This window comes from Heloderma suspectum, chromosome 11 (genome assembly GCF_057233095.1).
Source record: "Heloderma suspectum isolate Gila_16-S chromosome 11, 16-S_ref, whole genome shotgun sequence".
Lineage (NCBI taxonomy): Eukaryota > Metazoa > Chordata > Lepidosauria > Squamata > Helodermatidae > Heloderma > Heloderma suspectum.
In genome coordinates this window covers 3,353,790-3,404,639 of record NC_139468.1, presented here as the reverse complement: position 1 = coordinate 3,404,639, position 50,850 = coordinate 3,353,790, and the positions used below count along the sequence as shown (strand labels likewise).

The following is a 50,850-nucleotide window of genomic DNA, read 5'->3' as shown; positions in this document are numbered from 1 at the left end:
AGGCATCCTCACTGCCCCCAGCCCCGGCTTTGTGGAACTCCCTCCCAGGAGAGGTGCCATTAGTTCCCACCCTGAACAATGTAAAACAAGTTAAAGACCCTTTTATTTACAAAAGCATTTGGTTCCTGACTGGTTGGTTTTGGGGGGTTTAGGTTAGATTCAATTTTAAAATGTTTTACTATGATAGTGGTTTTTTAGTTTTTTTTCTCTAGTACTTATTTTTATTAATGAAACCGCTCTGTGCTGCTTTTGGAGGTAGGATGGGGTATAAAATTATTAAAATAAATAAATAAAAGTGCTTGCCTTGGTAGATTAGCTCTGGTCATGGAAACCCCCATGCATTACGAGTGGCCTCACCACTGGGCATAGCTGCTGTTGTGAAGGGGCTGCCCAAAAAATTTTGCTGCCTAAAATGGGAAATCCAAGTGAACCCCAGCTGCACAGTGATGTACACACACACATTAGCCCAAGGCACAATCCTCCAAGAAGTTATCCTGCACATGATCGCTGTAGAAACCAGTGGTCTTAAACACATTTGACTCTACATTGATTTATACACAATCTCTTCATAATCCGCCCAGATAACACTAGTTATTGGGCAGATTAAAAATATAATAAATGAATAATCAACAATGTTCATAAATAAATATGTATGTATTGATTTACATTTATAGTCTACCCCAACATGAAGATTGCAGCAGGTAACAAAAGCAATTCCTGCCTCTGTCTTCCAGCAGAACAAAAAACGAATCAAACTGAAATTTCCCCATCCTTTGCTGACAAACAGTAGGGGCATCTCCAGCCTAAAATCCTGCATTTAAAATGGGGGTTTCTGCTTCCATTTTAAATGCAGGATCACAACGACTCCCTCTTTCACCCACTTCCTTTCCCCCTCCCCTTTCCCCTCCTTCTCCCCGTATCTGAGTCTTCCGGTATCTTTCATTGATCTCGCTCCTCTTCTTGCCGCTTTTCCTCTTTTCAAGGAGGGAACTGAAGCGGAACACAACGGGGTAATTTGATAGCTCATTATCTGTGATCTATTTAAAAACGGAACAAAGGGCACTTAGTGCAGGAGACGCCTTGGAGGGTCACAGCATGATCAAAAGAGCCCACAAACTTCCACAAAGGAGCAATCTCAATCCCAGGATAAAAGCTCTGTGTGAAGAAAGCCTGGGACTTGCAGTGCTTCTGAAGAGCAGCCAGGCTTGGACTCCTGGCATATCTGCTGTGGGAAGAAGTTCCGTAACTGTGTGATGGGGGAGATCACTGAGAACACATCTCTTAAGGCTGTTGGGTGCCCCAAAGGATCTTGGAGATATTAATAGGGCACATTGCAGGATGCAGCCTCAGTGGTATGCTGGGCCGAAGCAGTTTCTGCTTTATATGTTATAAATATATTTCTGAATTATTCCTGGAAAAGCACAGGGAGTGGTTGCAGACACTGGGGGCTTCTCTACACCGAGGCTTTATCACACACCTTTATTGCCGCTTCTGCTTCTATATTCTTTGCGAGATTATGATCAGCTCTTTGACATGTGCTTACGCATGCTTTTTTCAGCGATTTCCTTTCTCTGCACGTTCTGTATGCTTTATTACACAGCCACTAGATGGTACTGTGATATAGCAGAATTGCAGAAATACATGGAGCTGTTGCAGTGCTTCATTGCGCTTCTAGAAGAAACACAGGACTTTCCCCAATCTTAATAAAACCAGGATAAAGGTTATAAAGCATGGGAGAGACCCTGGAGGTTGACAACATCATTCATGTAAAGGACCCAAAAGTACAAAATGATAAAAGCCTCATGTAGAGATGCCATAGAGCACTGGTGTAAGGTGTTCCTGGCTGACCATTCCTGCTGGGAGTGCAGATGCTACACCTCTAGTGTACATCCCACTTTTATTTAGAATGAAGGTCAAACACTCTGATGGGCTTCTTCAGTCTGTGGTGTTTCTGACATACTGTGAGAGGAACAGGATGCCAAGGGTGCAGAAATAGAGATTTCCACTGTCATCTCAACACTTTTCCTACCTAAAACTTTATGGTCGCAATCAGAGGCTAGACCCATACCTCGTGTCATATCGATACAATCCCATCATTTTAGACTCCCAGCTGTCCATGGAGGCTGAGGTGTCAGCTGTGAGCCAGACAGCGCTGTATCAACTCCATCTGATATGGCAGCTGCGCCCCTACCTTCCCGACCATCTGCTCCCATCAGTAGTACATGCCCTGGTCTCCTCTCGTCTAGACTACTGTAATGAGCTCTACGTGGGGCTACCCTTGAAGACGGTTCAGAAGTTGCAGCTCGTACAGAACGCAGCGGCTTGCCTGATTAAAGGGAGCGACTGGTGTGATCACATCACTCCGGTGCTGAAGGAGTTGCACTGGTTACCAGTTCTTTTCCAGGCGAAATTCAAGGTGTTGGTTTTGACCTTTAAAACCCTATATGGTTCCAGCCCAGCCCATCTCAAGGAGTGCCTCCAGCAACACCAGACAGGCTGCTCAGCAAGATCAGCCTCGGATGGCCTTCTCTCTGTCCCATCAGCCAGGACAGCTAGGCTGGTGAGGACGAGGGAGAGGGCCTTCTCTGTGGTGACCCCCACTCTGTGGAACTCCCTCCCTAGGGAATTCTGCCAAGCCCCCTCTTTAATGAGCTTCTGCCACACATTAAAAACGTGGTTGTTCAGGCAGGCATTCAGGGTGGGTTAGGGTTTTAGAAATATGATGTTTTAATGTAGAATTTTATTGTTTTAAAACTGTTGTATTGCTGTACATCACCCAGAGTGGCCAGGTGACTGGCCAGGTGGGCGATTAAGAAAGTCAATAAATAAATAAATAAATAAATACATAATCATGGTGATGCTATATCCCTCTTGTGCAGTTATACCTTGTAGCACACAAAATGCTATCTGTTGCAATATTTTGGATAAAAAGGAATAAAAAGCTGGAAATCATGCTAGAAAAGATGTAGACCGAATGCCTAATGTGCCCCAACAGAAATCAGTGCACTTCAGTACCAATGCAAGGCACTAGTGTAGATCTAGCCTTACTATGCTCATTTTGGGTGTCAGTGAACTGAAATGGACTGGAATGGGCCACTTCACATCAGATGACCACCAGATCTACTACTGTGGACAAGAGGACCACAGAAGAAATGGAGTAGCCTTCATAATTAATAACAGGTCAGTTAGATATGAGCTCACTAATATTCCTAATGAATATGCAGTGGAGGTGAAGAATAGATTTAAGGGACTAGATTTAGTAGACAGGGCCCCGGAAGAACTATAGACAGAAGTTCATAACATTGTTCAGGAGGCGGCAACAAAAAAGTCCCAAAGAAAAAGAAAACCAAGAAGGCAAGATGGCTGTCTCCTGAGACACTGGAAGCAACCCAAGAAAGAAGGAAAGCAAAAGGCAACAGTGATAGGGGGAGATGTGCTCAATTAAATGCAAATTTCCAGCTGTTAACCAGAAGAGATAAGGCATTATTTTTAAGCAAGCAATGCGCAGAAGCGGAAGAAGATAATAGAATAGGAAGGACAAGAGACCTCTTCCAGAAAATTAGAAACATCGGCGGTAAATTCCAGGCAAAAATGGGTATGATCAACAACAAAGATGGCAAGGACCTAACAGAAGCAGAAGAGATCAAGAAAAGGTGGCAAGAATATACGGAAGATCTGTATAGGAAGGATAATAATATCGGGGATAGATTTGATGGTGTGGTCAGTGAGTTAGAGCCAGACCTCCTGAAGAGTGAGGTTGAATGGGCCTTAAGAAGCATTGCTAATAACAAGGCAGCAGGAGACGACGGTATCCCAGCTGAACTGTTTAAAATCTTGCAAGATGATGCTGTCAAAGTGATGCATGCCATATGCCAGCAAAGTTGGAAAACACAAGAATGGCCACCAGATTGGAAAAGATCAACTTATATCCCCATATCAAAAAAGGGAAACACTAAAGAACGTTCAAACTATCGAGCAGTGGGACTTATTTCACATGCCAGTAAGGTAATGCTCAAGATCTTGCAAAGGTAGACTCCACCAATTCATGGAACGAGAATTGCCAGATGTACAAGCTGGGTTTAGAAAAGGCAGAGGAACTAGAGAACAAATTGCCAATATCCGCTGGATAATGGAGGAAGCCAGGGAGTTTCAGAAAAACATCTATTTCTGTTTTATTGACTATTCTAAAGCCTTTGACTGTGTGGATCATCACAAATTGTGGCAAGTTCTTGGTGGTATGGGGATACCGAGTCATCTTGTCTGCCTCCTGAGGAATCTGTATAACGACCAAGTAGCAACAGTAAGAACAGAGCTGGCAAATAGAGGGAGAAAATGTGGAGGCAGGGACAGAGTTTGTCTTTCTAGGCGCAAAGATTACTTCAGACACTGACTGCAGCCAGGAAATCAGAAGACGTTTACTTCTTGGGAGGACAGCAATGACAAATCTTGATAAAATAGTGAAGAGCAGAGACATCACACTGACAACAAAGATCCGCATAGTTAAAACAATGGAATTCCCCGTAGTAACCTATGGCTGCGAGAGCTGGACCATAAGGAAGGCTGAGCGAAGGAAGATAGATGCTTTTGAACTGTGGTGTTGGAGGAAGATTCTGAGAGTGCCTTGGACTGCAAGAAGATCAAACCAGTCCATACTCCAGGAAATAAAGCCAGAAGGCTCACTTGAGGGAATGATCTTAAAGGCAAAACTGAAGTACTTTGGCCACATCATGAGAAGACAGGAGACCCTGGAGAAGATGCTGATGCTAGGGAAAGCGGAAGGCAAAAGGAAGAGGGGCCGACCAAGGGCAAGATGGATGGATGATATTCAGGAGGTGATGGACTCGACCTTGGGGGAGCTGGGGTTGGCGACGGCCAACAGGAAGCTCTGGCGTGGGCTGGTCCATGAAGTCACGAAGAGTCGGAAGCGACTGAATGAATAAACAACAACAAAGCCCCACTGAAATCAGTGGCACTTACCTCTGAGTAAATACGCAGAGGACGGCACTGTAAATGTATCAGTGTGGCAGCAGTGCTTTCTACCTTTTGAGAAATCCATCCAACATTACTTTGTCAGCTGCAGAACCCCACATGGGATATAAGATTCTGGAATATGTCCTTGGGTGCACGCGTAGGGAACTAAATGGGCCTGCTGGCCTCACAAGAACTGAGAGTCTAATTAAAACACACTGAACTCTCCCCTGCAGTTGATGCAGCAAGGGAATTTCAGTAGAGGTGGACAAGCTGTCTTACAGAGGCTGCTTGCCCATTATGGCTGATTTTCTCACTGAGCTGCCCCAGGGTTCCTCAGAACGCTGTTTAAAAACTGGCCCCGGTATGCCTGTAGGGTAATTTGTATCTCCACTATAGGGACAAGGCATTCCTTCGTAAGGTAACTTGCTTGCTATCTGAGTGCAAGGCAGAATTCTCAACTGTAGATTACATGAGCAACATCACTTGGCAGAGAGTTCAGGAAATGCAAGAGGAAACATTTCTTGGCTACCATCCAGAATTTTGCATGATATCTATATCTATCTATAGCTCAATAAATATTTGTAGAAGAAAGGGAGTCACCGCAAAACTCTTAATAAAAATATTTATTGTATGATGAAAATTACTGATTTTGTTTATACAAGACTTTTGTTATTATAAGGTAGAACCTTCTGTACAAAATTGCCGCTTCCACCTATTGTTACACCAGGAGGAAACCAGGTATCTTTAGCCCAACACTAACATTATTTCATTATAATCTCAGAGGAAATGGTGGTATTAGAGTGTTTTATTTGACCTATTTTATTTGAAAAATGCCTGGAGTCTGACTCACAAACTACTTATGCCAACTTGAAGCTGGTTTTGCATTTTGGAATGATGTGCTTTACATGTAGTTGAAATTAGGCTTTCGTGGTTTGTGGACCACCTTAAGGATGAATCAGTCTTGATGATCTCCATGGAATTCGGTTAAAGAACTGCACTGCTCTATAGTTTTCTAAAATCATGGGGTGGCAGTAAGGCGGTTCTCAGCTTTCGGGGGGATCAGGAAAGAGACTAGACCTCTTGGGCCAACTGGCTGAATCTCATTTTTTAGATCCGCTGAACAAAAGTTTAGCCCATTGTGTTTAACCCTGAGTAAACCTAGTACATAATATAATATTACAGATTACATCTCTCACTTATTGCTCTTAATTTTTAAGAAAGCTAGTTTTGACTTAAGGGTATGATCCAGTAAAGCAGAGGTGGGTAAATTGTGGCCCTCCAAATGTTTTGGCCTGCAACTCCCATAGCTGGCTAGGGCTGATGGGAGTGGTAGGGTGAAACACCCAGAGGGTCACACATCCCCACCCCTGCAGTAATATTTAGGTTGCAATACTATACATAAATATCTGAGAGTAAGTCTCGTGGAACTCAGCAGAGGTTATTTGAGTAGACTTGCATAGGATTTCATTGTTAAGCTTTTCTATCACTAATTTATTTCACTGGGAGAATTAAGCAAGTGCATAAATCTCTCCTGCTGAAATCAAGTGCCTAAAAGCACTTAATTAGGCGAGATTGTGTCTCTAAGAAGATAACATCAGCACATGATTATACACTATTTTCCACCTTTTTGGCTTCTGTACATGAGATTTTCTGAACACAGTATTTTATTTCCATGGAAATACATTTTTTTAAAATTCCTTGCTTTTGAAACACTGCCTATATTAATGTTCTTACATTTATTTATTATTTTTATTTATTGCATTTATATCCCGCCTTTTTTCCTCTTGCAAGGAACCCAAGGCGGCTTACATTATCCTCCCCCTCTCCCTTTTATCCTCACAATAACAACCCTGTGAGGTGGGTTGGGCTGAGAGTCTGTGACTGGCCCAAAGTCACCCAGTGAGCTTCCATGGCCAAATGGGGACTAGAACCCGGATCTCCCGGCTCCCATTCTGTCACTCTCACCACTGCAATACACTGGCTCTCATTTGGCTCTGATGAAAGGATTTTGTACCCAAAATATTTGTAGTTCCCATAAACTGTCCTAGCATCCTTTAAAGCTGCTTCCCCCCTCCCCAATATTTTGGTTCTGACCTCCAATTTTCTCTACTTTCAGAGTTCCACCATGGTTCTCATAGAAGTCCCTCACCCACCTAATTTTTTATTAGGTGTTGTCCTTAGCCAAATAACAGTAATAAAATTCCTTGTATAAAACTACACACCTTAAACAAAAGCTTTATAAACTAGCTAGCAGAACTGACTGATAGAAACAAGGAAAGGGTGTAGATGCGGAATAAAATTGACATCCTACACAGTTCAAAGAGGCGATCAGTACATTTCCCAGTTTTTGTTATAATCTTGCTGGTTTCAGTGTCTCAAGATCTCCCGGTGCCAATATTTCAGTAGTGTACACTAACAGCCAGAACTCCCCACAAAAGGAACTTCTTCTAATAGGGTCCAAGGCACACTGTTCTGATTTAGGACTTGCTAAGCCTGAGGATTTTGACTCATGCCTTGCTATGTGTGTCCCCCGCCCCCCCAGTCACATGTCTCCTACTCCTGAAGCTTGTTGTTTTTACTGAATAGCTGCTTCCAGCGTGCGCAGCTCTAACAAGGGACCTGATCCATTGAGCTGGGGCGGTCAAAAACAGCTGAGTGTTGTTTTTCTCGCTGCGTCACTACATTGTATAATAAAGAAACGGGCATGTCCTAGCCAAAATGTTGAAAACAGAATTAGACTTTTGCCAATCACCCTGGTGTGCTTCCAGAAAACAAATGTGTGAGCACAAGGCTTGGTGCTGATGAAACACACAGCCAAAAAGAAGCACTGTAGGAAAATGAGTGCCCTTTCTCCTTGCACTTGGCATAGGAAGGCCCAAATCAGTTCACACAGCTAGCTGCCTTTATGGGTATACACAGTGAGGATCAATTTCAGTGTGTACAGAGCTATAATCGAGGCATGCCCTTGGTGTTCTCTATGGGCTGATTCAAACATGCAGAAATGCATGTAATATAGTCCTTCTCGGGCTGGCATGCTTTTGACTAATGGTGGAATATCCCATTGTTGGATTATTGCCCTGTATAAAAACATCCCTGTGCTAGCAAATCAGAGGGAAGGTTTTTATAAGAGGGAAGCATTCAAAGATTCAGTATCCTATCAGCAGCATGAGGTCGTACATTCTAGAAAGAACTATACTGCATGCTGTTTCAAAATGATGGTCTACAGAAGAATATATCCACCATATTTTGGGTATTTTAGTTGCCCTTCCATTTCTATTTTTCATGTTAATATTCTGCCCCCAAAGCAGGATTCCTATCCAAATTTGCTTGTTTTCTTCCTGGTATTCCCCAGTGTTCTAGTTCCATCATTAGACATGTTATCTGAGGCTGGTACCAGTAATGTCATCTAGATCTACTCCTAATACTAGAACCCAGTGGGGTCATCCCATGAAGCTGATTGGTGGGAGATTCAGGACAGATAAAAGGAAGGACTTCACACAGCATATAGTCAAGCTGTGGAATTCGCTACCACAAGACGTAGTGATGGCCACCCATTTGAATGGCTTTAAGGGGGTTGGACAAATTCATGGAGCAGAAGGCTGTCAATGGCTACTAGTCCTGATGGCTGTGGGCTGCCTCCAGTACCAGAGGCAGTGAGCCTATGTACACCAGTTGCTGGGGAACATGGGCAGGAGGGAGCTGTTGCACTCGTGTCCTGCTTGTGGGTTCCTGGTGGACAGCTGGTTGGCCAGTGTGAACAGAATGCTGGACTAAATGGACACTTGGTCTGACCCAGCATGCTCTTCTTATGTTCTCATGTGATTCCTTAGAATTAGCAGCACTTGTTTTATTATGGTGGGTTGGGAGAACCCACTTATACAGTAGATATACATGAACTGCTTTCTTCAAACTGGAATTTTGCTTTCTTGCAAGCATGCAGGAGTAGTTCATAAATCTCATGTTTAGAATTGCAACAAAAATTAAGCTCCTCACAGGCTCCTAATAAGTTGCTTGGTACTCTTTTGGATACATGACCACGGAAGCGTCTTCGGACAGCGCTGGCTCTTTGGCTTAGAAATGGAGATGAGCACCACACCCTAGAGTCAGACACGACTGGTTGGGGACACCTTTACCTTTTTTACTCTTTTGGATACCTTTGGCTATGCTTTAAGGCACATACCTATTGCATCTACTTGACAACAAACTCTGTTTGTCCTTTCATATCCTATTGCACAAAAGGGAACAGCTGAACCTGCCCCTTTGGGGAAAAACAACAAACAAACCCCGACTTAATTGATAATCAAAGGCAAGATATAGATACAAGTAATGCTTGGGCTGTTGAGCTGTTAAGGTCCCATAAATGTTCAATCACGAACAAATGGCTACTTGGGTAGCACCGCAGAAGCTCATGCTTTGGAGATACTCTCCTCCTCTTTGACCATGGCTGGCTTGTAGATGACCCCTTTGTCTTCCCCTGCCCTTTTGATGCTGAAAAACAGAGCAACTGGGTGGTTAGCCACGGCTGAAATTGCAATTAAAGAATATCAGCAGTCATTTTCAAGCCTCATCATTCTTGCAAGTGGAGTGACAAAAGGGTGGACTTCACCACTCCGACAATGCACAGTAATGGGTCAAGTGCATGTTTTAATCTACTTTAGAGGTTGTGAGTACAGAAGTGGAGAATGGTAGTTCAACTGTTTGAGCTCATATCGGACGTGGTGGTGAACCAGTTGTGAAAGCAGCTGGTCACAAATGGATTCAGGCATGTTGTGATAATGAGATGATAGCCAGGATGCCTGAAGTTTTTGTCACATGATGGCTCTTCAGTCTTTTATTCTCTGAAGAGCAGCAGCCATCAGTGGCAAAAAAAATAGGTGCCATTATGAGATTAATACCCTGTGAACCGGTCCTTAACGGGCTATCCGAATCTTCCCTTATCTGTTTTTGGAACCTATTGTAAAATGTGAGTTCCAGTCTGAGGATGTGTTGAAATAATGGGCTGGCTCATTAGCTTCACAGTGTCAAAAATAATCTAACAGCGGTTGTGTTTATTTGCAAATCCAGAAGAATAGGAAAGGCACCTTGGGAATTTAGGGGCAATTCATGAAGTAAATGAAGGACAATGGAAATCTTTAAAAAGTTGGAGTGGAATAGATTTGTCCTCAACTATGAAACACTTTTGAGAAGCACAGTTGCTTCGGGAAGGGGCCATAACTGAGAGTGCATGCTTTGCATTGAAAATGTTCCAATTTTTATCCTCAGCACCTCCAGTTAAAGCATTTCAGCAGTGCTGTGAAAGGGATGCCTGCCTGACAGCTCAGGTTTTCTGAGCTACATGAACTGCTTGCCTGACTTAGCAGCTCCTTATTTTATGTACCTATATGTATCTTGCTACATGTACACATTTTAAAGTCGCCTCTATACCCTTGTAATGTGTGCACTGCCAAGGTGTACTGATGGTATGAAGCTAGGCCAATACTGTCTGCTCTGTCTGGCAGCAGTTCTTCACATTCTCCGGCACAGAAGCCTTTCCCAGGCTAGCTCTGCTGCCTAAGATTCTTTCTTTAACTAGACATGCTGGGGATTGAACCCGGAACTTGCCACATGCCAGTTGCAATGCAGGTGCCCTGCCCCTGAGCTGCAACCCAGGTCAAAGCAAATGTGGGCTTCTTGAGTGTGTTCTGTGGTGGGAAGGGCAAGAACTCTGGAAGAAACATGATGGGTTGGGTCTGCTAATTGCACAGGAAAATATAACAGTAGAGATCATGAACCTACTACACTAACATCCCATAGAATAATAGCAAAAGTCTTACCTCTTCTTCCTTCGAATCAGCCAAAAGGCTACAGCGATGACAAGGACAGTGCCAAGGCTACTGGCTAATACGACAAAGAGGACAAAACCTGGGTGTGGGTGAAGGTGGGAGAGAGAAAAGCAAGCAGTTATTAGTAAGATGTGATCATCAGAGAGCTTGTCCCTAATCTGTTGTGATACTGTAACAGCTTCTGCTGTAAACAGTACAGAAGCCCTCAAAGCAGAAACAAATTGGATAGATGATAGATAAGAACATTTTGTGAAGACTAATGTACATGACTAACATGGATTAAAAAAATTAATTGTCCCTTTGATAGAGAGCTTTGGAGCAGAAACAAGTTACTCAAATGCTAAATATTGTGTTTCTGTCTTTAATATTACTTGCACAGTTCCCATTAATTTCAGTCTAGCTTGGCCCAATATTTGTGCATCTAACTTGTGTTTTCTGCAATGTCTTGGGCCAGCCATCATCTGTTATGGAATCAGTGTGAGCTTTGGGCTCAATCATATCTGTGTCCATGTCTGTTTTCTTGAAGAAGAGCTTGTGTGAGTTTTGTAGGCTTCCCTAAGGCCTAGGACAGAAGACGCACTGTGAATAAGCATGTACAATTAATTGGTTTTGCATTAGTTCCATTTAGTAGAATTCAGTCTCATTTGCAGACCAGGAATTGCTTTGGAAAGGCATGCAGTGAGGTCAGGCTGAGAGATGATGAAAGGAGAATTTGATCAGATGGGAAAAGCCATAATCACACTGTACATTACAAAGGTGGCAATGGTGGCAAAGGGGTCTCGAGGAGAACATACCCACACTCAGTCCACCTCGTGCTGGATCTTGACAAACAGGAGAAGGAAAACGGAAATGCAAAATCACTATGAATCCACTGAAGTCAATGTTAGATCAACAAGAATCTAATTACGTTCCTAATGGTGGGGGGTTCAATCTTAGCCTTGCTGCGTGGGGTGGGGGGAGGTTTTGCAAATTGCCTGTAATTGCTGTGAAAAAAAGGTCAGCTGAAGACGAACTGTTGCTTATGAATTTGGGACACTGGGAAGGACCAGCTGTTCCATCTCCCTTGGTTGCCTGTTTAGGTTTCTTTGGTCTACCTGGTGCAAACATCACTAACAGAACCTGCTGGTCATATAGCTGGTGCTGGTTCATAGCTAGGGCAGGCCCGAGACATTTTGCCACAATATAAGGACACAAGGGTTGTTTCAATTTGTGTTCTCCCCCATGTCTACTAGGCAGCTGGCCCGTGTGGTAAACATCCCACTCTGGGTGCAGAATTTACCCAGAGGGAGGCCTATAATGTATCACCTGCACAGCAGTAAACAATGTCCACAGATTTCAGCCACTTACCACTTTCTTTCTGTAAACAAAAAAGCACCTGGGGCACAAAACCTCTGAAGAAATCTATTGGTTATTCCAGTTAGGAAAGCCAAAGGGGCAAATTTTATTTTATAAATTTGTATCTCACCCTTCAGTATAAATATTGCCAGAGTGGCTCACAAAATTAAAAGCAATAATAACAATAATAAGAACACGACCCTACATTTTCATGGTGGTGATAAAAGGAGAATTTTATCAGACGGGAAATTCCTTGTGATTCCTGCCTCCTAACTGAAGCCCACTTTCCAAACACTGTCTAAACACAGTGACCTCAGCAAGTGATTTCCATGCAGTGTGAAAAACAAATACACACAACACACTTATCGACAAACCTGTGTACTGCAGCATGCGAGTCTGAAGTGCAACAAGTTATGCATGTGACCCAATACGTTGCACATGCATCTATGCACAGGAATCAGGAACGGCTGATGCTACTCATGCTTGAACGACAGGATATGCAGACTAACTCTGAAATTTACTTAACAATCGAAACTTGAATCCTCATGATGAATGTGTATGAAATGCTTTGCTCAGACTCCATAATGCTTTCCAAGTACTCCCGGTTTGCATGACATGCTGGGCTCATCGGATGTTGTTTAACCCGTGATGAGCCATGGCACGCGCCAGAAGACATTTTTAATATGCATCCCCTGATCTGTGGGTTGCTGTGTTGTGAGAACCTGGCCACTGTGGGTTATTTGAGGGTTAAACAACCCTCACATAACCCTACTACAAACTGAGGGTTATGCGCAGGGGTTTAACCCTCAAATAACCCACAGTGGCTGGGTTCACACAATATGGCAACCCCTGCATATTCAAAATGTCCCGTGTTGCACCTGTTACATGTCCCTTTCTGACCTCTCTTGCTGCAGGTAATAAGTAACTGAGAGAACTGTTAGAAGAACAATCCTCAAATATCTTCTAATACTGCCAGTGTTATAAGCACTAGTTTAATCCAAGATCAACTGCTATGGAGCCAAATGCTGGAAAAGATAAACATGCCAAAGTTTCAGTTTTCTTGTCATCATAGAAAGAGATATAATGGAATTGATAGGAAAAGTAATAACTAATGGCATGCTGAGCCTAGGCATAAATGAGAAAGTGCTGACAAATGCAACCTTCACAATGACATACAACAACAAACACCATCACTCATGCAGCAAACACCAGTACTAGAGAAATGAAAGTCTACGCCGTATGTTCAAATACTGCCTACCAAACCACTGCAAGCATGTACTAGACTTGCATTTTGTTGCTCTTTTTGGACAGTAGATGACATACTGCTTGTTTGACTTTCATTTCTACCTGACCAGACAGTGGTGTCTGGATCCAAAGACTTGGGGTTTCCACTATCTTCCATCTGTTGGGCTGAATGGTAATTGCTGCAGCGGTCTTCGATATCTCCCAAAGGTTAGAAATCAAAGAGAAATCCAGTAGGAGTAAAACAAATGTCGTTTTAAGAGCTCAAGAGGGCACGAGAGCCACCTGGAATTTTAAGAGGGTTTTGCCACAGGGAAGCTCCAAAGAACCTGAGCTTAAAACCTGAGCAAAGTTAATACATGTACTTGGAAACAAATATGCTTATTGAATAATAATCTAAAATACATCCAGGCACTACACCTACTCCAATGCCTCCTGCTAAATGTTGTGGATTTACAAAGACATTCTAGTTTTGTTTAAATTCCAGAACATTACCCCTGTGAATCTGTTGCAGCAAAACCAACAAAGACACAAATATATTTATTGTGGCAAAACCTTGTGTGGGCCAGGTGCCACAAGTCTCTGTTATTAAAAACAAAAAATTGTGGAGAGGGATATGAGAGGAATTAATGTATGGAGTGAAATCAAGGTGGGATAGCAGTGGTTTTTTGCCTTCCCCTTTAAATGAGAGAGAGAGAGAGAGAGAGAGAGAATATACGTCTACAGTGGAATCTTATAACAATCTAGAATCCTGCGCCTGAGATTTTCCCTAGAAAAATTGCAGCAGTAATTAATTTGAAACTACCTGTTCTACTTGAGGCTGCTTTTAGGGTCACTTCAAATGTTATCCCTTGAGGGCCAAGCCCCTAGCTCACATCCTGTTTTCTTTTCTTTTCCCTCTTCCAGACAAGCAGTTCAGTTGTACAAATGAAAGAGGTAGTAGGCGTTACAGTGCCAGACTGGGAGATCTGGCTTCAAAACCCCATTCAGCCAGGAAGCTCGCTGGGTGACCTTGAGCTGGTCACTCTGTCTCAGCCTAACCAGGGTTGTTTTGAGGATAGAACGGGAGGCAGGGCAAGAGAGAAACATGTAGCTGTCCTGAGCTCCTTGGAGGAAGAGGAGGATAGAAGTATAATAGCTAAATAAATATTTGCCTGGGAGCCACTCCAGTTCAGGTTCAGCTGCAACTGAAGTTGTTCCAGTCTGGTTCCGGTTCAGGCCAGTAAAGGTTCTATAACCGGTTTGGCATGCATGAACCAGCCAGTTCAGATATAGTTCACATGAGGAAATTTTAATATAAGGCTATTTGCAGAGCAGGGGGGAGCAAGCTAATAATAGCCTGCTCACCCACCTCTCCAATTTTCAGGGCCTGGAGACCAGGTTACCACACTGCTGCACTTAACACTGCCTGGGGCACTCTACAGCCCTGGCCAGTACACAGACACTGTGAAATCATCATCATCATATAATCTTTGTATAGAAGTCTTCCTGTCCAAGGTTAGAAAGAAAAGCTTTTCAAGTAAGTTAGCAGACTTAGGGCAGAATCCAACGGGGTCATTCTGCAAACCCAAATAGGGTAGCCGAGCTCCGCCATATCTTTCTGTTGTGCAAGTGGTTGCCTATTATGTTTGCACAACCGGTTGCGCAACAGATTGCACACGCGTGATACACAGCCGCTTGTGCAACCACGCTGGTGCAAACGTAACTTTAGCTGGATTCTCCTCCTGCGCATAGTTCAGAACCCAGTTTCTGCTAGCGCAATGTCATTTGCGCTAACGGAATGACACAGCTGAATTGTGCTCTTTGTCTTTAACAGAGGCTGGCTGAGCCTTGGTCCTGAGCAACGCCTTTTCTTCCTCCAACAAGCTATTCACCTTTACAGCCTGCTGCTGTGCTTTCCCACCTTAAAGAGGAAGCAGGCTTCCAGTCCAAGCCCTGCCTGACGCTTCCCAGGCCCAGCCCTCCAGGAGAGACTGGAGTATAAAACCCTGGACAGACCCCAAATACGTGAATTCTCTCTGATGCTGTTTTTATTTTGTGGGATTTATTCTAGCGGAGCCAGCAGCCCTCCTCACACCGTTTGAATTGAGTGAGGGGAGGGGGGAGATGCACTCGTTCTCCATCACATGCCCATCGCCAGCCGCACCACCCTCCATGCTTTGGGGGGCAATTGTCTGGCAGGCTGCTGTCTTTGTACAGGCTCCCTGCACAGTTGAGAACCCTGCATGATCAGAGTCCTAAATTGTGCGGGGATCCTCCCTGAGTATGCCAGGCCCCAAGCTCTAGGCACTGGCCCTTCAATATGCAGAAGGTGGTGGGGATGGAGCGGCACTAGACATTGTGGGTCCAGCTAGTGTGTCTCCAGCAATCCTTGCCTCATGTGAGAACACCTGAACAGAGTAGTGAGAATACCGCATCAGTGAACCGTTTTTGGTGGAGCCCACGGCTCATTCTGAACTGGTTACTTGAATTTGGGGGGCAGGGAGGGGAGGAGGTACTTTTGCAGGTTTGCTCCAGTTCTGGTTCAAGGCTTTTAGATAACAGTTCAGGTTCAGTTCTGTTTCAGGAGGAAATAACGTTTTTTTCCTGTTTTTCCGGTTCGGTTTGACTCCCTGGTCTTTGCACATCTCTGTTATTTTAAAAAGATAGCATTCATTACCATTCTCTCTCTCATTTGCATGTGTGCAGTAGTATGAAGATTATGGTGGCTAATGCTGGGGTTTCCACCAGAAGCAGGTGTGTGGGACAGGTCACAGCACCTGAGGCAGCAGGCTAACAGGTAGGCTGCCTGACCCAGAAGTTTGCTTAAGTAATGCTGGTCTCCATTTTTAATGGCTTTGTAGTTGCCTTCTGAATCCTTCTGAGCTTGTCAACATCCTTCTTGAAATGCAGTGCCCGGAACTCAACTCCTTTGGGGGTTTTACTAGTAGAACCAATAATGTGCTAAAAACATGAATTTATTTCTGTTTCCTAACTTCTTTCTGTTTGTTTGAATGAATATTCTTTACAAGGCATTGCTCAGAGCATATTTTATTACCAATCTGTGACAGATGCAAAAATACAAAATATAATACAGTTAGAAAGACAATCTCTCTACAACCCCCACTGCCCATTATTTCCAAAACTAGTTACTGCTCTTGTTTAGGGAGAGAGAATTAATAAAAACCTTGTTTACAGAAAAATTAGCCATCTTTGTTGCTGTTACTTTTCAGATAAATGTAAATAACTGTTGACTTCCGAAGTCAGAAAATTCAGGGCCTTTGTAGACATTACATGACAGGGAGCTGCAGGTGATTTTGACTGTTTGTACCAGTATGATACACAAGCTTGCCTTCATTCACATGTAGTATGTTTAGGTGTACATGTAAAGAAAATACTATATAAATCTGTTCTCAATCTGAGCGCTCAGTGAGACTTCAGTGTTTGACTTGCAGCTTCAACAATTAATCTCCATAGAATGTAAGCATGCTTAACTTTCTCTTACATCCAGTCCACTGAATTCTTAGTGAAGTGGGAACTCTGATGTGCATACAGAGCTCTTGTGCATGTGATCCTTTGTGATTTCTGGGCTGTTCCGCTTGCCAAAATTAATGGGATACTTCTGTGTATACACTAGAGTATGTGTGTGGAGGTTTTTTGGGCGTTCAATGCTTTCCGGATCAGCCATGATCCTTAAGTACAATGCATTCATTTTGTACAGCACCTATTGATGTAAACATGTTGCCCAACATACAAGGATATAAATAATGCCCTTAGTCCTCCCTATCAAGGAGAAAAATGGCTACTGGTGTCCATCCAGAATAAACAGCCATTAGTAGACAGTTACAACAAAAGTGGAATGAACTTGATCTGGGCTTACTTTTTGTGGATCTGGATTTGGAGACTGACTTTCCCGGGCCCTTTGCATCTTGCCACAGTTTTGCCAACCTCTAGACCAGGGATGGGCAACATGTAGTTCAAATGTGCCCCCCTGGCCATTTGTGTGGCAGCCACCAAATTTGCTGTGGGGGTGGTGGCAAAAGTACCCAACAAGGTGAAGGGAGGGGCATGCACCTTGTCTGGAAGCAGAATCTTGCTCCCAGAAGCCTCCCAGGAGTGTGATTTGTTTCCACCCAAGGTGTGTGCTCACCCCCCACCTTATTTTCAAGAGAAATCAGAGCCTTTTGGCTGCCGCATCACCGAATTTTGGCAGCAAATTCAGGGGGGCAGGGGGCAGTGGGGGCACGGGGCAGTGCAGCCTCCTGACCCCCAGAAGTTGTCCAGCCCTGCCCTGGGGCTTGACTATGTCCTATGAATGATGTATATGAAGCAAAATGGTATTTTGTATAAGTGATTTATTCTTCATTCAGGATTTTGAGGCTTTTAAATAATTTGGCATATTTGAAGCGACGCACTTTAAAAAATCCATCATGGATGCCTCCGTGCTGTGCCCTGCTTTGGCTGGCCTTGTTACATGTTAAAGACAAATGGGAAGCGGAGGCTCAAGAAAGGCTCATGAGAGGCCCCAAGCCTTTATCCCTTCCCACCTTCTTTGTTATTGTAATCAGACTGATGTGTGTGTGTGTAGGGGGGGTGAATGATCTGTCCAGGATCCCCCAACTTGTGGTAGTAGGAGATTGCTAGATTGGGTCAAACTGGTTGGGCAAGTTTAGCCTGGCAGATTCCCTGCTGTTATAGAGATTAGCTGAGAGGTGGCTGTCCTCAGAGGTGGCCATAGACAGAACATGCTGAAAGGGGCATACCTTTCTCTCCCCCATTCCTAAGGAATGTGCTAACTGAGTCTGGGCTGAGAACAATAGAAGAAACTAAATCTCTGTCAGGTGATGGTCAGACTGTTCTGAAACTGGATCTGAAAAGGAGGCAGACAGCTGAGTTGCTTTCTGCAGGAAATCCTATGGCACTGCGGGTTTCCTCAGACATCTGATGGAAAGCACAAATCTCTTGGAGTGTTCATGCTGTGAGCCCTCAGCTTATGCTTATATGTACACCTTGTATCATGGACATGCCATAAATCTCCTTCTAAAGAAACCGAACCCTAAGTAAATCCTGGGGCCCCTGAAGCTTCTCGACGCTCAGACATGAGGGAGGTGCGCACGCATCACACTATCTTTGGAATGGGTAGAAGTTGGCAGTGTGCCAGAGGTTATTTTAGTTTTATTTCTAGAGTTTATTTTACATTTTATATGACCTGAGTGTGGGAGTGTCAAAGATTTAGCTGGTTTAATAGCAAATGGACATCCCAAGAGGTCCCAGCATGACACAGGATTAAATAAAGACAGGTGACTCAGGGAAACAGCATGGTTGGTGTGCCCCTGGAAGTACAGTCAGGGCCAGAAATATTGGAACAAGGATAACTGTTTTGGCAGTTGGCCTCTGTACACCACCACATTGAAGTTGAAAGGAAACACACCCAGATGGGAGCGAAGTCAGGACTTTCAGCTGTAATTCAAGGGGTTTGACAAAAGTGGGGCACTAACCATTCAGGAAGGACAGCCAGTGGCATACACACACACCCATCGTTGGTGGCTCATAAGTAATGGAACAAACCAACATCCTTTCAAACTTAAGGATCACCTTTAATACCTGGATGAAAATCCTTTGCAGTCAGTGACTGCCTGAAGTCTGGGACCCATGGACATGACCCAATGCTGAGTTTCCTCCCTCGAGATCCTTTGCCAGGCCTTCACTGCAGCTGCCTTCAGCTGCTGCTTGTTTGTGGGTCTTTCTGCCTTCAGTCTTGTCTTCAGTAAGTGAAAAGCACGCTCTATTGGGGTAGATCAGGTGACTGACTTGGCCATTGAAGAACAGCCCACTTCTTTGCCTTGAGAAACTCTGGGGTAGCTTTTGCTGTATGCTTTGGGTCATTATCCATCTGCAATATGAAGCGGCGTCCTATCAGTTTGGCAGCATTCGGCTGAATCTGAGCAGAAAGTATAGCCCTATACAATTCAGAATTTATCCTGCTGCTTTTATCAGCAGGCAGATCATCAATAAACACCAGTGACCCGCTTCCATTGGCAGCCATACATGCCCATGCCATAACACTGCCTCCACCATGTTTGACAGATGATGTGGTATGCTTTGGATCATGAGCTGTTCCTTTCCTTCTCCATACTTTTCTCTTCCCATCATTGTGGTACAAGTTAATCTTGGTTTCATCAGTCCAAAGAATTTTATTCCAGAACTGGGCAGGCTTTTTTAGGTGTTTGCTGGCAAAAGCTAATCTGGCCTGTCTGTTCTTGAGCGTTACCAGTGGTTTGCACCTTGTTGTGAAGCCTCTGTATTTACATTCATAAAGCCGTCTCTTGACTGTAGATGTTGACAATGACATGCCCACCTCCTCAAGAGCATTCTTGACCTGGCTAGATGTTGTGAAAGGGTTCCTCTTCACCATGAGCAGAATTCTGCGGTCATCCACTTTAGTTGTCTTCCGTGGTCTTCCAGGCCTTTTGCTGTTGCTGAGTTTGCCAGTTAATTCCTTCTTTTTCAGGATGTTCCAAACTGTTGTACTGGCCACTCCTACTGTTTTTGCTATCTCTCTGATGGGTTTATGTTGTTTCCTCAGCCTAATGATGGCCTCCTTCACTCGCATGGACACCTCTTTGGACCTCATGTTGGGAGTTCCAGTGAACAGCTACCGAATGCAAATGTAACACTCAGAACCACCTCCAGGCCTTTTATCTGCTTGATTTGTCATGGGGTACCCAGGAAACAGGCCACACCTGGCCATGCAGCTGCTTGTCAGCCATTCGTTCCATTACTTATGGGCCACCAACGATGGGTGTGTGTGTATACCACTGGCTGTCCTTCCTGAATGGTTGGTGCCCCACTTTTGTTCAACCCCTTGAATTACAGCTGAAAGTCCTGACTTCACTCCCATCTGGGTTTGTTTCCTTTCAACTTCAGTGTGGTGGTATACAGAGGCCAACTGCCAGAACAGTTATCCTTGTTCCAGTATTTCCGGCCTTGACTGTACTTCTGGAGTGACTTGCAGAAGAGGTGTTCTGCCCACTGTTTGGCTCATGTTCCAGTGTGAATGCCTCTCTGCCCAGCACTGGAACTGCCATGTACCCTGTTGATGTTTGTATATATTAGGGGTTTTGCCCTGTGATTTTAAAGCACTTAAATTTCAAGCACTTTAGAAATCCAGTGCAGAATCCCTCCTAAGTGCTTCGTATATAGTTGCAGGATAAAACAACCAATTAAAGCTGAAATTCTATTCATGATCAACAGAATAAACCCCGCTGAATACAGTGGGGCTTATTGCTGAATAAAGATGCATAAGATTGCATGGTAATTTCACTTTCTTCATTGTAAAGTGACATGCTTTGATGCTGCAGTCCAGTTTGTGCAAAAGAAGCAAGGTGGTAATAATAATGAACATTACTGATCCACAGTAATGTTCACGCATAGTGTTGCGGTTTGTTTTTGCTTTTTGACTGTGGTTATCTCTGCATTGATTTGTCAACCACGCAGAACCACACAGTAAGCTTTCAGCCAATTATGCTGGCCTCACATTTCACATGAATCAGATGGCTAATTTTTACACCCATGACGGTGGATCTCTGCAATCCAGCGTTATGAGCCTTTCTTGTTTTTTACGTGTCAAACTCAGTCTCCTGAAGGACTTCGTCAGATCCTTTGAAACTCCCCAGAAAGAGTCTCCCTGCAATGCAAAGTGGTGATTCCTTTTAGATGCACAGGAGTGCCACACAGGAGTGCCACGTCAAAAAGATCCTCATCGCTGGCAGGCGCTTGTGCCAACTTCATATGTTTTTAGGAAATAAAACAGGGTTAACCCTGGCACCCTTATACGAAACAAAACAAACACCAATAAATGTAAAAGCTATGGAAGTGGGGTGGGGTGGGGTGGGGTGGGGGAGGAGGCACATCCCTTTTAATATCAGAGTATGGGAGAGTGCTGCGCCCAAAATGAGTTGCTCTCTGCTGATAAGTAGGGATGTCAGAGGATTCCGCCATGGATCTCAGTGAGGCTGAATGCCAATGCATTCGGCCCCCCAAAATCCATGGTGGAACAAAGCCCCCCCGCCCCACCACCCCGCGAAAGGCGCATGAAACGGAGCACTTACCTGGTGCCGTTCATGCTGCTTTGCGAATGGCGGCCGCATGTGTGGCCACCATTCGCTTCCCCATTTTTGCCGTGATAGACTACATAAATACTTACGTAGCCTATCACGGCTAACACAGGGACGCCATTTGCGTCCCTGCAGAGGCCGTGATAGGCTGCATAAATATTTACGTAGCCTATCAGGGCAAAAAAAGGGAACACAAATGGCGGCCGCTGTAGCTGCCGCCATTTGCGTCCGCAGGCTCCACACGCCTGCGAATGCACCCAGCTGGCGGCTCCATGGAGTTGCCGCGGAGCGGAGCCAGCCAGGTTAGGATTTCGGGGGGAGGTGCGGAGCGCCTCCCCTCCTCCACGAATCACCCTGTTGAAAAGGTAAGTGACTTCCGCACATCCCTACTTGTAAGTCCTTCTGATACAATTTTCAAAATTCCACACTCTGGGGTAGGGAATTGAAATTTGGCCAGACTTAGATTGATATCTAACATTTCAGATTGTAATATCATCAAGGCTGGATCTACACTTACTGCCTTTTTTTGTTTCCAATGAGGTTTCACTGCCCGCCTTTCACACTACACAGTACCCGCCTCGAACTGGAACCGGAATTTCCCACTTCCGTGCTCCCGCTTTCAGTACCTTAATATCCTGGTATTTCCCCTTAATGTGCTCTGATTTTCTGCCTTCGCTACCGTATCCGGTCGTAGTCCCCTCCCCCGCCTGTCCATATACAGCAGTGTTTGTATTTCCCTCCTGTCCAATCACAGCTCTCAACGACCCCATGTCTTCTTCTGGCTACTGATCGCATAGCTTCCTCAGCAGCCCCTGTTTCCTCAGCAACAAGCAAAGGGCTGGATGTGTGCACGCTTGTCTGATCTTGGAAGCTAAGCGGGGTTGGCCCCGGTCAGTAGTTGGATGGGCAACCGCCTGGGAATCAGGCTTCCTGCACTGAGCAGGGGGTTATTCTATCCCTTCAAATTAGACTAAGTTTTACCCCCTCCTATCCCCAGCTCAGGTTGTTTTTTAAATTAAGGCGTTATCCTCGCAGAATCGGGGCTTCTCCGCGATGTTTTTTTTCTAATTCAGGCATGATCTTCGAAGATTCGAAGTTGTGAAGCTTCACTTCGCATCTTCGAAGATCATGCCTGAATTAGAAAAAAAAAAAACATCGCAGAGAAGCCCTGATTCTGCGAGGATAACGCCTTAATTTAAAAAACAACATCCTGAGCGGGGGATAGGAGGGGGTCAAACTTAGTCTCATTTGAAGGGATAGAACAATCCCTGCTCAGTACAGGAAGCCTGATTCCCAGGCAGTCACCCATCCAACTACTGACCGGGGCCGACCCTGCTTGCTTAGCATCCGAGGTCAGACAAGCACGTGCAGGAAAACAGCACAGTGCTCGAGTGTGAACTGAGCTTGCGCATTCGATGAAGCACTGCAATGGGGAAAATGGGTGAGTGTGGATAATCACGTTTTAATGTGAGAGTGCTTAACCTGACGGGACGCCGAATTCGCTGCGATGGCGGGTGCAGTGTAGAGCGGCCACAAGTGCCAGTTTAAAATGCAAATAAGTCTTGTTGATAAAGACAATAACATTTACTCTGCAAAATGCAAAACTTCACACTCTGTTTTTTGAAACACCCAAAATACAACAGCATCCATAGCTGTGTTTGTTATAAAAACAGCATTGGGGAAATGAGCATTCAATTTTGTGTAAATAAATCTGAGGGGAATTTGAGATCTCCGCACACAATTTAAATTTCTTATTTGTTTTAGATGCAGAGACAGTCTAGCTGCTTGATCTAGTTCCAAGGAATGGGGGCACCGCTGCTGAGCCAGACTCCATACTCTGAGTGCAGGAAGAAAACAGGATCTCAGCTGCACTAGGCTACTTGGTTCAGCTGGCAGAGAAGCAGTGGTAGGCCAAAGTCTGCCTGTGTGAAGAATAACATTTTCAGAATGTTATTCTTAGTTATTTCTGGTGAAAATTGTTATGGGTAGGGTAAAATAGGATCTTTGGTAGCAAGGGCCTATGCCTCCCACCCTGGCCATCTGAACGTAGGCCAATGCAATGTCATAACACACTTACAGCATTGCTATAAAGCAGGGATGGGTCACTTCGGGAGGTCTGGGGGCCATTTGCACCCTTAAACCCTCCTGTGGGCTGCACTCCCCCCACCGCCCATGGTGCTGATTTTTTTAAAAAAATACGTATCCATAGCAGCAATGGAGTGCTGAAAGGGTCAAAATTAGCTTGGAGCAACCTCATTTTGACGTTTTTGGGGCTCCCCTGCCACTACAGACGCTATTTTTTTCCAGAAAGTGGACACCTGTTGCCCACTCCTGCCATAACGCATTATGACATTCTGCAACCCTGAATCTTTATTTCTTTATATCTTTTTTGTCTAAGGTACAGGCCGTAAGTATCAGATCTTGCAGCCTCACAACAGTGGCACATGTGTTTGGACCCTTCCACCCGGCTGCATCCTGTGTGGATTTTGGTAGAGATCGGGATCTCATTGTGCATTGGAACAAATCAGTTGTGAGAGTCAACACTCATTAAGAAAACATCAACACGAGTTTTCTGTTTGTTACAGCACTTAAACCTGATCGTTGCAAAAGCAGGTGGGAGGCAAAATTAGATTTTATTAATTCGTTCTTCTGCCAGACAAGATTGATATCTTTTATAAAATGTGAAAGGGAGGTCTCAAGATTGTGAGTGCCCACATGTGGTATTTTCCTAAACCAAGGAAAGGGATTCCTTTAGATCTTGTGAATAACAGCATAATCCTACAGACATATCCATTCAGAAGTGAGTTTAGTGTGTTTTACTCCCAGGTAAGTGGGTAAAGAGTTGTGGCCTAAACTAAGCATATCCTTGGTAAAGAACACATGCCTATATGGATCCTGTATTCGAAATCTGTGGAGAAATATTATTTGCCAACTCACTGGTGGACTTGAGTGCTCGGTCACCACCACCTCAACTATCCTTCCTCAAAGTCAAACTAAGCAATCATTTGAGCATTTCTTTGCACAATCTTATGTTGCTTACCTTGTCGGAAGGAGACAGAAACTAGCCTTTCATCGAACTCTTGGACTCTCCGGAAGTTGTTCACCATTTCCAGGGGGGCAGGATCATTAGGCTGTGTGCAATACAAAGCCGTTTCCAGGGCCAGCAGCTGTGAGCAAAATACACAAGCGTTATCATGTCAGCTGAATAGCAAGAATAGAAAGGCACCTTTTCCTTGGGCAATATCTTCCATTGCCCAATTGTTGCTACAGCTGAACAGTTTCACCTAATATCCAGTTTAATTTTGCGGTAGCTTGAATGTATTATCTCTTGTTACGCTACTGGCTGCAAACCAAAGCAGAATTAAACATGCAAATTGTGTAACAAGAAAAATACAGATTTGGTAACATTATTATCTGATATACACAGTGGAGATCTGGAAGTCTGCTAGTGGTTGTCATGGCTGACATAATTATGGGAAGCTGTGCAGGTGTGTGTATATGTGTGGGCACAGAACAGAATTTAGGAGACCTGCGCACGCGCGCGCACACACACACACACACACAGTTAAATGCAATCCTGCATGTGTCTATTCAGAAGTAAGCCCCACTGAGTTTCTCCCAGGTAGGTACACGTATACGACTGCAGCCTTAGCATGTTTCAGTATGTTTTATGAGGGCTCATTAAATCAGCCACATTTGGGGTTTATATTCCGTCTCTGCCAGTTTCTTTTTATGTCAGCCCAGTCTGAATGTGGATGTGCTCATCTGGTTGTCTACACGCATTACCTGCATTCAAATTTGGCCATTAGTGCATATGCTTCAGTTTTGTTTTGATTTTGCAGAAGACACGGGGCTTGTGCTGGAACGCTCAGACAGGTGTTTCACTGTGGCCACCTTCAGCATATAGGCAGGGTTTGCCCAAGAGATGTTGGTGCCACAAGCAGGTATGCTGCACGTATGCCCCAGGTCTCTTGCAGTGTTTCATGGAATGCTGGGATGCAATTCTCAGTTTGTCCACTAATTGCTTGCATGGATGGAACAATACATTTTTGATTCAGGTCATACTATATGGCTTTCAGTTAGATTAGTTCTGGCAACTTTATTTTCTGAAATTAAGTACTAGCGTAGACATTTGAGTTTAATCTCTAATTTGAGTCCATTGGAAGCTATATGAAGCGAATACGGTAGATGGGAGAAATGGCCATTGCAGAAGGAGCATCAGTCAAGGTTTCAGAAGGTTGTGTAAGTAGGTGTAAAACTCTGAAGGCAGGTATACTCATCACAAAAAATTACAGGCAACACCACCAACTTTAACTAAGAATAATATATGTTTTATGGAAACTTACCTGGTCCTCTGAAATTTGTACCGGTTTTCGAAAGACTGTCCAAAGAACACTTGGGTAGCAAGGAGGTGTGGTCAGGGATCCTTCATAGCGGTAATATTCATCCAGTCTGTCTGGGAGCAAATCTTGGATATTGAAACCTGGGATGAAGGTTTCCTGATCTGAAAGAGATGGCCCGTGTTTTATTAACTGTATTTTTAACAGCCCACCTCTCAACTTTTTCTTTTTAGGTGGAACACTCCCTAATCTTTTACTTTCATCCCCTTCTCCATCATTCCAGATGGGATAGCCCATCTGTGTGCTCAGCTAAATTAGTGCTATCAGCAGTCACCCACGCTGATTGGCTGTAACTGTGCATCTAGCTAAGGTTTATTTAACCCATGGTTTGTTGCCCTACCCAAGGTTTGTCTGGCAGATGATAGAATAAACTGTGGTTTGTTTTCTCAATCCCTGGGTTGTTTCCTTCCTTCCTCCTCCACCTACTCCCTCCCTGTATCCCAAATGTCTTTGCGGCGCTATAGGACTGGCATGTAGATCAGCTGTTTGTTTTACTACTCTTGCCTGCTACTTCTGTAGCTTGGTGAAACAAACCATTAAAAATTCACAGTTCTGGGTTCACTTATAACAACCCATGGTTTAAACAACCTAGAATTCACAACCCAAATAACAAAACGTGGGTTCTCCTTCTGGGTTGTTCATGGTTAACAAACCATGGTTTGTTACCGCAGCCGCATTTACACGTCACAACTAATCCAGAATTCAACAACCCATACCATAGGTTAGTGTCATGTGTGAACCAAACCAATATATTCTGCTCTAAAAGTCAGAGCAATTACAGCCAATCAGCATGACTGGTTGCTGAAAATGCTCCTTTTGCTGAGCACAGAGGTGATCCAGTGTTGTCCTCATGACAGCTGCTTGACTGCAGGTGGCTTCCTAACTGTCATCCCTGTATAAGGAATAACCAGGGTGGGGTGGGGGTATTTTGGTGGATGGAACACAGGCAGAACGTATCACATTTCTTTTTTTAATCAGTAAACTGGCTTGCTTGCAAACAGTTTGGTACATTCCGCTTGGAGGTTCCTGCATTCTATGAACCAGGTACAAAAGCAAGCTGCATTTAGCAAACCAACCCCACACCAGTAGCCACTGATGAGTTAACCTGCACTGTCTGCAGGCATATCCTAAACTGGTTAAGTCTTCTCACTTGGCTATTTTGGACTGGGACACTCTTTGCAGTTGGCATTCTCTTTCCTACCTTTGTACTTCACATTTTGGAAGTGACTGAAAATCTTTTCATATGATGGATTGAACGGGCCGATCTGTAACAAAATAAACAGGATTTTTTTCAAAGTGATCACAATTGTGTATAGTTTTAGGCCTAGCGAGCCCTTGCAGGTCACTGCTGGGCACCATTAAGGGTGGCAGAGTAGAAGATGCAGATCGAAACCACAGGGCACAATCCAGCAGGAAAATCTTCTGTGCAAGTCCCATTGAAATAAACGGGAGCTGTGCAAGAGCATGGTGGCACAGCTCCTGTTCATTTCAGTGGCTCTTGCACAGGAGTATGTCTGGTGGATTGTGCCCCCGTGTTACTATGCAGGGAGGACCATGTGGATTTTCTGCCTTGGGCATCAAAGTGTTTTGGTCTGGCCCTGTTGTTTGGTTTCCACCTTCATTTGTTTGTGAAATAAGCCACCGATTTAGTGGGCTGAGGTAATTTCTTTTCAGAGCACGAATACACCTATAATTCTGTCCCATCTACTTTTGAGTAGCCCCTGAGCTGCTCTCACGAGGATAATGGCACCTTGTGGTGAGTGATTTCTTTGACCACGCTCTGAAATACTTAATAGTCATGATTATAGTTCATGAAACCCTTTGCAAAATATCACTGCAAAAGTAAACCAAACACTTTAGGTGACCGAAGTGCGTTTGGGAGGAGGAAGAAATGTTCTATGCAAGAAATGTAACATGTATGAAAAAGCTTACAAGAGGGCAGCAGTCATAGAATCATAGAATAGTAGGGTTGGAAGGGGCCCGCAAGAAGATCGAGTCCAACCCCCTGCTCAATGCAGGAATCCAAGTCAGAGCATCCCTGGCAGGTGGCTGTCCAGCCTCGTCCTGAAGGCCTCCAGCGTGGGAGAGCCCACTGACTCCCCATGTAGTTGGTTCCATTGTCGTATTGCTCTAACAGTCACAAAGTTTTTCCTGATGTTCAGCCGGAATCTGGCTTCCTGTCACTTGAGCCCATTATTCCGTGTCCTGCACTCCGGGATGATCGGGAAGAGATGCTGGCCTTCCTGTCTGTGCCAGCCTTTCTTGAAGAGCGCTATCCTGTCTCCCCTCAGTCTTCTCTTCTCAGTGCTAAACATGCCCAGTTCTTTCAGTCTCTCCTTCAGCTAGACAAGGGCAGGAAAGCAAGGCAGCCTTGCCTTGCCTCCTCCTGCCCCATCAGTCTGGAGGGAGAAGCCCGGGACGTGGGCAGTATTGCAAACAGCCAGGATCTAGACGACAGTTCACAGGGGCACATGCACCAATGTATCCCTAGTTATATACTTATATTGCACCCCAGTGTGGACCTAGTCACCTTGGGAATCAATCTTGGCTGAAAAGCAGGGCATAAGTATAATAAATAAAATGAAATGGGAGGCAGAGCAGATCTGCTTTTGCAGGGGGGCTTCTTGCCCTGGCAGACATCTCAGTATATTGCACCTCTGTTTATTAGGGAGAGGACCTTTCAGTTAAACTATGGAATTTGCAACCACAAGATGTAGTGATGGGCACCAATTTGGAGGGCTTTGAAGGGGATCAGACAAATTTGAGGAGGAGAAGGCTATCAGTGGATACTAGTCCTGATGGCTCTGTGCTACCTCCAGCATCAGAGGCAGTATGCCTATGCACACTTGGAGATCACAAGCAGGAGGGTGCTGTGCACTCATGTCCTACTTGTGAGTTTCCCACAGGCAGCTGGCTGGCCACTGTGTGAACAGAACACTGGGCCAGATGAACCGTTGGTCTGTGTAGGGATTGGGCTCAGCACCTCTGCAGACGTGTCCCAAGAAGACATGGAAATGGATTCTGAGTCAGACAGGGAGTGTGAGGTGGAAAGTGTTCTTGAGTCACCAAGGTTGCAGAATGCTGGTGAGAATAACTATGCGAGAGAGGGTGAAGCCCAGCTGCAGCCTAATTATCTGGATAATCGCCAGGTCAAGGCCTCGGAATCCATGGGAACGCAGGCTCCTAAAGACAAGGAGGAGGGGGTAGGAATGCAAGATCCCAGGGTCAGATGTCAGTTGAAAAAAGGGCCAACATAAGGTCACGGGACACTCCAAATGACTGGCAGCCAAAGAGGTGACCCCCCTGGAAAGACCCACCTTGAGGACAGGGCCTACTAGCCCACTGGTATTCAGAAGGGAGGCCCATAGTAGCCAGTGGCATTTTCATAACAATGCTCTTTCATGGTGCCTTAACCCAGGTGACTACCTGAAATCTACGCGATCCTGTATTATGCAAAGTCACTTAGAAAAGTCTGTCTCTAATGGGTGCAATGCTCCAGCAAAGGAGAACGTCACCTTGTCGTGGTGCTGGAGCTTGAGCACCTCAATGACGTTGTGAGCTAAACCATGAAGGGACACCCAAGACGGGAAGGTCATGGCAGAGAGGTCAGACTGAATACAATCCCTGGGGAAGGAAACGGCAACCCACCCCAGTATTCTTGCCATGAAAACTAAATGGATCAGTACAACCAGAGATATGTCGGTATACCATCGGAAGATGGGACTCCCAGGTCGGAAGATGGTCAAAATGCTACTGGGGAGGAACAGAAGATAAGGCTGGAGTTAAAATCGCTGGAAGAAACATTAACAATCTCAGATATGCAGATGATACCACTTTGATGGCTGAAGGTGAGGAGGAGCTGAGAAACCTCATGACAAAGGTGAAAGAAGAAAGTGCAAAAGCTGGGTTGCAGTTAAACCTCAAAAAAACCAAGATTATGGCAACCAGCTTGATTGATAACTGGCAAATAGAGGGAGAAAATGTGGAGGCAGGGACAGAGTTTGTCTTTCTAGGCGCAAAGATTACTGCAGATGCTGACTGTAGCCAGGAAATCAGAAGACGTTTACTTCTTGGGAGGACAGCAATGACAAATCTTGATAAAATAGTGAAGAGCAGAGACATCACACTGACAACAAAGGTCGGCATAGTTAAAGCAATGGTATTCCCCGTAGTAACCCATGGCTGCGGGAGCTGGACCATAAGGAAGGCTAAGCGAAGGAAGATAGATGCTTTTGAACTGTGGTGCTGGAGGAAAATTCTGAGAGTGCCTTGGACGGCAAGAAGATCAAACCAGTCCATACTCCAGGAAATAAAGCCAGACTGCTCACTTGAGGGATGATCTTAAAGGCAAAACTGAAGTACTTTGGCCACATAAAGAGAAGACAGGATACCCTGGAGAAGATGCTGATGCTAGGGAAAGTGGAAGGCCAAAGGAAGAGGGGCCGACCAAGGTCAAGATGGATGGGTGATACTCTGGAGGTGATGGACTCAACCTTGGGGGAGCTGGGGGTGGCGACAGCCGACAGGAAGCTCTGGTGTGGGCTGGTCCATGAAATCATGAAGAGTCAGAAGCGACTGACCGAATAAACAACAAAATGGGTGCATGAGGATTCTGTTTGTAGCCTGAGGCAATGCCTGTTTGCTTGTAGTATGCATAATAAAAGTAATTGACTGGAAATACGACCTGGCAGTTTGATTGCAAAGAAAGCCAGGCGCTGGGTCTCTGACAGTCTGATGCAGCAGGTTATTTTATTTTATTATGTTATGTTCTTATCTCCGGTATCAAAAATGTCTTGCAGACAGCTTCATTGTTCACAATGAAGACAAAAATATTTTGGGCAGGGGAGGAGGTTACTTCTGAAGATGATCGCTCTGTGTCTGGGAAAACTTTGTCCACTTTGGCAGCAATTCCTTCTACCCCCTTTAAGGACAAAGTGGGCCTGCGAGTCCTATTATTAAGATGTCCTGCAGAAATTGGGTGAAAGCTCTTCAGAATCCTGAACTTGACTACAACAGGATTCTTGTGAATACAGGCAATGTAGCATGTAACATCGGAACAGACATTTTAAGTTAAAAGATTTGACTGAATAATCTGTGTTATTTGGTGAAGGTGTGTTTTCCTGTTTTGGCTTCCCATGTTTGGGAAGCCAAAACAAAATTCAAAGTGATCTGGATAGACTGGAGCGCTTGGGCAGAAAACAACAGAATGACATTTCATAGGGATAAATGCCAAGTTCTGCACCTAGGAAAAAGAAACCAAATGCACAGTGACAAGATGGGGGATACATGGCTCAACCACACTACAAGCGAGAAGGATCTTGGAATTGTTGTCGATCACAAGCTGAATATGAGCCAACAGTGTGATGTGGCTGCAAAAAAGGCCAATGCTATTTTGGGCTGCATTCATAGAAGCATAGCTTCCAAATCCTGGGAAGTACTAGTTCCCCTCTACTCAGCACTGGTTAGGCCTCATCTGGAGTACTGTGTCCAGTTCTGGGCACCACATTTTAAGAAGGATGCAGACAAACTGGAGAGGGTTCAGAGGAGGGCAACAGAGATGATCAGGGGACTGGAAACCAAGCCCTATGAAGAGAGACTGAAAGAACTGGTCATGTTTAGCCTGGAGAAGAGAAGACTGAGGGGAGATATGTTAGCACTCTTCAAGGACTTGAAAGGTTGTCACAGAGAAGAAGGCCAGGATCTCTTCTTGATCATCCCAGAGTGCAGGACACGGAATAATGGGCTCAAGTGACAGGAAGCCAGATTCCGGCTGAACATCAGGAAAAACTTCCTGACTGTAAGAGCAATACAACAATGGAACCAATTACCTGGGGAGGTGGTGGGCTCTCCCACACTTGACTGGAGGCCTTCAAGACGAGGCTGGACAGCCATTTGTCAGGGATGCTCTGACTTGGATTCCTGCATTGAGCAGGGGGTTGGGCTCGATGGCCTTGTAGGCCCCTTCCAACCCTACTATTCTATTATTCTATGATTCTATGTGCATCACCAATCACCACTTTTGTCAGAGAGGAGCAGAGCTTTCTGTTTCTCCACTAGAAAAATGATAATGCTGGTATTTCAAAACACAGAGAAATGGTGCTCTTCTGAACATGCAAAATAAAGTATCCCTAGTTGGAAGAGTGGTTTGTAGCTGTGAGACCTCCCAGTTGTTGCAGGACTGAAGAAAAAGAGAACCTCTTACCTCAATCAGGATCGCCAAGACTGCCAGGCCGTCTGACTTGTCTACTGCTGATTTCAAATCTGGATATCTGTCAGAGTTATAATGCACTATGTGGAGCTACAGGGAGGCAATAAAATGGCAGGATCAACTGAATGCATAATAAACTTGCAAAGGTTACAAAAGAGAATCAGTTTTACTGGATGCCTCAGTGCAGTGTTTGATGCCTCTTAAACACCCAGGAGCTATGTAAACCCAGTCTACATTCTGAAAAGCCAAATCAATGGACCAGAATTATAGCCCAAACACTTCAAGGAAAAATCAATGGACCAGAATTATAGCCCAAACACTTCAAGGAAAAATGCAATCCAAGAATATTCATTCTTGTGCAATTTCTGTTCATTTTTGCACAAATTTCATCAAAATGAACGGTGGTTACACTGAGGCCTTCATACAGCCCAAACCTGGCCCTATTATAGGCCATCAGAACTGTGGCAAGAACTCCAGAAGGGGCACATTTTAGAAGGGCGGCAGAAAAGGGGGATGGGCCATGAGTACAATTTACAAGGAAACGGTGCTGTGCAACCCCTGCTGGAACTAGCAGGAGTTGTGCAAGAGCAGGGTATTTCAGTGAGGCTTGTACAGTTTGTGACAACTTGTGCCCCACGTGAATAACTAGGAAGGGGTGGGGTTGCATCCTTGGATTTTCTGCCTCAGGCACCGAATTGGCTTAGGCTATACTCACGGCCCTTTGTCATTGACCTGGAATTATAACTGCAGGGCACCCTGGGCTTTCTGCTAAACTTGTAATTAGTCTTGAGACATGAAACAGCTTAGTGGCTATGGACTGAGGGAACGGAGCATAATGACAATTCATTGCTGGATCCCCTGACTGGATTGTGCTGTGTTCATAAATAGGTCTCCTCCCAGGAAATTCTGTAGAGCAAACATCTAAGCTAGGAATCCGCAATAATAGAATTCAAAGTTATTAGCGGATGAGGATTAATCAACAGCTAGTAGCACACACTAGTATTGCTGCAGATGTGGTAGTTTCACCATGTATGGAAGTTCAAAAAGGAAACTGACCAAAAAAAAAGAAAAAGACTTTTGACAGTTTCCTTTCTGAAAGTGTTTGCTTTATAGTTTGACGCTGCAAAATTTGCAAATCTGATGTTCGCCTGACAAAAGGGAAAAATGAATCAAGGAAATGGATGAAAGAGAATACAACTTCTTGAAGACCTAAAAAACATTATTTTTAAAAAGTATTGTGAAAGTCAAAATATTGTTAATTTACTGGAAGTGTCTGGTCAAAAAACAATGTATTTATATTTTTAAAAATTATACGCCACATTTCCATCCAGAAAAGGGCCCTCAAAATGGCATACAACAAATAAAAAGTGCAGTGAACAAGGCCAGCCTTGCCATGCAGCAGAGTGAAGCAAACTGCTTCAGGTACCACCATTGAGGGAAGGAGAGATGAATGCAAGAATTTACTGTTGTCTGCTGTGGACCTGTTGTATTCTGGCATTTTAAATGCTCTTCAGATTTAATTGTACTGAGATTTTAATTGGGGGTCTTTATAAAGTGTTTTCATAAATAAATACAATAAATTGGTGCAGCTTTGAAAAATGTCAGCTGTAGCATTTCTGGGGTGGCATTTCTGCCTTGCCCTAAGCAGCAAAATATCTTGCAGCAGCACTGATGATGAGAGGGAATAACAAAATTATACAATAAAATATTTGAGCAGCAGAGGAAACATGACCAGTATCAGCAAAAAGACCAAGCAGCAGCTTCAATCAATCTCAATCAGTTTATTTCAGCCTACAGACCATAACACCCAAGCAGCAGCTTAAAAATCAAACCATTTTAAAGGTTTGGTTTTTAAGGGGAGGAGGAAGAGGATTAACCAATGTTTGACAAGCACACTGGAAAAGGATGGTCTTCACTAGCTGATGGAAGTTTAATGAGGAAAGAGGACAGATGAACGTCTGTGAGAAGGACGTTCCGCAGTCTGGCTGCTGTAGTTCATCCAGGTTTCACACAGGAAGTTGCCTCCTTCCCAGGGACACGGATGGAGGTGGTGAAGGCAAGGAAGATGAGGCAGCACTGAGGAAGCTGAAGCTCCAACTTTTTGTCCTCTCCAGCTTTTTGTCAGCTGAAAGCCGCTGTCCAGTTCCCTGTTGTCATCTTAAATGCACACAGAGACAAATAAGTTCAATAAATAAATGCATAGCAATCTTACTTCAGCGGCAAAATGCCTCCCACCAATCGTGTGCTCGGATCCTTCCTGCTTGTTCCTGTTTCCCCAGTGTAAGTGGAGCTGAGCTGCAGAGTACTGGGAAGGGAGGCTCCGGATGTGCATTGTCGAAGACAGACTCATTTTTACTACGAGAGAAGATGGAAGAGAGAAGGTGACAATACCCAGAATGAGACAGCAGGTGCCCTAACTTCAGAGAATGCCAAACGTTTAAAAATGCTCTTGTAACTTTCAAGGCAAATGAGTTTGGAAGTTTAACTCCCCCTATAGCCCTGAATACCTTATTTTAATTAAATGTGTTGGGGGAGATTCTCTTCTTCTGATGCTGTTCTTTCCATGCTGTGGCTACTGTCAAAATACTTCAGGATGCAACAGGTGAAGTGATGACTCCTGTTGACTCATCCTTGTCGGATGTAGTCCTATGCAAGCTCTGGGGTCATACAGTCCCCTTCACTAGACAGAATGAAAAGTATCCAATATAAAGTTTGCCTTTCTGTGGTGAAGAGGCTGGCCAACTGAAATTTTTGGGATGGAGAATTCTATCTGAAAAAGAGTTCTGGATTAACCATCAGACTAAATATGCAATAAACATCGCTTCGGCTATTGGGCAGTATAGAAATGTAATACATAAATAAATAGGGCTGTGTCTCCTCTGCTGTCAAAAAGCCGGGAGAGTGGGTAAGCAGAGTTAAACTTCTGCACCAACTATAGTTTCTCTTGGTAATAAGACTAGTTTAAGCACTGCTGGGGCTACCCTTGAAGACTGTTCGGATGCTTAGGCTGGCACAAAATGGTTTTCCATTCTGTTTTATTTGGGACTTTTCTGATTATGATGGAATAGTGGAAATAAACTCTGCTTTTTCACATCAAGACAAACTCAGACTACTCAGTAATATCTTTATTTTCTGGACAGAATTCCTCAGTTTTACAAAGATGGCTGATTTTGAATGTTTGAATTTTCTTACTCCAAGTTGCCTTCCCTTACCCGAGTGTCCGTTATTCGTCAAAAGAAACTGTTCGATGGAGGATATGTTGTAGCCTTCCAGTTCTATTGGCAAAAGAGTGGAATCATACTGGAGAATATCATTATGGAAGTTGATGGGAGACTGGAATACTCCTCCACAAGACGGATACTTCTTCGGCCACACTTTCTCCCCATCAGGACCTAGGGGAGCCAATAAAAAGGAATCCAGATTTTATGGTATTTATTTATTACATTTCTATACCGCCCAGTAGCCGAAGCTACGTTAATTCCATGCTTACCCTTCCCTTCAAGGAGCTTCCCTTTCCCTTCAGGCAAGCATGGTTCTCCCCGACCCCACCGCAGCCCCCAATGTTATCCGCGTAACCCCTGCACGCCTGCCATTGCACGCATTCCTTGGGCTAACTGGCCGGGGCTTCCTTATTTTACTTATGCTACTGCTACTAGCACCCTCTGCAGACTACTCAATATCCTAAGATCTCCGAGTGGTTTATGTAAAAAACAAACACACATATAATACAATATAGAAACCAATGTAAAAACAATATAAAACGACACAAGCATTTAAAACATTACAGAAACAAGCACAGCCGTGCAATCACACATTAGGGGAAGCCTGAGTAAACAGATACATCTTCAAGAAGCATCTAAAGCTCGCCAGTTGGAACACACCTGGGAGAGCATTCTGGGAAGGCCCACCTATGTGCTGTTACCTGACAACACACTGTTGGTCGTGAAACAACCTCCAAGGCTTCTTCAGCCTCTAAAATGTATTGCGGAGCACAAGGTCAGGTCCTGCGATAGGCAGGCAGTGTGAAGAAGCTTCTGGATCGGGACAAATGTTAGGAACCTACCTGTGAGCCAGTGCGGTGTAGGGGTCAGCTGGAGTGTCGAGTAAAACTAGGGAGACTCGGGATCAAATCCCTACACAGCCATGAAGCTCACTGGGTGACCTGGGTCCAGTTACTCTCTCAGCTTAACCGACCTCACAGGGTTATTGTGAAGATAATGGGGTGGGAAGAAGAGCCATGTACGTAGCCCCAAGCTCGTTGGAGGAAGGGCGGGGTAAAAGCATAAGGCCAACAAGCGCCTACCCTTGCCTGATCAGCAGAGCCGTCTCCTCTGCCTGCTGCACTTCCAGCTTTGGCTCAGGACCCCAAGATCCAGCAATGGACAGTAGGGACTGGGAACAACTCTTCCCCCAGCCTCACTCTGGCAGAGCCCTCAGTACCACATCCAGAGGAATGGAATAGTCTCCTTTATACACATGGCACGTGTGGTTCCTGTTTCTAGAGAAACTCCCACTTCTTGTCTTAATGCTGTGCAAAGGTTCCCTTCATGTTTCCTGCACGGACGGCAGGAGCGGGGGGGGGGGGGAGGTGGAAAGGCGAACTTTGTGTCTGACTGAGGCAGTGGGAAAGCCCTCCAGCAGCAGGGGAAGGAGTACATAGATGAGGCTGGGGTGCTGTTGCGCTCGTGTCCCGCTTGTGGGCTCCCGTGGGCAGCTGGTTGGCCACTGTGTGAACAGAATGCTGGGCTGGATGGAGCCTCGGTCTGACCCAGCACTGCTCTTCTTATGCACTAACTTCACGTGACACAAAAGCACTTTCCTTGGTAACTGATCTGTGATTGTTGCATCTCATCCACACATCACCTGCTGTTACCACATGATGAGCCTGCTTTTATGAACGAGCGGGAGTTTTGTAGGCCCTGGGACAACAAATGACATTCTGCTGCTAACTAAATTATGCCTCCCCAGATGTAATCTGACATTAGAAGTACAGGATTAGGAAATACAATGTAATCTTATGAACTAAAGCAACTACTTACCAATATAAGACCATTTAGAGTCTAGAAGGAAAAGAAAAGGATTATGAATGCCATCACTTTATTCACTTATATCACATACAAAAACTAGACCTAGTACATTAAAGTATAGCATTAATACAAAATAGGAGCCAACTATATCTGTATAATTCTCTTAACCGTGCAATCCTGTATGTCAGCCTTCCCCAGCGCAGCACCATCCAGCTATATTGGACTACAACTCCCATCCCATGGCCATTGGCCATGCTGGCTTGGTATGATGGGAATTGTAGTCCAGCCCATCTGAAGGGTGCCGGGTTGTGGGAGCCTAATGTACATGTTTTCTCAAAAGTAAGTTCTAATGTGTTCAATGATGCTTACTCCCAGGTAAGTGTACATAGGATCACAGCCTTATTCCTTGAGAATGCATGTTTCATATTTCTATTTTGTAAGCCACCTTGATGATCTTTAATAAAGAAGCAGGGTAAAAACTTTCAAAAAATATAATAGAAATATAAAGCAAAAGCAAACATACACTGTCTGGTTGCTGTGAATAGATCTCTCCCTGTGTGGGGTTTGTTTTTGTCTTTTTGCCTGATAAAAGAATGTTCATGTTCCTTTAAGGTCTGTGCTGGCCCTACCATTAGGCAGGGGGAGGCTGCCACCTCAGGCAGATGATTTTGAATGTCATGAAGTGGCAATTGATTGTTGGTTGCTTAATGTATTCTTGATGTATTATTTCTCCCAGGAGAGGTGCTTGTGGGATCTCCTCCCTGAGCTGCCATCTGGAAGCACCTTGACAACAATGCCGTGATTACTCGAAGCCAACATGGATTTGTCAAAAACAAGTCCTGCCAGACAAATCTGATCTCATTTTTTGATCAAGTAACCTCCCTTGTAGACCGTGGGAATGCTGTAGACATCATATACCTCGACTTCAGCAAAGCTTTCGACAAAGTGCCCCATGATCTCCTGATGAGCAAACTAGCTCGAAGTGGGCTAGATGAAACAATGATCCGGTGGATCCACAGTTGGCTACAGAGTCGGAGTCAAAGAGTGCTTCTCAATGGGAACTTCTCAAACTGGGGAGAGGTAACGAGTGGGGTACCGCAGGGCTCAGTCCTGGGCCCAGTGCTCTTCGACATTTTTATTAATGACTTGGAGGAGGAGGTGCAGGGAATGCTGATCAAATTTGCAGAGGACACAAAATTGGGCGGGATAGCTAATACCCTGGAAGACAGAAACAGAATTCAAAGTGATCTTGATAGGATGAAGCGCTGGGTAGAAAACAACAGAATGACATTTAATAGGGATAAATGCCAAGTTCTGCACCTAGGAAAAAGAAACCAAATGCACAGTGACAAGATGGGGGATACGTGGCTCAACAACACTACAAGCGAGAAGGATCTTGGAATTGTTGTCGATCACAAGCTGAATATGAGCCAACAATGTGATGTGGCTGCAAAAAAGGCAAATGCTATTTTGGGCTGCATTAATAGAGACATAGCTTCCAAATCCTGGGAAGCACTAGTTCCCCTCTACTCAGCACTGGTTAGGCCTCATCTGGAGTACTGTCTCCAGTTCTGGGCACCGCACTTTAAGAAGGATGCAGACAAGCTGGAGAGGGTTCAGAGGAGGGCAACAAAGATGATTAGGGGACTGGAAACAATGCCCTATGGCAGAGCTTTCCAAACTGTGTGTCGCGACACATTAGTGTGTCGCCGGCAGTGTGTAGGTGTGTCGCGTGAAAATTGTGCAAAGGGCACAGCGGAGTTCCCTTACTCACGTTTGCTTCGCTTGGTCCCTCCCCCGGAACTTCCTAAAGCAGCTAATGTTAAAGCAGCTTAGCTGCTAAGGCTTAGGTGCTTCAAAATTAGCTGCTTTAGGATCACGTGGCGTCTTAATGCAGGACGCATGTGATTGGCGGTGTTGGAGCGGTACGGCGAGGAGTATGGTAACGCTGGCTGCACGAGGAGTGTGGAGAATTAGAAGTTAGCAGAGCAATTAGTCGAGCAATTTGCAATCAGCTCAGGCGAGAGGCTTCCCCACATCCTCCATGCGGCTGCAGGGCGGCAGGGGAGAACAATGGCCCGCTGCACACCCCCAGAGCAGGGAGGGCTGCGCCGGGCAGGCGAGGAGCTTCGAGCCTGCACTCCCCAGAAAGGTAGAGGCGCAGGGCGAAGAGAGGGGAAGGGAAGCACTGCCCTGGGAGCAGAGCTCGGCCGACACCGGTGCGGAGAAGTGGCAGCGGCCACCAGCCCTGCATGGTTTCGGGCGTGCCCTTTGCGGACTTCTGCACCGCGCTGCCGCGCAGCCAGGCCAAAGTACCACACAGGTGGAAACACCACCTGGGACTGCACCAAGCAGGCCATCCACCATCTTGGCCAGTCGGAATGGAGCTCAGTTGATTTCTGCCATTTATTTTTATTTTTACTCTGCTGTAATTGTGGATCGGGACCATGGTGGCTTAGTGGTTAAGACGCTGAACTGCAGACTGGAAGGTCGGCAGGTCAGCAGTTCGAGACCTGAGTGCTGCGTGACGGAATGAGCTCCCATCTTCAGTCCCAGCTCCTGCCAACCTAGCAGTTCGAAAGCAAGAAATTGCAAGTAGATAAATAGGTACCGCCTTGGCAGGAAAGGTAACAGTGTTCCGTGCACCTCGGTGTTCAGTCATGCCGGCCACATGACCACGGAAGCATCTTCGGACAGCGCTGGCTCTTCGGCTTAGAAATGGGGATGAGCGCTGCACCCTAGAGTTGGACACGACTGGTTGGGGACACCTTTACCTTTAATTGTGGATTAACCACCCACTGGCAGTGTACCACCGGAGAGTGCTGGAACTGGACTCTGGACATAGGCATTGCAAATATTTACAGCAGTATAGCCTTGTAGTGAGACATATATATTTACACCATTTTTGTTGGACTTTTGCTTCTCTACTTCATGTGTTTTTGCAGCTGAGCTCCTACCTGGACCTATGTGTCCTAATATGTATTGTAAATACTTTAGTCAATTTTGTTTATTTTTCACATTTTCTCCTGGTCCTGATTCCCATCTTTATCTCACTTTATCGCTGTGGGAGTGGAGCGCAGGTGCTGTTATTTTCATAAGAAAGAACAGAGAAAGATAAGCACTAAAAACATGAAAGTATGGTACCAAATAAATTAAAGTGTCATTTTACCTCAAAAAACTGTCATTTGTCAGAAAAACCAGTAGGATACTTTAATGAGCTTTCAAAATCTATAAAGAAGCAGTCTGCATCATTCACAAAGAGAATGAAGACATCAGAGAAAGCTCAAAAGGCAAGTTACTTGGTTGCTCAAATAATTGCCAAAAACAAGGACCCACACGCTATTGCCGACACCACCATAAAGGAATCTTGCTGTGCTATTGTTTGAACAATGTTTGGGCCTGAATTTGAGATAGAAGTTAATAAAATCCCTTTGGCAGATAACACAATCGGAAGACGTATTCAAGACATGTCTGATGACATTAAGGAGCAAATGAAGGATATTTTTCAAGATGATAATATGATCTTTACATTGCAATTAGATGAAGCAACAGATGTCAGTGGGTTAGCACAATTATTGGTTTTTATACGCTTCATTCATACTGACAAAATTATTGAGCAATTCTTGTGTTGTCTAGAACTTCCAATGAGAACTAGAGGTGAATATATATTTAAAACTTTTGATTGCTTCATGAAGGAAAATAATTTGCAATGGTTAAATTGTGTAGGAATATGCACAGATGGCGCACCCTCAATGGTTGGTTCAACAAAAGGTTTTATAGCTTTAGCAAAGAAAGAGAATGAAAATCTTATAATTACTCATTGCTTTTTACATCGCGAAGCACTAGTCGCGCAAACCATTGGAAATGAATTAAGAAAAGTTTTGGACAAAGTGGTTCAAATGGTCAATTACATTAAAAGTAGACCTCTTCAATCAAGATTATTTGCTCATATTTGTGAAGACATGGGGGCAAGGTTTAAAAAGCTTCTACTACACACAGACGTTCGTTGGCTCTCAAGAGGTCGAGTGTTTTGTCGTGTATATGAACTGAGGGAAATGATGCTTAAACTTTTTGAGGAAAATCAGCAAAATGAATTCTGCAATCTAATTCAAAGCAAATTTTGGTGCACAAAATTGGCATATCTTGCTGACATATTTGAACATTTGAATAAAATAAACACCAGTATGCAAGGAAAAGGAGAAAATATATTAACAGCGGTAGATAAAATTTGTGCTATGAGAGACAAAATAGCAATTTGGGAAAGGAAAGTGAAAGAAGGAAATTTTGAAATGTTTTCCAAAACTGCTGAGTGCCAGCTAAAATGTGATATCAGCTCGCTAATTGTTGACTATTTAACATTGCTTGGAGAGAAAGTTCATCATTACTTCCCAAATGTTGAAATCCAAGACTATGATTGGATCAGAAATCCATTTCTTTCAACTGCAATGAGGAATTTTTCACTTATTGAAGAAGAAGAATTAGCTGACATAAAAAATGATCGAAATCTGTTAATGATGCATGAACAGGGTGACTTAGACAGCTTTTGGATTCACATTTCAAAAATGCATCCAAACATAACTAAAAAAGCGTTAAAAATTCTTCTGCAGTTTTGCACTACATACATTTGTGAAGTATCCTTTTCAACGATGGCAAACTTAAAGACACTGAAACGTGGAAGCTTAAAAATGCTTGATGACAAAATGCGAGTGTCTTTATCTAATATTCCACCAAATATTGAAAAGCTGTGTTCATCCCATCAACCTCATACATCCCATTAAAATGGTAAGTAGTTATTGGTGTTATTCAACTTTTTTAAATTCTTGCACATATTTACATACTGTTACGCATAAATGATAACAATGTATATTATTATCTTACAAATCATATATTTTTAAAAATATAAACGAAAGGTTTTCATGAGATATGTTGTATCCCCATACATTTCGTTATTACAATTTATGTATGTGTCCATATCTCTTATAACGGGTTAGTTTAACCTCCGGTTTGCTAGTAAAACTGAGTTACCTTGTCACGAAATGATGCATGTCTAAAAAGTGTGTCACCAACACAAAAAGTTTGGAAAGCTCTGCCCTATGGAAAAAGACTGAAAGAACTGGGCATGTTTAGCCTTGAGAAGAGAAGGCTGAGGGGAGACTTGATAGCGCTCTTCAAGTACTTGAAAGGTTGTCACAGAGAGGAAGGCCAGGATCTCTTCTCCATCATCCCAGAGTGCAGGACACGGAATAATGGGCTCAAGTGACAGGAAGCCAGATTCCGGCTGAACATCAGGAAAAACGTCCTGACTGTTAGAGCAATACGACAATGGAACCAACTAGCTAGGGAGGTGGTGGGCTCTCCCACGCTGGAGGAACTCAAGCTGAGGCTGGACAGCCACTGCCAGGGATGCTCTGACTTGGATTCCTGCACTGAGCAGGAGGTTGGACTCGATGGTCTTTTAAGCTCTTTTCAACCCTCCTATTCTATGATTCTATGAAACACACTTACTATGGAGGGAATCAGCCCCATTCAACACATTGGGAATTATTTCTGAGTAAATGTGCATAGGATTGTGCTGTAAACCCAGTAGTGCTGCCCTTGGGACATCTCTTTTTTCCTGGGAAGTGGGGAGCAGGTAACAATACAAACAATGAATCATAGTGCAAAGCAGATGTAATTATTTGTTGATCAAGCTATTCCCCCCACCCTCTTGTATAAAGGATATTTCCATTCTTAGCACTATGCATATTCTTGAGCATCCCTCATTCATCCAATGGGGCTAGTGCAGGTGAGTCCCATCATCTCTGGATTTGCTCAGTCTCTGAAACTGCTCTGACTTTTCCCCTTGTCCAACAGGGTTAATCGACAACTCCGCACCTCCACTTTGATTCTGAAACCACTTTCCTCCACATCTCTTTCCCTGCTCTGTAGCAGCATAAGTTCTAACATCTAAACTGCCTTTTAGCCACCTTTACAAGAACAGAAAAAAGCTTGAAATACATTTGCAGTTGGTTTCATCTTCTCTTATTTGGGGCTTTCAGTAGTCTTTCCCAGCAAACATCTTGTGCGTGGCGTACGTGAGAAGAACATGCCAGGGTCAACCCCACTATTCCCACAAAAACCTCCTGAGAACACACTACACAGGTGCCTCTGCCTCTCACTTCCTTCTACAACTGTACTTCTGTCTCTTGTTTCAATAGCGACACTGGAGAGCTGAGCCTCGGCTTCCTGTCTTGGATGTCAGAAGCTTTAATGCAAGTGAGACACTGCCTTTATTTATCATTTGTTTGATGTTTAGAGTTTCTAACCTACCTCTACAGTTAAAAATACTCCAGGCAGCTAACATGAACTGAGCCCACTCTTTGGAGCTACTGTCTCCCTTTGAATGAAGCCAGGAAGAAGACTTGCAGCACAGACCTCTAAGAATGCAGAGCAAGTTCCCTTTCTGAACCGCTGCATTATTCAGCTGTCTTTGCATTTGCAGTGAGCTCCGCTCAGGGTGGGATGGCTTTTTTCTAGACAAAAATATATCCAACATAGTGTAACTGCAGCAGCAAAAAGTCAAGAGTGGAGTGAACCCCCTACTTACCAGGGCTTGCCCAGATTTTCTCCTAATTCATCATCCTTGTTTTGTCTTTTGGGAGAAGCCTTCATTCTTTAATTTCTATCATACCTTTCTTCACGACAGTGAACAGGACAGCAGCCTTCCCCAATCTGGTGCTGTCGAGAGATGTTGGACTACAACTTCCATTGTCCCCAACCAGCACTGCCAGTGGCCTGCTGGCTGGGAGAGATGACAGTTGTGGTCTGATATGTCTGGAAGTCACCAGGTTGGGGAAGGCTGATATACATAGTTCTCTCACCCCACATTTTATCCTCACAACAACCCTGCAAAGCAGGCTGTGAGATACTGACTGGCCAAAGATCACTCTGCAAGCTTCATGGCTGAGCAGGGATTTGAACCTGTGTCTCCTTAGTCCTATCCCTTCCCCCAGGGGGATAGCAGTTAAATCTGTGAGGAAAGGGTGTTGTGCAGTTTGCCATTAAACTTGCCACAGCTGGTAAGATTCCATTTGCACTGGTGATATGCTCTAGGGGGGAATCCATATTATTATATTTTTTAATCATTGGAAAAGCCTGAAATGTTCTTATGTGGCCTATATGTCTGTAGGTATAGTCAACTACTTCCTCCCCTAATGACTGAAGTGGACTGAGAAGGGTGTAGCTCTAGAAACACAGTGGACTGACAAAGCAACCAAGCTTTCCAGCTCTGTCTGCAAGCCAGCTAAGTAGTCAATTTAATTCAGTGTTGTGGCTATGGGCTGTGAGACAGAATGCCTGCGCTCCAAATCATGTGTCTGTCAAGACCAGCATTGTGTACCTTGAGCAGCTGTGACTCTTCAGGGCCCCTTTGCATCACCTGCTACCTGATCATTGTAACTGGAAATGCCAGGGACTCCCTAGGCAGCCATAGGTCTGCAGAATGGACACATTATTACTAGCTAACTTGATAGGACTGTTGTAAGGATTACATGTGAAATACTTAAAAAAAGAAGCAGCAGCAAAAGTGCTGTATACTATTATTTGTACAGCTTCAATGGAGTGTGTGGTCTAAGCTATTGGAGCTATACGTCACCCTCTCTTTCTCCGGGAATATATGCTTTACAAGTGTTTCTTAAGGAGTCACTACAAGCATTTGTGCACTGCCAGCAAACAAACGAACAAACACGAGCACACCTCAGAATGCCCACTGAGACATCTACTACCTTCCAGAGGTGGGCGGGCGGGAGGGGGGCATTAGTCTATTCCCATAAAAGCAACAGAGTCCCTTAGCGCTTTAAATACAAAGGGTACTTCGAGACCAGGTTTTTAGAGTGCCGTCACCCTGCCTCATTCATAGAAGTTTATGGGAGGTCCAGATGATGGCGTCTTCTGTTGGTATCCCTCCTGTGTCTCCCTCCCACTTTTCCATCTTTTCCCTTAACGCAGGAAATCTGTTAAGGAGAAAAAGGCAGAACCCCTGCACAATGCCTTCTGACTGCTAGCACTAGGAGCTCTCCATCTGGAAGCCCCCTAAGAAATGTATTATGGCAACAGCTCTGGTGGGTTAGAGTCCACTTCATCCAATGCATGGAGTGTTATTCTCAGCTGGCAGGTATACACACACACATGGAGGGAGGGGTGTGTGTGTGTGTGTATGACAGACATAAAAGGTAGGGTGAAATTGTTATGGAATGCAACACAAAAAAATGCAGTCTGTGAGAACTGAATTAGAGGTTAGCTTCCCAACTGCAGCATGCATTACAGATGCTCTAGGAACACCAACATGAAAGAAAGCTGAAAATCCATTACCGTTCACAGGCGCTTGCATGGAAAGGTGAGCCTTGAGGAAGAGAAACAAGAGAGCAGCTGCAATAGCTGCACTGGACCTCGCCAATGTCATCTGAAGAAAAGCGTTTTGGCTTCCCTGAAATCCACACAGGATTGGCTACCCTTCCTTCAACTCAGCTGGCTTAGAAATGAGTGACACTTTCACAAACTGCTGCTGCTAATGAGTTACTGCCTTTCCACCCTGGCAGCTTTTGCTTCTCCACGACTCGACTCGGCCCCCAAACAAATGATGTCAGCAAAGGGCCTGCCTCCCTGTTCACATCATTTCAGAGAAAGAGCATCCCTCTCATCACCTCTCTGCTTGAGAAACATTCAGTCTTGGTCAGGAAAAACTTCACACCTCTTGGGGAGAATGCTAGTCCTTACTCAGTAAGTACAGCAGTGGTTTCTAAAAAAGCAAAACAAAACTGTAGCCCCTTCATACTAAACGTATGCCATCTTCTGGGGTCCCCACAGCTGAGGGCCAATGCAATTAATGTAATTAACATCCTTGCTTTTTGTTATCTAAACAGCAGCTCCAGGGAAGCCATTGTACACAATACTAAAAACAGGCAACAAATCCAGTATTGAAACCATACAATTACACGCTAAAAGCAAATTAGACAACAATAACTCTGCAACCAGCAACCCCCCAAAATAAATGCAATTTAAAATAACGTACATTTAATTTTTAAAAAATTAACATTCTAACATAATCAGATGTTAATGTGCCTTGGCAAAAAGAAATAGTTTAACTTGGTGCCAAAAAGAAAACAAAGTTGGCGTCAGTCAGATCTCCTTTGGAAGGCATTCCAAAGGATTGGGCACCACCACAGAGAAGGCCTACTCCTTCGCGGATACATAATGTATATCCCCCAGTGATGGTATTCGGAGAAAGGCCTCCTCTGAAGATCTGAATGCATGAGAATAGCATGGGAGGAGCGGCCCTTCATATCAGGTGTTCTTCCTTCCTTACAGGGGCTTGAGGGATTTAGTGGGTTTAGACAAATCCTGGAGGAAAAGACTATCAATGGCTACTAGTCTAGATGGCTATGTACTACCTCCAGTACCAGAGGCAGTGAGCCTATGTACCCCAGTTGCTGGGGAGCATGGGTGGGAGGGTGCTGTTCTGCTTGTCTCCTGCTTGTAGCTTCCTGGTCAACAGCTGGTTGGCTACTGTGTGAATAGAATGCTGGACTAGAGGGACCCTTGGTCTGATCCAGCAGGGCTCTTCTTATGCTGTTAGTGAGCCCTGATTGCTGGCCAACAAAAGGCACTTGGCCAGAGAGAAAAACTGGGAGACAAATTTTCCGAACATGCAGCCTTCATGCAATGGTGAAATCAGGATGCTCCGAGGTCACCAGCTGGCCATCACCAGTTTATAACTCCATCTTCCCAACTGTTGAAGACCAAGCCACCATGAAAACAGTAGAGGCCAGCATCATGGCCAGATTTCAGAGTTCATGCTACTCCTATTTTTGGCACAATATCACGACTAGCTGCCACTGCCCTATATCAAGGGGCTGGGGCAACTCCCCTATCAGGAAAGGTTACAACAGCTGGGATTGTTTAGCTTGGAGAAAGTGAGTGAGGGGAGACATGATAGAGGTGTACAAAATTATGTATGATGTAGAGAAATTTTTCTCCCTCTCTCATAATACTAGAATCCAGTGGGGTCCTCCCATGAAGCTGACTGGTGGGAGATTCAGGACAAATAAAAGGAGGGACTTCTTCACACAGTGCATGGTCAAACTATGGAATTTGCTACCACAGGATGCAGTGATGGCCACCAATTTGGATGGCTTTAAAAGGCGGTTGGACAAATTCCTGGAGGAGAAGGCTGTCAATGGCTACTAGTCCTGATGGCTATGTGCTACCTTCAGTATCAGAGGCAGAATGCCTGTATAGACCAGTTGCTGGGGAACATGGGCAGGAGGATGTTGTTGCACTCATGTTCTGGGTGTGGGTTTCCCATGGGCAGCCGGTTGGCCACTGTGTGAACAGAATGCTGGACTAGATGGACCCTGGTCTGATCCAGCTTTGGGGCTCTCCTTATGTTCTTATGTTAACACCCCAATCCACCCACCCACCTCCCATTCCAAAGGGAAGACAGGGAGGATTGTTGCTTCCGAGAAGAAAGGAAGATGATAGTCAAGAAGTTTCCAGCAGCAGAATGAGGGGGAAAGGAGGATGGACCATTCAATAAGATGGTGAGGAGGAACCCTGAAGAGCCAAGAATTCTCAGATCTGGTTGGAAAGCTGGGGCAAGGAATAACCATTCTTTTTTCCCATGAAGCATATAGATCTGAGACTCTCTTTGGAAGAAGGGGTTTGCTTTTAGAAGGGATTGGGCCCAAACCTTGTGCACGTGTTTGTGTTTGTGCGTATCCTGCTGCTGCAGCACGCGTGCCAAAGTCACGTTGATATGCTTCCCTGTCCTTAACCCACGGTCTCCAGGCACCTCTGACATTGCGCTACCCAGGTCCCCCCCCCCCATCTCTCCTTGTGGCTTGCCATAATTTGGTTTGATCATAGGTTGTAAGTCTGCGAATTTTGACATTTTTCATGTGATTGCATTTGGTCAGTCTTGCACTTTGACTTTTTCACCCCAAACTTCCTTCTAGTACTTTCCCTCCAGCCTTCAGACTAAAAGCATTTTGCAGGAGGTGTACTTTTATTTATTTTTATTTTATTTAAACTACTGGCTTAAAAAAAAAAAAGTCCTCAAAGTGGTTCACAACATCATTTGTTTCTTTCTCTCAGAGTTCTGTCTCACATGGGAGGTCAGGCTGGCATCTAGGAGCTGCAGGGCCTTTTCAGTTTCATCTCCAGAACTGTATTTATAATTATTTTATTCTCGAACTCTGGAATGAATTCCTATGCAAGGCCCATAAGACCCCTTCCCCGGTTGACTTTCCAGAGACAAGCTAGTTAAGACTTTTTTTTTCATTGTGCTTTTGGTAGTTGCTGCATAAATGTTCTTTCTGGTCAGCCGTTTTCAATCTGTGGTTTTGAAGGCAGTTTTATTTGTATTGCTTCTTTTTAATTACGTTTGGCGTGTTGTGATTAGGTTGTTTTTAATTCTGATGTGGGTGGGGAGGTAGAGCAGTTTGAAAACTGAACTTGAAAAGTGTTACAAGAGTACTTAAATAAATAACGCACTGTTGCAATATTGTTATTTAAACATCCATTGGAAAAAAACACACCAAATCAATCATTAGATTGCCAAGTGCATTAATTAGCAGTGTTGCATGAATGAAAGGGCTGTATCTGTTTGGAGATCTGTTGGCATGATGCCGTTGCGACCGTGTTGGATGTGGAGATTGGAAACTAAATTTCAGCCCTCACTGAGTTGCTATGAAGCTCATCTGATGACTGTTGAGAACTCGCTTTTCTTCAGTTTAACCTGCCTCTCGGGGTTGTTTTGAGGTGGAAATTATATAGACATAGGCCTGGCTCCCATATAACGCTAACCCATGGTATGGGTTGTTGAAGTCTGGGTTTTTGTGATGGGTGACCATGACTGTGCTAACAAACCATAGTTTGTTCACCACAACAACCCAGAGGTGGAAGGCAAGAATGGTTTTTTTTAAAGCCAGCTGCTGTACATGCCAATACTGCAGGGCTACCAAGGCACTTAGGATACAGGGAGGGAGCAGGCAAAGGAGGACAAACAACTCAGGGATTAAGAAAACAAGCCACAGCTTGTTCAATCATCTGCCAGACAAGCCCTGGATAGGGCAACAAACTATTAGGTTAACACCCCCTGCCCCTGATCAGATAGCATTATATGTGAACCGGGCTGTGCTTTAAAAGCCATTTTATAGTTCTGTGAATGGGGCTCAGGATCTCTTAACAGAAAATCACAAGCACCCTCCCTCCCCAAACTACCATTTCCCAGGAACCTTCAGGGAAGTCGTGAGAGTTAATCATGGGAATCATAGACTCATAGGGCTGGAAGGGGCCCACAAGACCATCGAGCCCAACCCAATCAGTGCAGGAAGCCTGATTCCCAGGCGGTCTCCCATCCAAGGACTCACCAGGGCTGACCCCACTTAGCTTCCGAGATCAGACAAGCATTGTATGTTTTGATCATGTCTAGACCAACGTTCAAATCCCCACTCAACCATGGAGCTCACTGGGTGAGCTTGGCCAATCACTGCCTACCTCTCAGCCTAACCTTCCCCACTGCGGAGATAAAATGGGGAGTGGGGAAGTATATTGCCCTGAGCTCCTTGGAGGAAAAGTGGGATATAACTGCAATAAAACAAATAACTTTCAAAAATAGCATATTGCAACAGCACGGACTTAACTGGATGTTTTGACTTCAATGTTTTTGGTGCACACAACTATTTTTGCCTGAAGTGTGTCAAGGTTATTCCTTTGTTTTGTTTTTGTTGTAAAAAGAGCAAAGAGGCAATGTGTGGTTTGTGCAAAATGCATGGCAGAAAAGTGACAGCTAATCTTTTTTTGTATCAAAAAACCCTCTGGAGACAGAATGGCCCTAGGAGGGCCCCAGATGAAATATTACCTTCCAAACTTTAATCCAAGGCTCCAAGATCCTGCACTGGAATTCATGTTCTGCATGTGTCTGCTGTCATTTGAAGAATACAATTGCATCTGGACATGAGAGTGATTTGTGAGGCTGCCCCAAGTCACATGCCACAAACAGTAAGAATTAGAACAAGGGACTCCACAGTTCACTGGCCTTGTGTTCAGGTAGCTGCATACATTATACACAACCTTAACTTAGTAAAGGCGCAATCCTATGCCTGTTTAGACTGGTAAAAGTCCTACAACTAGGACTTTTTTCTGCCTATACATCCATAGGATTGCACCCTAAGCCAGGACCAGCAGCAGTACAATTTGTTGTTGTTCAGTCGTTCAGTCGTGTCCGACTCTTCGTGACCCCATGGACCACGGCACGCCAGGCTTTCTTGTCCTGCGCTCTCTCCCGGAGCGTGCTCAAGTCCATATCTGTTGCATCGGTGATGCTATCTAGCCATCTCATCCTCTGCCGTCCCCTTCTCCTTTTGCCTTCAATCCATACATGCACACTAAGCAGCATGTAAGTCTTGGCTTGCAATCTGCAGTTTGTGCTCTGTTACCTTTACCATTTTGCAAAGGGAAGAAAATACATGTGTTTTCAAGAATAACTGTTTGAGTTCAGTGGGTTGATTGCGGCCCTGATGGCAACACAGGAATTAAAACCCTGATGGTGGCTGCATCTGATCATTGCTGACTGAGGAGGAGACAATATTCAGAGACAATATTCAGTAGAAAGGTGTGAGAAGGGCTGCGTACTCAGCCTTCTCTGCCTGGTGCTTTTCTGCTGCAACTCACCCCTCTCCCAAGCTGCTTCCCCCCTCCTATATTTACTGT

General features: G+C 44.5%; 1 protein-coding gene across 1 annotated transcript; it reads right to left on the bottom strand.

Moving 5' to 3' along the window:
* Positions 1–7,170: 7,170 nt before the first annotated feature.
* CA12 (carbonic anhydrase 12) lies at positions 7,171–48,842 on the bottom strand. The gene is made up of 10 exons (XM_084816662.1): positions 45,451–48,842; positions 37,114–37,134; positions 35,287–35,466; positions 34,287–34,429; positions 32,069–32,164; positions 27,068–27,131; positions 25,813–25,970; positions 24,507–24,633; positions 10,785–10,872; positions 7,171–9,459 (listed from the first exon to the last, which is right to left on the bottom strand). Exons 1-10 carry the CDS (start codon positions 45,539–45,541, stop codon positions 9,378–9,380), a joined length of 1,050 nt encoding a protein of 349 aa, XP_084672788.1. The 5' UTR covers positions 45,542–48,842; the 3' UTR covers positions 7,171–9,377.
* Positions 48,843–50,850: the final 2,008 nt, after the last annotated feature.

Excerpts from the sequence above, each read along its gene's own strand:
- CA12 (XM_084816662.1), bottom strand. The coding sequence starts at position 45,541 with ATGACATTGGCGAGGTCCAGTGCAGCTATTGCAGCTGCTCTCTTGTTT. Across the intron at positions 34,430-35,286 it reads GACGAATAACGGACACTCGG|TAAAAATGAGTCTGTCTTCG; the intron begins GTAAGGGAAGGC and ends CTTCTCTCGTAG. Across the intron at positions 25,971-27,067 it reads CCAAAATGTGAAGTACAAAG|ATCAGGAAACCTTCATCCCA; the intron begins GTAGGAAAGAGA and ends CATCTCTTTCAG.